At 46.2% G+C, this 70,083-nt stretch overlaps 4 protein-coding genes across 5 annotated transcripts; 1 reads left to right on the plus strand and 3 right to left on the minus strand.

Moving 5' to 3' along the window:
• Positions 1-3,300: 3,300 nt before the first annotated feature.
• Positions 3,301-6,401, minus strand: LOC308661204 (uncharacterized protein). Its single transcript, XM_081316070.1, has 2 exons — positions 6,323-6,401; positions 3,301-5,814 (listed from the first exon to the last, which is right to left on the minus strand). The coding sequence occupies exon 2, from the start codon at positions 5,604-5,606 to the stop codon at positions 3,852-3,854; it is 1,755 nt and encodes a 584-aa protein (XP_081172196.1). The 5' UTR covers positions 5,607-5,814; positions 6,323-6,401; the 3' UTR covers positions 3,301-3,851.
• Positions 6,402-9,720: 3,319 nt separating this feature from the next.
• Positions 9,721-19,620, plus strand: LOC308661191 (uncharacterized protein). 2 transcript variants are annotated; one of them, XM_081316040.1, is made up of 4 exons: positions 9,721-9,852; positions 11,264-12,118; positions 15,369-15,480; positions 18,684-19,620. In XM_081316040.1, exons 2-4 carry the CDS (start codon positions 11,441-11,443, stop codon positions 19,532-19,534), a joined length of 1,641 nt encoding a protein of 546 aa, XP_081172166.1. In that variant the 5' UTR covers positions 9,721-9,852; positions 11,264-11,440; the 3' UTR covers positions 19,535-19,620. The 2 variants fall into 2 exon arrangements, with proteins under 2 accessions (XP_081172166.1, XP_081172167.1); XM_081316041.1 differs by having other exon boundaries at positions 18,687-19,620.
• A 3,657-nt stretch (positions 19,621-23,277) lies between these two features.
• Positions 23,278-33,855, minus strand: LOC308661180 (uncharacterized protein). The gene is made up of 4 exons (XM_081316015.1): positions 33,807-33,855; positions 30,407-31,280; positions 28,235-28,334; positions 23,278-26,486 (listed from the first exon to the last, which is right to left on the minus strand). Exons 2-4 carry the CDS (start codon positions 31,217-31,219, stop codon positions 25,492-25,494), a joined length of 1,908 nt encoding a protein of 635 aa, XP_081172141.1. The 5' UTR covers positions 31,220-31,280; positions 33,807-33,855; the 3' UTR covers positions 23,278-25,491.
• A 10,252-nt stretch (positions 33,856-44,107) lies between these two features.
• On the minus strand, positions 44,108-56,024 carry LOC308663014 (uncharacterized protein). The gene is made up of 4 exons (XM_081319158.1): positions 55,761-56,024; positions 52,164-52,922; positions 49,243-49,369; positions 44,108-45,295 (listed from the first exon to the last, which is right to left on the minus strand). Exons 1-4 carry the CDS (start codon positions 55,806-55,808, stop codon positions 44,454-44,456), a joined length of 1,776 nt encoding a protein of 591 aa, XP_081175284.1. The 5' UTR covers positions 55,809-56,024; the 3' UTR covers positions 44,108-44,453.
• Between the last annotated feature and the right edge of the window lie 14,059 nt (positions 56,025-70,083).

Genomic DNA, 70,083 nt, shown 5'->3' on the forward strand with positions numbered 1-70,083 from the left:
TCCTCCTCCTCATTATTATTATTATTATTATTATTATTATTATTATTATTATTATTATTATTATTATTATTATTATTATTACCTCCACTAGCTTTATTGTTGCTCAGGTTTCCTAAGGCCCACTTCACATTCTAGGATGTCTGGGTTGAGGTCAGTGAGCACCTCATCATGGTTATCAGGTACGTTAAGCTCGTTCTTGTATAGTTCTTCTGTGAAGGACAGTTGCAGGAATTGTTTATGGCCAGTCTTGGGAAAAGATGAACTGGGGGGTGACGTGATAACAGTATTCCAATATTGGGGGGAGGGGGCAGGCTGCCACAAAAAAGAGGGCGTCCACCTGTTTTTGAAAGCACTTGAAGGCAGGAAAAGAAAAAATGGATGGAAACAAATCAAAGAGAAAAGCAACCTGGAGCTAAGCAGAAACTTCCTAACAGTGAGGACAATTAACCAGTGGAGCAACAGTTTGCCTTCAGAAGTTGTGGGTGCTCCATCACCGGAGGCTTTGAAGAAGAGTCTGGATAGCCACCTGTCTGGAAGGGTATGGGGTCTCCTGCTTGAGGAAGGGGTTGGACTAGAAGACCTCCAAGGTCCCTTCCAGCTGTATTGGGATTGATAAAACCCACCAAGGGGCTGCCACCTCACAGCCTCTTCAAAGCAAAACCAGGAAAATAATGATTTGTTATAAGATTCTGCCCAGCTTTGCAGAAAGAAAAGGAAAACAAAGAATTAGAATAAAAGCAAAGGATATTCATTCCACTCTATTTAGATTAAGCAGAAAGAAAGTGGATCTTTTCTGGGTTGGGAGGAGATGAGATCAATTCAATTTAAACTCCCCCCCCCTTAAACCAACCTCCCCTCCCCACTGAAGGGAGAAGGCTGTAGAATCAAAATCACAAGAAATATTAGTATAGCAAGTAAATTAATAAGGTCACAACCTGGTCACATTACAAAACAGATGTTGAGACCCTGCAAAAAGGGCAAAGAAGAGGAGGGGGACCTTTCTTTGCATTGCCCCATATTCCCCCCCCCAAATCCTTAAAAAGAAAAGCCCCCCCCCTTTCCCTCCGTTGGGCGATCTCCCAAAAATTCTTTCCCCCGGAGGCTCCCCGTCCAGCCCTGCCTCCAGCCGGGATCCTGGCAGGCTCAGCCACCCTCCGGGGACCCAGGGGGGGACTCGGGGCTACCTTCCTCCTGGCCGGCCGAGGGAGAGCAGGAGCAGCCCCACCTGCCGAGGAGCAGCCTGGCCGGACGCCCAGAAGTTGCACCGCCGCCCGAAAAGCCCCAAAAGGCGGAGAAGAAAAAAAAATCCTCCGCAACGGAGCTCGGAAACCTCAGATCAAAGTGTGTGTTTAAGAAGTGGGGGGGGGGGGGAGTAGGGAGAAGTAGAGGAGCTTCCTAGAGGGGCGCCTCGGAGGCGTCTCCTCACCCTTCCGATTTCATTTCCTGCCTCCTGGGAGAGTGGGCGCTCTGGCCCCTCTTTCCTCTCCTCCTACGGTAGAGTGGGCGGAGTTTCGGGGCCCGGAAAGCGCCGCTTCCCCCTAGTTCAGGGGTAGGCAACCTCGGCTCTTTTATGACTCATGGACTTCAACTCCCAGAATTCCTGAGTCAGCATAGCTGACTCAGGAATTCTGGGAGTTGAAGTCCATGAGTCATAAAAGAGCCGAGGTTGCCTACCCCTGATGCTGACTCAGGAATTCTGGGAGTTGAAGTCCATGAGTCATAAAAGAGCCGAGGTTGCCTACCCCTGATGCTGACTCAGGAATTCTGGGAGTTGAAGTCCACGAGTGATAAAAGAGCCGAGGTTGCCTACCCCTGATGCTAACTCAGGAATTCTGGGAGTTGAAGTCCATGAGTGATAAAAGAGCCCAGGTTGCCTACCCCTGATGCTGACTCAGCAATTCTGGGAGTTGAAGTCCATGAGTCATAAAAGAGCCGAGGTTGCCTACCCCTGATGCTGACTCAGGAATTCTGGGAGTTGAAGTCAATGAGTCATAAAAGAGCTGAGGTTGCCTACCCCTGGCCTAGCCCAAAGAGGCTGTGGTGATGATGATGGAACCAGGCGTGGCTGCTCCAGGGATAGAGACTGGCCTAGGACGCTAGCTTGTCGATCAGAAGATAGGCAGTTTGGCGGGTCGAATCCTGAGTGCCACGTAACAGAGTGAGCGCCTGTTACTCGTCCCAGCTTCTGCCAACCTAGCAGTTCAAAAGCACATAAAAATGCAAGTAGAAAAATAGGGACCAGTCCGGTGGGAAGGTAACAGTGTTCTGTGCGCCTTTGGCGTCTAGTCATGCCAGCCACATGACCACGGAGATGTCCTCGGACAAGCGCTGGCTCTTCGGCTTTGAAACAGAGATGAGTACCGGCCCCTAGAGTTGGAAACGACTAGTATGCATGTGCGGGGGGAACCTTTGCCTTTACCTTAACTCCTAGTCCTGGAAGTCAGTCTGCCCCTCCTCCCTGCTTCTCCTAGGAGCTGCAAAGGGAGAGTTGGATCCCCTGCCTCGCCTTTCGTGATTTCCACTCCCCGTGTATGTTGAGCTGAAATGGGGCACTGGGAGTTGGAAACAGCAAGCAGAGGGAGCCACGTTGCATCCCGGGATCATGGGTTGTATGGGACGGTGATTTGCCTGCTTTAGTCCCTAGTCTATGTTTTTCCCTATTCTGCATCTCAGAGCATCAGGAAACACCATCCAATAAGCTTTGTTATCATCACGGTTTCCTGACCGTGAGGTAACTGGTGGGTTTTTATAATTTTTCCAGCCACAAATGAGGAATCTTTACAGAATAACACAGTTAAAGAGAAGCTAGCAGTTCTTCTAGCTCAATTCCCTGCCTAAGCAAGAGGTCCTATAATCATTCCAGACAAGTGACTGTCTAATCTTCTTAAAAGCGTCCACCATGGAGGACTCACAACTTTTGGAGACAAGCCTGTGTGCTTATTGTTCTAAATATTAGGAAATTTCTCCTTAGTTCTAGGGCGGATCTCTCCTTGGTTAATTTCCAGCCATTACTTTTTGTTCACCCCATCACTTGCTTTGGAAAATAGGTTGTCCCCCTCTTCGTGACCCCTTCTCAATTGTTCGGAGACTGCCCTCTTGTCACCCCTAGTCCTTCTCTTCGTTCGACTCACTCGACATAACCAGTGCCTGCAACCATTTGTCTACTCATATTTGTTGCTCTTCTCTGCACCCTTACTTGTCTGAACATCTTTTTTGTATCGTGATACACAATGTACCAAACCCCAAAGATGCACTTTAGCCCAATCTGGATTTTTTAAACAAGTTTATGAATTAACGGTTTGAAAACACTTGGGCGGTAGCAAAGAAATCCCAGGGGTAGGACCTAAATTTAATGTTACTTTGCCTTGTTGGTCTTGGAAAGAAACATGACATTACAGGGTCAAGACAGATGTCAACTCTTCAAGGGAGGCTAAGTCAGGGAACAAAACCCAAAAGAATGGTTATTTTATTGATATAGTCTAGAGTAACGGAATATTAAGATGGTAGCCATGAAATTCCTGTTCTACGGAAGATAAAGTTGGAGGAGTATAAACACAGGCAGTTTTAGAAATTTAGTGTTGGAGAACAATACCAAGATTATCATGGGTAACCAAGTAATTACATGTCCATCGTTTGCACAAGCACGTTCAGTTTCAAATTCTCCCTAATAATCTGTTGTTCAATTCCAAGTATCATTTCATTTACTTTTAAATATTTAACTCTAACACAAGAAAAATATGAAACAGTAAATCCCTCTGCAATCATTTGATCTCTTTACCTTCACTCTCCCGTCTGATTCTTCTGATGTCTCCCTTTTGAGCAAAAACATTTCTACATTCTTATATGAGTCTTTATGGCTTCACTCCTGTATGGACGTTTTGATGCTTTTCAAGGTGATCTTTTCGGGAAAAGCATTTCCCGCACTCCCCGCATTTGTATGGCTTCTCCCCCGTGTGGATTCTCACATGAACCCGAAGCACTGTTGCTGTGAGAAAACCTTTCCCACACTCCCCACATTTATAGGGCTTCTCCCCCGTGTGGATTCTCTCATGAATCCGAAGCAGTGCTGCTGTGAGAAAACATTTCGCACACTCCCCACATTTATAGGGCTTCTCCCCTGTGTGGATTCTCTCATGAACCCGGAGCATTGTTGCTGTGAGAAAACATTTTGCGCACACTCCACATTTATAGGGCTTGTCTCCTCTGTGCCCCCTCTGGTGTCTTAGGAGTTGAGCAGACTCTACAAATCGTTTCTCACATTCTGGACATTGATAGGGCCTGTCTCCGGTGTGAAGCCTCTGATGTCGAATTAGGTGTGCCTTTCTGGAAAAACATCTCCCACATTCTGGACACTTTTCCTTTTTCTGCACTTTGCATTTTATTCCTGTGTGAAGCTTTACATGGATCAAAAGCTGCGTGTTGCGAGTAAAGCCCTTCCCACACTGCACACACTTGTAAGGCTTCTCTCCTGTGTGAATCCACTGGTGTTCTCTGAGATATTGTTTCCAACGAAAGGATTTCTCACACAATGAGCATTTATAGTGTTTCTCTCCTGTATGTATTTGGCAGTGACGTCTAAATTGGAATGAATGAGCAAATGCTCTCCCACAATCTAAACATCTGAATTTTTTTTCTCCCCTGTGCACATTCTCATGAAGTCTCAGGCCTGATATCAAACGAAAAAATTTTCCACACTCGATGCACTGATAGGGCTTCTCCCCTGTGTGGATTGTCTGATGTTGAAAAAGAGCTGACTTTTCAAAAAAACCTTTCCCACAAACCTGACATTTATAGAGTTTTTCTCCCGTGTGCCTCCTTTGGTGTTTACGAAGTGCGGCAGGAGTCAGATATTGTTTCTCACATTCTGGGCATTGATGGGGTCTTTCCCCAGTGTGAATTCTCTGATGTTGCAGCAGGTATGACTTGCTGGAGAAACATTTCCCACATTCTTGGCAGGTTCTGCTTTCCTCCTTTCCGTGGGTTTCATTATGCCTGCAAAGAGATGAACGGCGAGTAAAACATTTCCCACACACGAAGCATTTATAAGGATTCTGTCCTGTGTGAATTTTCTCATGTTTTTTAAAAAAATGTATATAACGGAAAAATTCCCCACACTCCAGACATTGATAAGGTTTTTGTCCGGTGTGGATTTGTTGATGTTTAAGCAGCTCTGGTTTGTGAGGAAACTGCTGCCCACATTGCATACACTTGTAGGGCTTCTCTTTAGTCGGGCTGTTCCGAGGCCTAGAAAGACACCAACTGCCGGGAAATCGTCCCCAGCGCTTCCAGGATTCCTGAGGTCTCTTTCCCTGGTGGATCCGCTGATGGGCTCCAAGGTCCGAGCCTTTAGCAAAACGCATCCCGCACTCTCCACATTTATAGGGCCTCAGTCCAGGGTGGTGCCTGAGATGTTTGGCAAAGCTCCACATTCCAGGAAAGGAGTTCCCACAAAGAAAACACAGATGGGAACCGTCCCCCGTGTGCATCTTCCGGTGGATCAAAAGGAGGGACCAGTGAGCAAAGGATTTCTCGCACTCGGAGCATTTGGAGAGTCTCCCCTGATTCCTCTGAGGGGACCTTTGGCCAAAGCATTCCTCCCTCTGCATAATTTCCAGGGGCTGCTCAAGTGCAGGGCTTTCTAACCGAGAAAACTCTTTTAACAAGCAGAACTTTGGACAAAAAGTTGGAAGACGGGCAGAAGGATGGGCTCCAGCATGAGTCCCAAAACTTGGAAGACTAAGCCTCTGGTTCCAGTGAGTGACCCAGACTGGATCCTGGAAGCAGAACTTTGTCCACAGGATTTCCCGGTGGCACCTGCTGGATGAAGAGGAAAAGATGTAAAGAGCAGAGGAAGATTTCTTCAGCTCTCCAAATAGCCCAAACAATGGCTAGAAGACACCTTACATGAACCATGGAGGGGTCCCCAAAGCCGCCATTCCCCCCCCCAATCAAACCAATGCTGGGATCCTCCCTGTGGACCTGACCCCCCCCCGCCTGCCCTTTTTTTAGAAATTTGAGAGGAGGGATGGCTGATGGAGTCCCTGGTGCTCCACATTTGTCTGCCTGAATTGTGGATGATCCCTTTTTGTTTTGCTGGTGTGTGTGTGTGTGTGTGTGATGCTATATGTGAGAGAAATGGCAAAGATTCCCCCCTATAGGATTTGTATGTGTCAGGTAGCTCTAATTATGCACAGCATAATTACCTATGTAGACACTGTTCTTTGGGCCTCCAGAGTGAACATGGGGTCCTCCTAAAATGGCTTCCTATTGTTTCTTTATAGTTTAGGGAGGGTGTAAATATATTCATCAGGGACAACAATACCTGATGGTGGGGGTTGAGACCCCCGTTTCCACAAAGGGAGGCTGATGGCATCCTTTGGCCAAAATTTCCACCTGGTGGTCCTACCTGCCCAAGACAGACTTTGGGCTCCAACGTCAGCCAGTTTCTTTCGGCTTCGTGTGTTGCATCCACCCAACCACTGGAATCACTTCACCAAGGGCAGCAGTACCAGAAACCACGGTTAAATTAGCAATAGTTTAGTTGAGGGATGTGTAATTTCTGGTCTGAAAACTGATCCCCGCTTTGGGAGTGTGTGATGGGGTCAGGGCTTTTTTTTCTCATAGAACACTCAGAACGGAGTTCCGGCACCTTTTTTGGATGGAACCTTGTAGGGTAGGCAAGGCGGGTTGTATGACATGTGTGAGTTCCGGCACCTTTTTCTTTTTTTTTTTTTTACAAAAAAAGCACTGGATGGGGTGAAACTCAAATTTTATCTCGTGGCCTTTACGGTTCAGCAAAAGTATAGTATTAACAAATTTTTCTCCTCTCCTTTCACATTTCATCATTTTTCCCTTCAGCGTCATGGAATTCTGCAGTTTGAGGTCTTGGTCAAGGCCCAATCCATCCTAAATATCCTCCCGCTCTTTCTCTCTTTCTCTATTCTCTATTTCCTTCTCTCATCTGCAGCTCTGTTCATTTTTCCCTTCTTTTCCCCTCCATTTCTCTCCGAAGCTTCTTCTACCATTTGGTAGTTTCCTTTCTAAATCAGCCACCAAGAAGCAGCTGCCACTCACAGCCTCTTCCGAGAAAAACAAGGGAAAACGTGGTTTTTAAAGATTCTGCCCAGCTTCGTAGCGAGAGAATGAAATCAAAGCATTAGAATAAAATCCAGGATATTCATTCTCTATTTAAGCCAGGGATTCTCAACCGAGGGTGCTCGCACTCCTTCGGGGTGCAAGATGATATTCCTGCGGGCGCGAAAACATGGGTTTACAATTTTCAAAATTATAGTGTATATGCATAATTCATTGCCGTTATTTCAAAATTTGGTAAGGGGTGCGAGATTATATCAGAAGCATTTTAGGGGTGCGTGATATAGAAGAGTTTGGGAACCACTGATTTAAACAGAAAGAAAGTGGGTATTTTCTGGATTGGGAGAACATGATCCCAATTTGAGCTATTTAAATCTTTTTTCCCCTTAAATCAACCTCCCCCCCAGTTGAAGGAGGCCTACTTTGTGCCAGATATAATAATAATAATAATAATAATAATAATAATAATAATAATAATAATAATAATAATAAAGTTGGAAGGGACCTTGGAGGTCATCTAGTCCAACCCCCTGCTCAGGCAGGAAACCCTATACCATTTCAGACAAATGGCTGCCCAGTCTCTTCTTAAAAACTTCCATGGCTGGAGCATTCACAACTTCTGGAGGCAGGTTGTTCCACTGGCTAATTGTTCTGTCAGGAAATTTCTCCTTAGTTCTAGGTTGCTTCTCTCTTTGGTTACTTTCCATCTGTTACTTCTTGTCCTACCTTCAATGCTTTTGAGAATAGCTTGACTCCCTCTTTTTTATGGCAGACCCTGAGATACTGGAACACTGCTATCATGTCCCCCCTCGTCCTTCTCTTTAGGCTTAACCAATTCCAGCAACTGTTCTTTATATTTTTAGCCTACAGTCCTAATCGTCTTTGTTGCTCTTCTCTGTACTCTTTCTAGAGTCTCAACATCTTTTTTACATCATGGTGACCAAAACTGGATGCAGTATTCCAATTGTGGCCTTATCAAGATATTGTAAAGTGGTATTAATACTTCACGTGATCTTGATTCTATCCCTGTTAATACAGCCTAGCACTGTGTTGGCTTTTTTGGCAGCTGCAGCACACTGCTGGCTCATATTTAAGTGATTGTCTACTAGGACTCCGAGATCTCTCTCACAGTTACTACTATTGAGCAAGGTACCACCTATACTCTACCTGTGCATTTGATTTTTCCTGCCTAAATGCAGAACCTTACTTTTTTCACCATTGAATATCATTTTGTTAGATAGCGCCCAGTGTTCGAGTCTGTCCAGATCCTCCTGTATCTTAAGCCTATTTTCTGGAGGGTTGGCTATTCCTGCCAGCTTGGTGTCGTCTGCAAATTTGATGAGTTCGATGATGATGATAACTTTATTGTCACTTTGAATGTACACCAATCGGCATACATCAAAATGAAATTTTGTTGCATACAGCTCTCAAAGGGTCACCACCTCCCGCTCAAATTTCACATTGTCCATTTTAGTCTCCAAGGAGTGAACGATGGCAAACAGGACAGATGGAAATGGGGCTCCATGTGGATTAGCCCTCAAATTCGCTTGTATTCTGACAACCTCGGCTTCTTTCCTTTTTCTGATCCTGACTCTTCCACCTTTTCCTTTAAGAGGCCTTGCTTCTTTTCACTGCTGCTGGTAGAACAAATTCAAACAGCCCCAACGACTTTTAACGGTCTCACCAACAGTTCCAAAACCACTAGAAACTCGCCAGGCCAGCAAAGATTGTCGGTCGTATGTCGTACGTTACCTTAGTTCCCCATCTATCCCCTTGTCCAAATCGTTGATGAAGATGTTGACGAGCACTGGGCCCAGAACAGAGCCCTGGGGCACCCCACTACACACTTCCTTCCATGTAGATGCCGTTCCATTGAGGACCACACGCAGAGTAGGGCTGGTCAGCCAGCTACGAATCCATCTGGTGGTGATGCTATCTAACCCACATTTTTCTATCTTATCAAGTAGTAGGTTGTGATCTACTTTATCAAATGCCTTCCTGAAGTCCAAGTAAATTACATCTACAGCATTCCTCTGGTCCACTAGTTTTGTCACTTGGTCAAAGAATGCAATAAGATTTGTCTGGCATGATCTGTTTTTGACAAACCCATGTTGGCTTTTAGTGATAACTTTGTTCGCATCAAGGTGTCTAACCCACATTTTTCTATCTTTATCATTTCTTTCCATTGCCCCATATTTCCCCCCCCCAAAAAAAATCCTTAAAAATAAAAGCCCCCCTCTTTCCCTCCGTGGGGCGACCCCCCACCCAAATCCTTTCCCCCGGAGGCTCCCCGTCCAGCCCTGCATCCAGCCGGGATCCTGGCAGGCTCAGCCACCCTCCGGGGACCCAGGGGGGGGGACTCGGGGCTACCTTCCTCCTGGCCGGCCGAGGGAGACCAGGAGCAGCCCCACCTGCCGAGGAGCAGCCTGGCCGGACGCCCAGAAGTTGCACCGCCGCCCGAAATGCCCCAAAAGGCGGAGAAGAAAAAAATCCTCCGCAACGGAGCTATGAAACCCAGATTAAAGGGAGGGGGGGGCGGAGTAGGGAGAACGAGAGGAAGGTCCTAGAGAGGCGCCTCGGAGGCTTCTTTCGCCTTTTCCGGTTCCATTTCCTCTCCCACGGGTGAGTGGGCGCTCTGGCCCCTCCTTCCTCTACTCCTCCCCTGGGAGCGACCGGAGTTTCGGGGTTCGGGAAGCGCCGCTTCCCCCTCGGAGGGCGCCGGGCGAGCCGCCCTCTTTTGACAGCCGGGCGGAGGCCAAGGCGAGTCTTTTAAAGCGGGAGGAAGGCGGGAAAAGGGCAGAGGGGCAGGATTCCGGCTCCCATCGTCCCCAGCCAATGCGAGCGCGGATGATGGGCGGTGTAGTCCGGCAGAGCCGGGGCCAGCAGCAGGGGAGGGCGTTTTGGAGGCTCTCTAGCGTTCCCCGCCGCCTGGCAGCTTTTTTGCAAGCTGGCGCCCTCCGAGTTGAGTTTGAGTTCCCACGACAGCAAAAAAAAACAAAACAAAAAACTCAACCCGGGTTGGCTCGGCACCCATCATCAGCACGTCAAGAAGGGTGACGTGCTGGTGAGCAACGCAACCCTGGTTAGGGAGTTTGTGCCCAAGATTGGGTCTGGGGACGTTTTGGGGCGGAGAGTGTTATTCAGGAATTGACACCCGGGTTGGGTCATCGGGTCCTTTAATTGACAAAAGGAGTTGAGGTTTGCAGGAGAGTTGCAGCCCCGTGAATGCAGGTAGTCCTCGATTTACAGCAGTTCGTTTAGTGACCGTTCAAAGTTTCAAGGGCAATGGAATAAAGTGGCTGACCACCCTTTTTCACACTCGCCGCTGTTGCAGCATCCCCACGATTAAGCGTCCGATGCTGGGCAACTGGTTCTTGGTTATGACCGTTGCTGTGTCCTATGATCCCTTTTTGTGACCTCCTGACAAGCAAAGTCAGTAGGAAAGCCGGATTCACTGGACAACCGGCTTATTATCAACTGCAACGATTCGCTTAACGACTGTGGCAAGAAAGCTCGTAAAATGGGGCAAAACTCAACGAATGTCTCCCTGAACAACAGAAATTTGGGACTCAATTGTAGTCCTAAATCGAGGACTGCCTGTAAGAAGAAATGGGAGACAGTGTGGGGTGATGCAGCCGCCTAGGAAGCTGGAATTGGCATGTCCTAGCAGGGGGTTGGACTTTTGTTGTTAGCTGCGAAGTCGTGTCCGACCCATCGCGACCCTATGGACAACGTTCCTCCAGGCCTTCCTGTCCTCTACCATCTTCTGGAGCCCATTTAAGCTCACGCCTCCTGCTTCAGTGACTCCATCCAGCCACCTCGTTCTCTGTCGTCCCCTTCTTCTCTTGCCCTCAATCTTTCCCAGCATGAGGCTCTTCCCCAGTGAGTCCTTCCTTCTCATTAGGTGGCCAAAGGATTTGAGTTTTAGCTTCAGGATCTGGGCTTCTAAAGAGCAGTCAGGGTTGATCTCCTCTAGGACTGACCGGTTTGATCGCCTTGCAGTCCAAGGGACTCGCAGGAGTCTTCTCCAGCACCATAGCTCAAAGGGGTTGGACTAGAAGACCTCCAAAGTCCCTTCCAACTCTTGATGATGATGGCGATGATGAAATGATTAAAAAGCTAATGGTTGGCTTGCCTTTTTCCCATTTCTCCCATCTTCTCTGTTCCGTAGGGTAAAACTTCAGCCTTTTGGAAAAACAAAACAAAACAATTAGTTGTCTGACCGAGCGAGCGAACCTCTTCAGGAAGGAAAAGTTTCTTCGGACAAATCGACGGATTGGCCGGACTGTTTTGTTTTTTTTACAAGCTTCCCTTTCCCCATTTTAGGAGAAGAGGCAGAAGGCAGGAGATGATGGCTACCTTTAATGCCTTGAGTGAGATTCAGGGGAAACGCCTGTGGGAATTTTGTGCCAAGAAAGTGGGAGGGGAGACGCTACAGACGGACGCAGAGTTACCCCAACCGTGGCAAGAGCTGCTCATAACCGCAGGCTCTCTGCACTCCGGTTGGGGGGGCAGCCAGGGGCCGGAGGAGCCCACCCCCTGGGACGACCCCAAGAGCTTCCTGGCCTCCTTCGAACAAGTGGCAGAGGCCTGTCAGTGGCCTCGGAAAGAGTGGGCAGTCCGGCTTTTGCCCGCCCTACGCGGAGAAGCCGAGCAGGCTTTCGGTAACCTGGAGGCCCGTGACCGGCAGGATTACGGGAAGGTGAAAGCAGCCATCTTGCACCGGGACGCCCTGAGCCGAGAGAAACGGCGCCAGCACTTCCGGCGTTTCCGCTACCAGGAAGCCGAGGGGCCCCGCGGGGTTTACAACCGGCTCCAGGCGCTGTGCCGTCAATGGCTGAAGGTGGAGAGACACTCCAAAGAGCAGATCCTGGAGCTACTGATCCTGGAGCAGTTCCTGACCGTCTTGCCCCCGGAGGTCCAGAGCTGGGTGCGGGAGCGAGGCCCTGCGTGCTGCGCCCAGGCAGTGGCCCTGGCCGAGGATTTCCTCTGGATGCAGAGAGAGTCTTTGAGATGGGAACAACAGGTAAGGCGCCCCCCCTTTTTTTTTGCATAGATCAGGGGTGTCAAACTCCATTGAGGGCCGCATCAGCATTGTGGTTGCCCTCAAGGGGACGGGTGGGCGTGGCCTACTGGGTGGGCGTGGCTAGAGTGCGTATGGCCTACTGGGTGGGCGTGGCCAGCTCTACATCGTTCGCATCAAGGGTGCCTATGGGGGCCTGGGCAGGAGTGGGGCAGATCTGAGGGTCTCTGGCAGAAGGAGGGTCTCTGGGCCAGGGCCAAGGCAGTGGGGGCCGGTCCCTCACTGTTTCCAGGGTGGCTTCGCGGGCCACATGAAACCACTTCGTGGGCCGGCTCCGGCCCCCGGGGCCTTGTGTTTGACATGTCTGGCATAGATGCTCTACAATGGTGGTCCCCAACGTCCATGGAGGTTCTCAGTCATCCTAGTCATGGTTGTCCCAAAAGTGCTTTTTCAGCAAGCAACGTGGACTTTCTTGTTTTCCTTTGAAGACATTTCGCTTCTCCTCCAAGAAGCTTCTTCAGTTCTGACTGGATGGCGGGGAATGGGTGGATTTATATTCCTTGTAGACAGCTGGTCATTTGCATTCTTTTAGAGAGCCGTTCGAGCCACTTGGAGGTTGACCTGTGTCCTCAGGGTCACCTGCCCTGCAAGATCACACAGGGCAGGAAACCTCCTGCAGCCGAGAAGGCTTCACGCACTCAGGTGACCCTGAGAACACAGGTCAACCTCCAAGTGGCCTCAACGACTCTCTAAACCAGGGGTCTTCAAACGTGGCCCTATGATGACTTGTGGACTTCAACTCCCAGAATTCCTCAGCCAGGCACGTTGGCTGAGGAATTCTGGGAGTTGAAGTCCACAAGTCATCAAAGGGCCAAGTTTGAAGACCCCTGCTCTAAACAAATGCAAATGACTAGCTGTCTGTCAGAAGTATCAATCCTTCCATTCTCCCCACCATCCAGCCGGAGCTGAAGAAGCTTCTTTGGCAGAGAAGCGAGACGTCTTCAAAGAAGTTTGCTGTCTTTTGTCCTCGTCAATAGAACAGGCATGTCAAATTGCCGGCCCGTGGGCCGGATGCATCACGACGAAACTGCGCCCTCCCCATTGCCGGCGATGGGGGAAAAGTCGCAATACGACTTTTGTTTGTTTGACATGCCTGCAATAGAAGATTTATCTTTTCTCAGGAGACTTGTGCAGATAGTCCTCACTTAACAACCAGCTGGTTATTGACGGAAGTTACAGCAGATCTCTTCAAAGCTACCTATGACCTGGTTTTGGAGGCTGCACGTTTCCCCCCCCCCCCGTGGTCACCTGACTGCATTATGGGGGCCGGACAGCTGGCTCCCATTTAATTGCTATTTGCAAGGATTCTGTGGTCGTGTGTGACTGTGATTTTCACTGCTTTGCATTGATTTGTGGTGTTTTCTTTTGGTTTCTGGCAAAAACGGGCCCCCGAAGAAAATGGGTTAGCTTAACAACTGTGTCATTCGTTTAACAGCTGCCGCAAAAAAAGGTTGTAAATTTAGGCGTGGTCACGTTGTGACTCGCTTAACGATCCGCGTCGCTTATAATCCATAATTCTGGTGCCAATCGCAGTTGTAAATCGAGTCCTTTGGGAGAAGGGCGGTATATAAATCTAATAAAACAAATAAATAAATAAATAGATTGAAGGTTAGCTTTGGTTGAGCATAGAGCTGTTCTGTCCTAGCTATTCTCAGGGATGCTTCAAGCAGGTTTTTAGATATCAGCCTCCCCAGCCTGGATGAGTTTTATTTTCCCATGTTAGGTGAGAAGAAAAAGAATTTAGCATAAAATGAGTAAAGTCACCAGACAGATCTCTTACGTGTCTTTGCCTTCCTTCCTTCATTTTCTTTCTTTTTCTTTCTTACTTTCTTCCACCTTCTCATTTTCTTTTCTTTTCTTTCTTTCTTTCTTTCTTTCTTTCTTTCTTTCTTTCTTTCTTTCTTTCTTTCTTTCTTTCTTTCTTTCTTTCTTTTTCTCTTTCTTTCTTTCCTTCCTTCCTTCTTTCCTTCCTTCCTTCCTTCCATCCATCCTTTTCTTTCTTTCCTTCCTTTTCTTCCTCCCTCTCTTTCTTTCTTCCTCCCTCTTTCTTTCTTTCTTTCTTTCTTTCCTTCATTTTCTTTCTTTCTTTCTTTCTTTCTTTCCTTCCTTCCTTCCTTCCTTCCTTCCTTTTCTTTCTTTTTCTTTCTTCTTTCCTTCCTTCCACCTTCTCATTTTTTCTTTCTTTCTTTCTTTCTTTCTTTCTTTCTTTCTTTCTTTCTTTCTTTCTTTCTTTCTTTCTTTCTTTCTCTTTCTTTCTTTCTTTCTTTCTTTCTTTCTTTCTTTCTTTCTTTCTTTCTTTCTTTCTTTCTTTCTTTCTTTCTTTCTTTCTTTCTTTCTTTCTTTCTTTCCCTTCCTCCCTCCCTTCCTTTCTTCCTTCCTCCGTTTCATTCCATTCCATTCCATTCTTCTTAATTGGTCATTTCCCTCAGGGAGAGGCTCTAGGCAGTGTACAATTTAATCAATAAAATTCAACATTAAAATTGGGATAATTTAAGATTAAAACCTTTAAAATGATAAAACAACGTTCTAAAATTTTTTAAAGATGAAGAATTCCAAGATTGGGGGGGGTGGGTTGGCAGTTGATAATATGTGTGTGTGTGTGTGTGTGTGTGTTTCTCATGGAGCCTACAACCCTGTATCTGTGTAGGCCTCTGTGTCCCCCATCTGCGGCCGTACAGCCCTTTGCAGAAGGCCAAAAGACCTGGGGTGCTTTCCTCATCTCTGAGGGCAAAGATGTCCCCCCAAAACCGGCATAAAAGGCCCTCTTCCTTGACCCTGCCAATCAAAATACTTTGACTGGCGGGGCCTGTCCGCTCTGCCTTCTCTACCTGAATAAGTGGGACAGGCTGATCGGATGAGGCGAACCATCCTTACCTTGTCTGTGGAGATTCTCAGTCCTCCAGGTCATGGTTCTCCCGGAGTTGTTGTTGTTGTTGTTTTTGTTGTGTCAGGAGGCAACTGGACTTTCTTTTTTTTTTCCTTTCAAAACGTTTCACTTCTCATTCAGGAAGCTTCTAATCTAGATGGTGGCAAATGGAAACGTCTTCAAGGAAAAACAACAACAAGAAAGTCCAGTTGCCTCATGAAAAAAAATAAAAAATAAAAATAAATAAAAGCAACTTTGGGACATCCTTACCTTGCCTTCCCTGTGCCTAAGTTCTGTTTTGAGGTTTGATCCTGTCCGCCATTGCAGGGGATGACAGCAGCTGCTCCCTCAGCCAAGGCAGAGCTGGACTCACCTGACAGCGGGGACAACCTCGCGAAGCCCTTCCGGGAGGGAGAAGAGAAAGCTAGAAATTCATGCGGTGAGTATGAAGGAAGGATTCCTAGATTTCCACGGAATAAGCCGAAGAAAAATTGCTACATTCCCCCCCCCCCCCCCCCCCCGTGAATGAATGAACCTTTATTGTCAAAGTACAACCATGTATAAAGGGACGCGGTGGCTCAGTGGGTTAGGACGCTGAGCTTGTCGATCAGAAGGTCGGCAGTTTGGCGGGTCGAATCCCGAGGGCCGCGTAACAGAGTGAGCGCCTGTGACTCGTCCCAGCTCCTGCCAGCCTAGCAGTTCGAAAGCACGTAAAAAAATGCAAGTAGAAAAATAGGGACCACTCCGGTGGGAAGGTAACAGCGTTCCGTGCGCCTTTGGCATCTAGTCATGCCGGCCACATGACCATGGAGACGTCCTCGGACAAGCGCTGGCTCTTCGGCTTTGAAATGGAGATGAGCACCGGCCCCTAGAGTCGGAAACGACTAGCACGCATGTGCGGGGGAACCTTTACCTTTACCTTTACAACCATGTATACATTTAGACTGGCTGAGCCTCCTTTCGTGCCCCCACCCACCCACCACAACTCACAGTGACAACAAGCCCTCCATCTTGTTACACCATGTGAGCTAATTGCACCACACACCGGCCTCGCAAGTCAATCATACGTAAAATTATAATTTTTTAAATAATATTTTATTAGTTTTCCAATATTTATGATATCTTTAAAAAGCAACGTGGTGTCCGGGTTACAATAGTTCCATTTCAGACAAATACGTATTATTACAAATCTCCAAGTTGTTATAACCAATACTTCCTCTCTCTTTTTTCTTCGATATATACTATCTCTTATCTAAATTAACATATATCTTATTGCTATCCATCAATCATTGAACAGTTTATTTTATTTTATTTTTTTGAATATATATCCCATCAATCTTTTAGTATATTTCATATTTTAACATTCCATCTTTAAAACATCAAACACCTTATCTGTTTTTTCTGGCTTTAATTTTACATTGATATTAAAATTAAAACGTTTTAAGATTTCTCAATTTCATATTACTAAATAACCTCTTTTTCCTTTATGCAATTCTCTTCAATACCTAGTAACGTAGTCCAGTTCTCATTTATCTCATTTCCATATCTATATCAATTATAGAATATTTAAAATAGTAGTCATTAAGATACAAATCACAAGAAGCAGGAAAAAAAAAGAAAAAAAGAAAGAAAAAAGAAAAGGGGGGGAGAATAGCATAAAATTATACAATTATTGCCTGTTCAAGAGCCTAACAGCCCACGGATAAAAGTTGTTCTTCAGCCTGTTGGTATGGCTGGCTATATTCCTATATCTCCTACCGGATGGTAGGAGAGTAAAGAGGTACCGTCCAGGGTGTGAGTCATCCCTGAGAATCTTCCTCACTCTTCCAAGGCAGCGAGCCCTGGCGAGGTCATCCAGTGGTGTCAGGGGACAGCCCACGATGTCTTGTGCTGTGCTCACCACCCTCTGTGCACCAGCCTTTTGCAACCTGGGGCCTTCCACATATCGTGGGCTGCAAGGCTTGTAGATCAGGAAAGGGCTGAAAAGCTGCTTTCACCCCCATATGCGAAGTGTCAAGGCTGCAAACATTGCGATGTTTTTGCGCTGACAATATAAGAGGCAGCTTTTTGCTTTTTGCCTTTGAAGCACTAAAGCGCGGGAGGGATCCAACCCGGAAGTTTTAAGAAGATAAGAAATAAGCGCGCTTCAAGGGAAGTGAAACTTTGTGTGTGAAATTAATTGGTGAATGCGATTCATGACGTGTAATTAAGGGAGGGAGACTCTGTAGGATATGATGTCTCAAGGGGAGGAGGATTCAGATTCTGGCATCCATCCATGAGTGCCGATGCTCCGTTCTGCTCATTATGGACTTTTTTTAGAATAAATAATCATGCAAGTGGTCTTTGACATGTCTTTTTAATCGGAACCATGACACGAAGCTTGGTTACTTCGAAGTTTGGTTTGCTTGTTTTGCAGAGGTGTTCCCCAACCTCTTGCCTTCTGAAGCCTGGAACACACGTTAATCAAGGAATTATTTTTTTTTTCTTTTATCTTGGATTACAGCGGGGACATTGTGTACCCCTCAGAGTCGGTTCCTAATTAGAGCAGACTTTAAGCCCTGTAAATTAAAGAAGAAAGAAAAAAACCTTCCTACTCGCCTAAGTAAACATACACACATATTGGATTACATTTTTTGTGGCCGTCCTTCTTCTGGTGCAGAGGAGTGAGTTCCCTAGAAGCCACTGTTTAAAAATCAAAGAATTGCTAACAGATTACATTTACACATTGGCTGTAGAAATGGACTTTTTCCCCCCAGTAGACTAATAAAACCTTGCAGGCTATCTTTTTTTTAACAAAAATTTATTTTATCTCTATTTCTATCTTTCTACCTCTCTATCTATCTATCTATCTATCTATCTATCTATCTATCTATCTATCTATCTATCTATCTATCTATCTATCTATCTATCATCTATCTATCTATCTATCTATCTATCTATCTATCTATCTATCTATCTATCTTATCTATCTATCTATCTATCTATCTATCTATCTATCTATCTATCTATCTATCTATCTATCTATCTATCTATCTATCTATTCAAATACTTTTGCCACCTAATGAGAAGGAAGGACTCACTGGAGAAGAGCCTAATGCTGGGAAAGGTTGAGGGCAAGAGAAGAAGGGGACGACAGAGAATGAGGTGGCTGGATGGAGTCACTGAAGCAGTAGGCGTGAGCTTAAATGGACAGGACAGGAAGGCCTGGAGGAATGTTGACCATGGGGTCGCGATGGGTCGGACACGACTTCGCAAATAACAATAACATCTATCTGTCTGTCTGTCTGTCTGTCTGTCTGTCTAATCAGTAGCAATAGTTTGGCTAATAAAATATCTGCAAGCAAGCTCCTCACGCCAATCCTGAACTACAATTATTCTCCTTTATTAGTAGCAATAGCACTTATATACTGCTTTATAGTGCTTTACGGCCCTCTCCAAGCAGTTTACAGTCTATTGTCCCCAACAATCTGGGTCCTCATTTTACTGATCTCAGAAGAATGAAAGGCTGAGTCAATCGCATATATATATGTTGTGCCAGATGTGTGTGTGTGTGTGTGTGTGTGTGTAAACCCCCCCCCCCGGTGCCTACTTTAGAGTCTCGTTTTCTCCCTTTTGCTCTCTTCAAATCTCTCTTCATTTCAGCAGGTGAGGTCCGGCAGAATGAAAAAAGCAGGGAACCTTTGAAAGCTGCCTCCGACAGAGCCGAGCCCCCAAAGTTGGAAGAGATGCATCCGCTGAGGAGGACAAGGAGAAGCTACCTCACGGATAAGTGTAAGAAAAACATGGCTTCCCAAGCGGCGGGATTCCACAACGCTTCCCTCCCCGAAGAGAAGCCGAACGAAAAGAGGAAATACAAGTGCAACGTTTGCGGGAAATTCTTCAGCTATAAGTCGAGCCTGAAGATACACCTGAGAATCCACACGGGGGAGAAGCCGTACAAGTGCCTGGAGTGCGGGAAGAGCTTTATCCGTAGCGACCTCCTGTCCTCCCATCAGAGGATCCACACGGGAGAGAAGCCCTACAGTTGTTCCTATTGCGGCAAGAGTTTCTGCGACTTGTCCACCCTGATCAAGCATCGGAGGATCCACACAGGGGAGAAGCCGTATCTCTGTCTGGAGTGCGGCAAGAGCTTCAGTCAGAAGGCGATTCTGAATGCTCACCAGAGGATTCACACGGGGGAGAAACCCCATAAGTGCGCCGAGTGCGGGAACAGCTTCAGCCGGAGCACCTACCTGACTTCCCATCAGAGAGTTCACCTGGGGCAGCGGAGGTATCAAAACGCAGATCAGCCTAAGTTGATTCAGCCCCCCATCGTTCACGTGGAGGAGAAGGCCTATAAACGCCCCGAATGCGGGCAGACGAAGCAGCACTCGCCGTGCTTGGCCCACCAGAAAATGTACGCCTTGGGCAAAAGTATCAGTGTTTTCGAATGCGGAGAGAAGATTCAGTTGGAAGCCGTGGCGTGCGAGACTTCGGAGAAGCTCAGTGATTAGCTGATCAGCCGCCAAGCGGAGTTTTTCTCCTGGCAACCAGAGAAAATTTCCAGTCCAACTGGCATTAAAGCAATATGTGGAACTGCCGCAGTTGGGTGTGTGTGTGTGCGTGTGTGTCAAAAGATTTGAACTCTTTTGTCTCTTTCAGAGAGTTGTGCACTGGGGAGCTGCAAGGTGCTGCTTTAGGGGAATAGCAATAGCAATATCACTTCAGCCCTCTTACAGAGTCACCATATTGCCCCCCACCAATCTGGGTCCTCATTTTACCGACCTCGGAAGGCTGGAAGGCTGAGTCAACCTTGAGCTGGTGAGAATCGAACTGCTGGCAGTCGGCAGAGTTGGCCTGCAATACCGCATTCTAACCCTTATGCCACCACAGCACAATGATGAGGGTAAGAATTGAGCTGCCGGCAGCCGGCAGTCAGCCAGAAGTAGCCTGCAGTACTGCCTTCTAACCACTGCGCCACCATGGCTCTTGATAGCTATCGTGGTTACCTATCGTTCTCAGGTTTCAGCCCAGAAGGAAGTGCTTCCGCTTCCCATCCTCCATTGCGCCTTGTTCCCAAGGCCGGAAGTCACCCACACCCGGCTGGCTATTTGAAGAGTCTAAATATTAGCTCCGGCAATCAGTAGATATAGATAGTCCCCGACTTACAACATTTCTTTTGCTGACTGTTCGAAGTTACAATGGCACTGAAAGAAATGAATTGGGACCCTTTTTCACACTTTAACGACCGCCGTAGCCTCTCCACAGTCACGTGATCAAAATTTGGACGCTAAGCAAATTGACCTATATTTATGACGGTCACAGTGTCCCGGGGTCCTGGGATTCCCCTCTTTGCGACCTTCTGCCAGGCAAAGTCAGTGGGGAAGCCCGATTCGCTTAACAGTCGTGTTACTAGCTTAAGAGCTGCAGTGATTCACTTAACGACCGTTGTAAAATGTGGCTAAACTCACTTAACAAATGGCTTCTGAACAGGAACGTTGAGCTCCATTGTGGCTGTAAAGTCAAGGACTGCTGTGCTGTCACTCAGTGGAGAAATATTTTCAAAGTAGTATCTTTTTATTAAAACAATACAAGTCGTAGCTGCTTTTCTCAATTCTCTGTCGTTTACGGCAGGGCCTCCGGTGTCTTTGGGACAAATGCTTTGGGATATGGGGTGTGGGGTCACACAAAATGGTTGCCAGGGCAACGGGCCTCCTGTTCACTCACCACCACTCCCAAACTACAGGTCCTTTAACGAAACAATCATTTGGCAACCATTCAAAATTATCCCAAAGGTGCTTTTTCAAGAGGCAGGTGGATTTTTTTCGGTTTTCTTTGAAGACGTTTCGCTTCTCATCCAAGAAGCTTCTTCAGCTCTCATTCGGAGTTACGATTTACCCATTCCAGAGGTGCTTAGGATCTGGTTCTGGAGTTCTGACAGCTGTACCCCCCATGGTCCATTGGCCCCATTTCAAATCCTCAGCAGCCGGCCTGCGTTCACGGCTGTTTGCGGCACATTTTATGATGTTTTTGCCCCAAACCAGCATTTATTCTCCAATAAAGGAGAATAATTGTAGCTCAGGGTTGAAATGAGGGGTCCTTGGTGCGCTCTGAGCTTTTACGTATTCCTGCAGGCGTTTCATGACCCAAACTAAGTAACCTGACAGAATAACAGAGTTGGGAGGGAAACTCTGAGGTAATCCGACCTCCTGCTCCAGCAAGAAACCATTCAAACGGTTGTCCACATTTTTTCTTAAATGCCTCCAGTGGTGGAGTACCCACAACTTCTGGAGGCAAGCTGTTCCACTGATTAATTGTTTTAACTGTCAGGACCTGGTTCTGGAGTTCCAAAGGCCGTACCTGTCTCTCTCTCTCTCCATGACCACATTGGGGTGCATAACATTTAACGGCGGTCTTGCTTCGTGACAGACATTTTGGGCTCAATTACGGTCATAAGCCAAGGACCACCTGTACCTGAGGAGAGACATTTCTGGATTTTTCCTCCTCTCTCTTGCAATGGCAAATCTGCTTGTCTCCACGCAGATGCCTAATCAAATTCTCCCCAGGAAGACGTCGGGCACAATTTGTTTGCGTTCTCACAGCCCTCCTATGGATTAGCCAATCTGCTTCGAGTTGGGTCGCACAGATAAAGAGATCTAGATCTTTATACCGCTTGATGGGTGGCTGTCCCAAATTTCAGGGAAAAAAGATTCTCTCCCCCACTTATTACAGAGTTGGCACTTTGTACCCTGATGTTCTGTCCCCTCCCAATGAGTAGCCGTAAAGAGGCTCAAAAGTCCAGCAGAAGCCAAACGTAGGCCGAACAAACGAAAGCTGGTCTTCTAACAGACAACTCTCTCCCAAGGTTTATATCAGACAGCACTTTTGTAATTACCCCGTGATGTTCCAAGGTCCTTGGCAGACGGCCAGCAGCTTCAAAGCCCAGATGTAGGCAGACACGTTACAAATCTCAAAACGCCAACAAATTGTTCACCACGCCTTTCCTGCACAGCCACACCCCTTTTATACTCTGTAGGGTGTGGCCCTACGTCTCCCGGCCACGCCTCTTGGGGCGTTGCAATAGTTGCTGCTGCTGTTGCCAACGTATCCTACGTCTTTCTCTTGCATCCAATAGGGGCTCCCCCTCGCTGCTGCCGGCCTCTGCTTGCTGTTCTGTTTCCTCCTCTGTTTGGCTGGGGTCCATAGGCACGTCAGCCACAGTCAGTTCTTGCTGACTCACCAGGGGAGTTGGCCCCTCCGGCACGTTGCTCGTGTCAGCTTCCTCCTCCTCCATATCATCCTCCGAGTCAGCATGCAAAAATAAAGCACCCTCCGGGGCTGGGGTCACAACACTTGACCTTCTCCTCCCCCTCCCCCCATCATGGAGCATAGAAGGTACATTCTGGGACAAGGACATGCAATGATTGGCTATTAGAATTATCAATCAACACGTGGCAACACTGAGCACCACCTCTCGGTTTGTCTCAGAGATGGGAGTGAGTGGAGAGGGCTATTGGAAGGAGGGTTTGGGGAGAACTCAGAGTTCAGGCCCTAAAGCTGTTTTTTGTGTTTTTTTAAAAATTTTCAATAATGACTTTTTATATTTTTATAACTATTATTTCTATATGTTGTTTTTAATAATTGCTGTACGGCACCCAAAGATGCTCGTTGTGAGATGGGCAGCCATATAAATGTAATTAATAAAATTTTCACGTGCAGGAGAGAAGTTGTATGAATAGATTTATCATCTAGGGCCAGAGAAGTGAAGGATTGACTTCCTTGAGACTCTATCTACGTTATAGACTTCAATTCCCAGAATTCCCCAGTTTGTAATTTTTTTTAATCTTTAAGGTTTTCAATTATTCTTTTAATTTGGTACGCTGGCCAGAATCCACTGGAGTTGAGCAGCCAATAAACGTAAATAAATAATAAATATTTAAGGTTACCAAGATGTAAATGAAGCGTCAGCCAACAGCGTGTTGCAGTTGACAAGATAGCCAATGCAATCTTGGGCTATATCAAAAGAAGTAAACACACCCTTTCCTCATTTAGCAACCATAATCCATTTCTTAAATTGGAAGCGAAATGGTCACTAAGGAAAATGGCCACCAAGCACAAGTGTGATGGAGAGACAGACAGAAAGACAAATACTGTGAAGATCACTGGTTGTGGTGTTTCATTTTTAGATTAAAATTCTTGTTACTCTTGCTCTGGTGTGTGTTCTTGTCTGCACAAAAAAATCAGTTGCAACCGCACATCCTGGTCAGAAGATTTATTTTTTTTTAAAAAAAGTACCATCATATTTAATGAGACTGGTCATAAAGAAGGTGTTGAGATTGTGAGAACTGATCAGTCTATTTTATACCACATTACTCAAAACTTATTTGGAAGGACGTGCCAGTTGTGATCATTATAACACAAGGGGTGTTCTGTCTCCGCCTATGTACGTCCTTGTTACTTCACAAAGACAACCCCTCTTTTAACAGTAGACGGGAAAAATAAACCCTTTTTATTTGAGTTACAGACCTGATAATTGTCCCAGAAAACAAAAGAAACAGAACACTTTTCCAACGGAGAGCTTGACCTTGAGTCAAACAGGAAATAACTCACAGGCAAAATAAACAGACCATGATCTCTTGACACTGAAGTTCTGTGCAAACGTTTGCCTCCAGCAACCAGCCCTGCCCACACATTCCCTTTTTGTTACGCAGCCCCCCAAGGCATGACTTCTCACTGCTTTCTCCTCCCCTGGAGTCTCCCCATTGCCTCCCTCTGTCCTACTCATGTGACCTGTCTACGTTTATGTGCGTCTCTGAGGTCTTCCAGCTGTGCTTCCTAAGAATCCGACTCAGCTTCCCAGCACAGCTGGCTCTCAGCTTGATCAGGAGTGGAAGGACCAGCCTCTTCATTAGCTTGTAAGTCCTGCAGCTCATCAGAGTCTCCCTCCGAGTCTCCAGGCCCCTCCTCTTCCTCCTCCTCTGATTCCCCAGACTCAACTACCGAGATCACAGGCTGGCACGGAATCACAACAAGGGGGAGGGAAAGATCCTGGAGAGACGGGAGGAGAGCCACAAAGGGGATTGTGAATGGTGGGAAAACCAAGTCCTCTGAACCACAGGTCCCCAACCCCAGGGCCGAGGCCCACTACCGGGACTTGAGCAGTTTGGAACCAGGCCGTGGAAGTTGCAAGTGCACGAATCCTCACTTGCCCAAGCAGCATGCGAGTGCATGTGTTCCATTTGTGTGAGGAACGGGTGGAGCTGCGTGTGTGCGCGCTTGCCCGGATGCTTACGCACAACCATCTCCTACCTGCCACCCCCCCCACCCCCCGCCAGTCGACAAAGCCGGAAAGATTGGGGAAATCTACTCCGAAGAACCGTTGAGAGAAATGTGCTAACGAAGAGAAAGCAAAGGGAGACGTAATGAGTGTCTTCCAGCACGGGTTGTCCTCAATTTACAACCATTCATTTAAATGTCTACGGAGATTCTCACTCATCCAGGTTACAGTTGTCCCAAAGGTACTTTTTTCATGAGGCAGCTGGACTTTCTTATTTTTCTTTGAAGACATTTCGCTTCTCATCCAAGAAGCTTTGGACATTTTGGACAGAGAGGACCGCTGGTTTGAAAGAGGGGTCAAAGAGGCCGTCTATGTCAAAACTGAACAGCTCCCTCTCTCAACAGAGGGGGAGGGATACCACCTCATCTATCTCCAGTCTACAACACAGTCCTTTCAACGGTTCCAAGAAGGCTCCACACCCATTTGCACCTCTCAGGTGACCCTCAGGACACAGGTAAACCTCCAGGTAGCTACAACGACTCTCTAAAAGAAGACAAATGACCAGCTATCTACAAGGAGTATAAATCCTTCCAATCCCCACGATCCAGTCAGAGCTGAAGAAGCTTCTCCGATGATAAGATGAGATGATGAGATGAGATCATTTTTATTGTCATTTTTTACTGTGGGCACAACGGCACACATCCAAAATGAAATTCAGTTGCCTGCTCTCAAAGTGAAACACATACATGACACACACCTAAAACATACTATATACAACATATTTCTTTCCCCTCCCTAACCCCCACACTTTTGAGAACTGAAGCAACCGCAGCCAAGCAAGGCGCCGCCATCTTGGATGCAAACGACCAGCTGTCTGCAAGGGGTAGAAATCCTTCCGTTCCCCACCATCCAGTCAGCGCTGAAGAAGCTTCTTGGATGAGAAGCAAAACGTCTTGAAAGAAAACACAAGAAAGTCCAATTTCCTCCTGAAAAAGCACCTTTGGGACAACCGTGACCCAGGTGACTAAGAATCTCCATAGACTCTCAATTTTTTCCAGCGGTGTTGTAATTTTGAATGGTCGCTAAACAAATAGTTGTAAGTCGAGGACTACCTGCCAAAGAAAATGGGCCAAAACTCACTTAGCGATGTAAATTCTGGGCTCAGTTGTGCTCGTACGTCAAGGGCCACCTGGACTAAGCCTTAGAAATGGCCGGCATTTGAAACTGGAACGCAACTGTGGCCTCACAAAGAGAGGTTAATTTGTCGGCTTCCTCTCCTGTGTGGATTCTCTGATGTCTAATAAGATTGGTGCTTTGGCTAAAGGTCTTCCCACACGCCAGGCATTTATAGGGCTTCTGCCCCGTGTGAATCCTCCGGTGTTTAACAAGCCCTGACTGATCGCAAAAGGTTTTGCCACAGTCCGAGCATTTATACGGTCTCTCGCCAGTGTGGATTCGTTGATGCGAGGTAAGGTGAGTGCTCTGGCTGAACCTTTTCCCGCACTCCAAGCATTTGTGTGGCCTCTCCCCTGTGTGAATGGTCTTGTGGTTGATGAGGCCCGACTGGTTGCAAAAGCCCTTCCCGCAATCCGAGCATTTGTACGGCTTCTCCCCCGTGTGGGTCCTCTGGTGCGAGGTCAGGCTGGTGCTGTGGCGGAAGCTCTTCCCACACTCGGAGCATTGATAGGGTTTCTCCCCGGTGTGGATCCTCCGATGTTGAATCAGGCTGGTGCTCTGGTTGAAGGTCTTGCCACAGCTGGGGCAGCTGTAGGGTCTCTCCCCCATGTGGACCCTCTGATGGGAGGTCAGCTGGGTGCTTTGGCCAAAACCTTTCCCACATTCTAAGCACTTGTAGGGCTTCGTGCCGGAATCGAGGAGCCGATACTCGGCAAGGTTTCTACTCCAATGAAAACTCTTCTCTAAAGTTGGGCTCCTGTTGGGTTTCTCCCCGAGGTGGCTTCTCCAGGGGGCTCCCAGACACCGTTTCTTCCTCTCTTCCGTTGCTTGTCCCGGAATGATGACTTCAGGGACATCTTCATCCTGGCAGGAAATGGTGACCTCACTCCTTTTCTCCTCAGATCTGCACGATTCACCCGGCTTCCATAGGTTTTCTCTGAGTACTTCGATAGGGCTGGTTTCTGAAGGGATCGCACTGGGATCCCGATCATCTTCACTCTTCATTTCCCCCCCTGCAATAAAGAAAGAGATTAAAACAGCGGAAGAAGCTGTGCCTCAGAGGAAGGACCCACCCTTGCTTGTTTTAGTGACAATTACATAAGGCCATCTACAAAGGGAGTCAAGCTATTCTCCAAAGCACCCGAAGGCAGGACAAGAAGCAACGGATGGAAACTAATCAAGGAGAGAAGCAACCTAGAACTGAGGAGAAACTTCTTGACAGAACAATTAATCAGTGGAACAACCTGCCTCCAGAAGTTGTGAATGCTCCAACACTGGAACTTTTAAAGAAGAGACTGGACAGCCATTTGTCTGAAATGGTATATCTAGCTCCCAGGTGGCACGCAGAGCCCTCTCTGTGGGCCCACGCGCCATCGTCCCAGTCCTAGGCCTTCAGCTGGGTTTTCTAAAACCTTTTCGCTTTAGGCCTCCACCGCCATGTGCAAAAAAAAAAAAAAAAATTCAATCTTGCAAAGTTGGAATTGATTGATTGAACTTTTTAGACCCACCCAGTCTGCCGTTACCACCGCAGCCATGCCCGCCCGATTGGCCACACCCACCCAATGGGCCATGCCCACCCGCCACCCGACGATACATAAGTGGGTTTTGGGTTGCAGTTTGGGCACACGGTCTCTAAAAGGTTCGCCATCACTGGTATAGGGTTTCCTGCCTGAGCAGGGGGTTGGACTAGATGACCTGTAAGGTCCCTTTTATTATTATTATAAAGCTTTTATTTATAAAGCACGAAACTCAGCCAACTGAACACTCAAATTGACTGGCACTAATGGTTGACACGGGTTGCTGCCAGCATCCTAGGTATCAACCAGCTATCTCCTTAAAATGTAAGATGTTCCGAGTAGCGCAGTTTTTTGTAGCTTTGCTGGAGTTATTGCACGAAGCTACAATTTCTTGATGTATTTTGCAAAGTTTTTGGACATAGTTCCCAGTGCCCCGATGACAATTATTATTATTATTGTTGTTGTTGTTGTTGTTGTTGTTGTTGTTGTTATTATTATTATTATTATTATTATTATTATTATTATTATTATTATTATTATTAACCTTCAGGTTTAAGCTCAAATTTGAACCCTCAGCCTAGCTCAAGGCAGATCAGAGGGCCTCTGAGGAGATGCTTTTCCAGTGGATGGGACAATCTGCCCTTTAGACCAGCAGCCTGCCCCCTGCTCCTTCCCCACCCCCAAATTCATACAGGTAGTCCTTGAGTTACGACCATGATTGAACCTGACATTCCTACTGCTAAGCGAGACAGTGGTTAATTGGGTTTTGCCCTATTTTACGACCTTTCTTGCCACAGTAAAAGCGAATCGCTGCTGGTAAGTTAGTGACATGGTCGTTAAGCGAATATGGCTTCCCCCATTGACTTTGATTGTCAGAAGGCCGCAAAAGGGGATCACGGGACCCCCGGGACGCCGCGACCGTCATAAAGATGAAAACAATTGCCAAGCGTCCAAATCTTGATCAGGTGACCCTGGGGAGGCTGCCGCGTTCATAAGTACGAAAAATGCTCATAAGTCACTTTTTGCAGGGCCGTTGTAACTCCGAACCATCACTAAATGAGCTGTTGTAAGTCGAGGACTACCTGTACACCACTGAACGTCCGCCCTTCCGGCCACAGGACAAAAGATTCTGACGTTCTATCAGACAGAGTCGATGGCTGGCAACCGAGGTTAGCCCAGCCAGGGGCCTCACGGAAGCTAACAGAGGCCCCCCTTCTGATCAAAAGGCCTGGCGTCTCCCTCACCATCTTCCCGCTTAGTTTCGGCATGCAGCTGCCTCTGGTCCGTCTCAGTGGGAGCCTGGCCGGTCCCGGAGGAATGCGCAGAGTCCTCTTTGATGTTGACCTGGAATCGGCAGAGAGGAACAGCTTTAGGATAGGACAACTGGGCTGGGAGGTGATGGCTGTGTCCTTTGCCACATGGATAGTGCTCTAACCCAGGCTGTAGATATTTATTCCCAGACGGCATTGGATTTGTCTGCCAATGAGTTCCCTTTTCATCTCTCGCTCTCATCTATCTATCTCTGTCTATTTGTCTCTCTCTCTCTCTCTCTCTCTCCATATTTATCTATCTATCTATCTATCTATCTATCTATCTATCTATCTATCTATCTATCTATCTATCTATCTATCTATCTATATCTATCTATCTATCTATCTAATCTCTACCTACTAATCTATCTGTCTGTCTATCCATACATGTCTACTAAATCTATCTATCCCTATTAATCCTATCTATCTATCTATCTATCTATCTATCTATCTATCTATCTATCTATCTATCTATCTATCTATCTATCCCTACTAGTCTATCTTATCTCTACCTACTAATCTATCTATCATCTATCCATCCATCTCTACTAAATCTATCCCTACTAATCCTACTATCATCTATCTATCTATCCCTACTAGTCTATCTTATCTCTACCTACTATCTATCTATCTGTCTGTCTGTCTCTGTCTGTCTGTCTGTCTGTCTGTCTGTCTGTCTGTCTGTCTGTCTGTCTATCTATCTATCTATCTATCTATCTATCTATCTATCTATCTATCTATCTATCTATCCCTACTAGTCTTATCTCTACCTAGTAATCTATCTATCTGTCTGTCTGTCTGTCTGTCTGTCTGTCTGTCTCTGTCTGTCCATTCATCTCTACTAAATCTATGTCTGTCTATCCCTACTAATCCTATCTATCTATCTATCTATCTATCTATCTATCTATCTATCTATCTATCTATCTATCTATCTATCTATCTATCTATCTATCTATCTATCTATCTATCTATCTATCTATCTATCTATCATCCATCCATATCTATCCATCTATCATCTATCCACCCATATCTATCATCTATCATCCATCTATCATCAATCTAACTATCTATCTACTGTATATCTTCCTTTCTCTCTCACTGGGAATCTTGGATTCTTCTGAAGCCTATAAAATCTTTCTTTCATGTAAGGTTGCTGCTGTTTTTGGTTGCATTTGGAGAACACGTTTACTCGGAATGAATAGCATGGAGATGTCTTGAGTGGTGTCTCACAGATACTTTGAATCACAACCCCAATTAACCTTGGCTGCTCTGGGACTGATGGGGCTTCTAGTCCCAAACATCTGGAAAACAGCCCAAAGGGGAATGCTGAGAGAGGGCATTTGGCAACTGGCCATTCCAATACATTAGCCAGTTGAAGCCGAAGCCAAGGAGAAAACAAACACAGGAGTGACGTTGGAGTAGGAGGAACTCAACAGATGCTGGATCAAGGCTGGGCTGGTTCTCCAGAATGCCTGGCGAAGTAGAAGCAGCTACAACAGCCTTTATTTGACGTCTGGTTATCATTAGTATAACCTTTTCTCTGCTCAACTTCTCATCCCCTTTGACTTGCCTCTTTTGACTTAGCCTGCACCAACTTCATTACTGCAACTCTACATCCCAAGCTCTAATTAAGGCAGAAAGCTCAAGACAAGGGAGATATCTTTCAACAATTATCTCTCAGCTTCTTGGCCAAGGTGGAGACTTCTAGGTAAAGGTAAAGCTTCCCCCGCACATGCGTGCTAGTCGTTTCTGACTCTAGGGGCCGGTGCTCATCTCCATTTCAAAGCCGAAGAGCCAGCGCTTGTCCGAGGACGTCTCCATGGTCATGTGGCTGGCATGACTAGACGCCAAAGGCGCACGGAACACTGTTACCTTCCCACCGGAGTGGTCCCTATTTTTCTACTTGCATTTTTACGTGCTTTCGAACTGCTAGGTTAGCAGAAGCTGGGACGAGTAACAGGCGCTCACTCTGTTACGCGGCACTCGGGATTCGACCCACCAAACTGCTGACCTTCTGATCGACAGGCTCAGCGTCCTAACCCACTGAGCCACCGTATCCCTTGGAGAACTTCTACCACCTTCTAAACCAAAGTCCCACCTTCTCACCTTCTTTCCATCGCGGTCCTTAGCCTCTTGTTGCCACTGAAGGAACTCTTCAGCCAGGCCCACTGCTTGGGAACAAGTCTCCGGCTTGCCTTCCCAGACCCAACGCTGGATCTCCAGAGGCAAGATGGCTAGGAATTGCTCCAGGATCAACAGTTCCAGGATCTGCTCCTTGGAGTGTCTTTCCACTTTCAGCCACCCGTGACAAAGGTCTTGGAGCTGATTGTACGCTGCAGTAGGTCCCTCGGTTTCCTGGTAGCAGAAATGCCGGAAGTGCTGGCGATGCTTCTCCCTCTTCAGAGCATCCCCTTGCAAGATGGCCGCTTTCACTTTCCTGTAATCCAGCCTATCCTTGGCCACCATTCTGTCAAAGACATGTTGGGTCTCTCCACTGAGAGCTGGCAAAAGCCTGGGTACCCATTCCTCCCTGGGCCACTGGCAAGCTTTGTCCACTTCCTCAAAGGAATCCAAGAATGCCTTGGCATTGTCCCATGGGGTGGTGGGCTCCTTTGCCAAGGGTGCGCATCTCCGGCTGGAGCAAGGGGGCTCCATCTTCTTCAGAAACGCTTGCAACTGGGCATCCCAGCAACCTGTTACGCCCGCTCTTGCTTCTTCTTTCGTCCAATGGGACATCGTCCTTTGTGGAAGGTGTCCAATCAGCTCAGAATGCACTGACTCCAGACATGGGCCTTCTCCTTCCTTCTTTGCCTGGGGTTTGAGGGCAACGACCTTCTGGAGGCCACCAAGAGCTTCTCTGACCTCTTCTGGGTCTTCTTCTTTTGGCCAGACTGGGAAGGGGTTCTCTTCCATTTTCATCCTTGGAAGGTAAGAATCTCCAAAATTAAGTTCTCGCAAGCCACACCGTTCTCCTGAACTCCTGTTTGGAAAGCAGAGGAAAACCCAACCCAAGTTAGAGGCCAACAGATGGGTTGACTCAGAATCCTGGATGTCAGGTAGTGCATGTATGGTGAAACAAAGAAAATCATTTTCTTTATAAACGCATCCTTCTGTGATATATATTCACACACACACGTATCTATCCATGGCGACTGAGACTACAGGCGCTCCTTGAGTTACAATAGTTAATTCAGTGAAGATTTGAAGTTACCACAGTGCTGAAAAAAGTGACCTATGACCATTTTTCACACTTACAACCATTGCAGCATTCTCTCCCCCTCCCCCCTGGTCACGTGATCCAAATTCAAATGCTTGACAACTAACTCCTATTTATGACGGTTGCAATATCCCGGGGTCATGTGATCCCCTATTGCGACCTTCCGACAAGCAAAGTCCATGGGGAAGCCAGCTTCACTTAACAACCGTGTTGCTAACTTCCACAAAACTGCAGTAATTCACTTAACAACCGTGGCAACAAAGGTCGTAAAATGGGGCAAAACTCACTTAACAAATGTCAGTTGTGGCCATAAGTTGAGGATCATCTATACAGTAAGATAGACAAGGGGTCTCTTGGGTGATTTAGTTGTTTACCAGATTAAATGCAGCATTCCCTGCCATGCAAGCTACAGTTGCTAATCTAGAGCTTATTTCGCAAGCCAGTATCTAGTTACCTATATCCCACATTCTAGGCCAGGGGTAGGCAACCTTGGCTCTTTTATGACTCGTGGAGTTTAACTCCCAGAATTCCTGAGCCAGCATGGCTCAGCTTGGAAACCTCTCCCTTTCCCCTTAGCATGGCCGGCTCAGGAATTCTGGGAGTTGAAGTCCACGAGTCATAAAGTGGCCTAGGCCAGGGGTAGGCAACCTTGGCTCTTTTATGACTCGTTGACTTCAACTCCCAGAATTCCTGAGCCAGCATGGCTCAGCTTGGAAACCTCTCCCTTTCCCCTCAGCCTGGGTGGTTCAGGAATTCTGGGAGTTGAAGTCCACGAGTCATAAAATGGCCTAGGCCAGGGGTAGGCAACCTTGGCTCTTTTATGACTCGTGGAGTTTAACTCCCAGAATTCCTGAGCCAGCATGGCTCAGCTTGGAAACCTCTCCCTTTTCCCTCAGCCTGGGTGGTTCAGGAATTCTGGGAGTTGAAGTCCACGAGTCATAAAGCGGCCTAGGCCAGGGGTAGGCAACCTTGGCTCTTTTATGACTCATGGACTTCAACTCTCAGAATTCCTGAGCCAGCATGGCTCAGCTTGGAAACCTCTCCCTTTCCCCTCAGCATGGCTGGCTCAGGAATTCTGGGAGTTGAAGTCCACGAGTCAGGAAAAAAGCCAAGGTTGTCTACCCCTGTTCTAGGAAATACATGCAGTGTACTAACCCACACTCAGAATATATTGATTTGTGCAGTGTTGTTTGCAGCAGGATGTCTATCCAGTTTGTTACAGTACTGTATGTAAAAATCTGCTTTTTCTTGGGGAATCGATGGCAGTCTATATCTAGTGGACTTTACCTATTTCCCCCCCCCCCCTCGTGAGGTAAGTTGGGCTTGGCAGCTTTAAAAGAAGGGTGGACTTTAACTCCCAGTTGTCCCCAGTCAGCAGGACTGGCTAGGCGGAATTCTGGGAGTTGACATCCACACATCTTGAAGTTGCCAAGGTTGAGTGACACTGACATTGGCAATTGCCTTTTGCTAATTAGATTGCTAATTGAACTTAGGCCAAGCAATAGGTTTCATTGCTAGCAATTTTTGTGAAGGGCAAAGAGAAATCTTTTGTTAATTCTGTGGGTTTCAAGACCCATCATCCATAGCTAAAGGGAGATGATGGTTCTTCTTGTCCCTTTGGAGTGCACATAGCTGGAAAAAAGATGGTCCAGTTATCATCCCACATCTGGATCCCCCAAACCAGGGGTAAGCAACCTTAGCTCTTTTATGACTCGTGGACTTCAACTCCCAGAATTCCTGAGCCAGCCATGAAGTCCACGAGTCATAAAAGAGCCAAGGTTGCCTACCCCTGTCCTAGAACTAAGGAGAAAATTCCTGACAGCTAGAACAATTAACCAGTGGAACGACTTGCCTCCAGAAGTTGTGAATGCTCTGACACTGGAAGTTTTTAAGAAGAGACTGGACAGCCATTTGTCCGAAATTGTAGAGGGGTTCCTGTCTGAGCAGGGGGTTGGACTAGATGACCTCCAAGGTCCCTTTCAACTTTATTATTATTATTATTATTATTATTATTATTATTATTATTATTATTATTATTAATTATTATTATTATTATTAGACCTTATACCACTTCCCTGCCGTTGGTTTCTTCTTTTGTTGGATCGTGAGCGCCTTTGCCTGGGATCTATGCAGAAAAAAATCCTGCATAATTTGGGGAAGAAAAGTCTTGTCTCGACTAAACGCAGTGGGTTTCCCCCTAATTTTGGAGAAAGCTCCTTCCCATTTTTGCACCACCACCCCCCTTCCATCCTCCCCTCCCTCGATTTTTTTGCTTTTTTTTCATAGTACCTTCTTCTGGTTCCTCTTGGCCTTTTGCAGCTATGAAGCAATTAACAAGAAAACACCCCTTCCTTTGCAGCAAAAAAGGAGAAGCTTTTGCTCCCCCCCCCATTCACTCCCCCTTCCTTTCTAGGAAGCCCAGCTCTGTAGGCTTAACCCTTTGGAAAGCCAGAAGGCATAGATTGCCAGGTTGGTCTTCTCCTTGATCAGTTTCCATCCGTTAATTCTAGTCCTACCTTCAGGGGCTTTGGAGAATAGGTTGATGCCTTTTTTTTTTATGGCAGTCCCTTAGATTTTGGAACACTGCTACTGGTATTATATCACCCCTAGTTTTTTTCTCCGAGTGACATATGTGTGTGTGTGGGGGGGGGCATATTCTTATTTTATTTTAGTTATGTTTAAAGGTAAAGGTAAAGGTTCCCCCCGCACATGCGTGCTAGTCGTTTCCGACTCTAGGGGCCGGTGCTCATCTCCGTTTCAAAGCCGAAGAGCCAGTGCTTGTCCGAGGACATCTCCGTGGTCATGTGGCCGGCATTTATTTTTTTTTATTTTATTTTAATTCCATTTATATCCCGCCCTTCTCCGAAGACTCAGGGTGGCTTACAAGCTTAGCAGCATGACTAGATGCCAAAGGCGCACGGAACGCTGTTACCTTCCCACCGTAATGGTCCCTATTTTTCTACTGGCATTTTTACGTGCTTTCGAACTGCAAGGTGGGCAGAAGCTGGGACGAGTAACAGGCGCTCACTCTGTTACGCGGCACCCGGGATTCGACCCGCTAAACTGCCGACCATCTGATCGACAAGCTCAGCGTCCTAACCCACTGAGTCACCGCATCCCTATATAGTTATGTTTATACAGGGTAAATTGGAGGTGGCTACCCTTTGAGAGCTGTATGCAATGAAATTTCATTTTAATGTATGCTGCTTAGTGTACATTTAAAGTGACAACGTTATTCTATTCTATTCTATTCTATTCTATTCTATTCTATTCTATTCTATTCTATTCTATTCTATTCTATTCTATTCTATTCTATTCCATTCCATTCCATTCCATTCCATTCCATTCCATTCCATTCCATTCCATTCCATTCTTTTCAAAGTTGCCATGGTTGAGAAATACTACCTTAGTCACAAGTCCTCACATCTGCTTAAGGTGTGCTTAAGGTGCCACACCCACCGAGCCCAGGATGATGGGTAAACGGTAGGACACGTGGACACAATGGCAAGGCTTAACAAAATAAACAAGAGTTAGTGGAAGGGACCTTGGAGGTCTTCTAGTCCAACCCCCCTGCTCAAGCAACGGATGGAAACTAATGAAGGAGAGAAACAACCTCCTAGAACAGGGGTAGGCAACCTCGGCTCTTTTATGACTCATGGACTTCAACTCCCAGAATTCCTGAGACTCAGGAATTCTGGGAGTTGAAGTCCATGAGTCATAAAAGAGCCGAGGTTGCCTACCCCTGTCCTAGAACTAAGGAGAAAATTCCTGACAGCTAGAACAATTAACCAGTGGAACGACTTGCCTCCAGAAGTTGTGAATGCTCTGACACTGGAAGTTTTTAAGAAGAGACTGGACAGCCATTTGTCCGAAATTGTAGAGGGGTTCCTGTCTGAGCAGGGGGTTGGACTAGATGACCTCCAAGGTCCCTTTCAACTTTATTATTATTATTATTATTATTATTATTATTATTATTATTATTATTAATTATTATTATTATTATTAGACCTTATACCACTTCCCTGCCGTTGGTTTCTTCTTTTGTTGGATCGTGAGCGCCTTTGCCTGGGATCTATGCAGAAAAAAATCCTGCATAATTTGGGGAAGAAAAGTCTTGTCTCGACTAAACGCAGTGGGTTTCCCCCTAATTTTGGAGAAAGCTCCTTCCCATTTTTGCACCACCACCCCCCTTCCATCCTCCCCTCCCTCGATTTTTTTGCTTTTTTTTCATAGTACCTTCTTCTGGTTCCTCTTGGCCTTTTGCAGCTATGAAGCAATTAACAAGAAAACACCCCTTCCTTTGCAGCAAAAAAGGAGAAGCTTTTGCTCCCCCCCCCATTCACTCCCCCTTCCTTTCTAGGAAGCCCAGCTCTGTAGGCTTAACCCTTTGGAAAGCCAGAAGGCATAGATTGCCAGGTTGGTCTTCTCCTTGATCAGTTTCCATCCGTTAATTCTAGTCCTACCTTCAGGGGCTTTGGAGAATAGGTTGATGCCTTTTTTTTTTATGGCAGTCCCTTAGATTTTGGAACACTGCTACTGGTATTATATCACCCCTAGTTTTTTTCTCCGAGTGACATATGTGTGTGTGTGTGGGGGGGGGCATATTCTTATTTTATTTTAGTTATGTTTAAAGGTAAAGGTAAAGGTTCCCCCGCACATGCGTGCTAGTCGTTTCCGACTCTAGAGGCCGGTGCTCATCTCCGTTTCAAAGCCGAAGAGCCAGTGCTTGTCCGAGGACGTCTCCGTGGTCATGTGGCCGGCATGACTAGACGCCAAAGGTGCACGGAACGCTGTTACCTTCCCACCGTAGTGGTCCCTATTTTTCTACTTGCATTTTTACGTGCTTTCGAACTGCTAGGTTGGCAGAAGCTGGGACGAGTAACAGGCGCTCACTCTGTTACGCGGCACCCGGGATTCGACCCGCCAAACTGCCGACCATCTGATCGACAAGCTCAGCGTGATAACCCACTGAGCCACTGCATCCCTATATAGTTATGTTTATACAGGGTATAAAGGGTGGCTACCCTTTGAGAGCTGTATGCAATGAAATTTCATTTTAATGTATGCCGCTTAGTGTACATTTAAAGTGACGTTATTCTATTCTATTCTATTCTATTCTATTCTATTCTATTCTATTCTATTCTATTCTATTCTATTCTATTCTATTCTATTCTATTCTATTCCATTCCATTCCATTCCATTCCATTCCATTCCATTCCATTCCATTCCATTCCATTCCTTCTTTTCCAAGTTGCCATGGTTGAGAAATACTACCTTAGTCACAAATCCAGAGGACTGAGTGAAAAATGTCATCAAATAGATCTCAAAATATCAAAGTCTGCCTTAAAATCAACCACAAAAGCAAAGGCCGACTTTGGGCTATTGTTCTGCATGCTCATCTTTCAAAATAGGCTGCTTGGCAGGCTGCTTTGTTTGAGATGCCTGGCTACAGTCATGACCGTTGCCTGAAAGCAAAACAGATCCTCTTCCAAGAAGCTGTGTTTTTGTGTGGCTGAAACCTGAAGCAATAGAAACGGACGTCAAGTGGAATGCTGTTCCAAAGGATGAAAAAGCATCTACAGAAAAGGCAGATCGTCAGGGACCTCTCAAAGATTGGACCCCTTTGTACGGGTAGTCCTTGATTTAATAATTGTTCAAAGCTATGATGACACTATAAGGATGGCTTATTTATTTATTTATTTATTTATTTATTTATTTATTTATTTATTTATTTATTTATTTATTTATTTATTTATTTATTTATTTATTTTAATTCCATTTATATCCCGCCCTTCTCCGAAGACTCAGGGCGGCTTACAAGCTTAGCAGTAGCCTTCATTCTATGTATATGCCTGCTTATTAGGGCTTTCACACACACCCCCAAGCGGCATTATTACAAAGTCAGCTTAATTGCCCCCAACAATCTGGGTCCTCATTTTACCTACCTTGGAAGGATGGAAGGCTGCTTTGCACTTAACAGAATAACAGAGTTTGGAAGGGACCTTGGAGGCCTTCTAGTCCAGCCCCCTGCTCAAGCAGGAGACCCTACACCAGACACGTCAAACTCGCGACGTCACGTGACGTTCGCACGACGTATCGGAACTTTTTTCCATTGCCGGCAATGGGATGGGCGTGGTTTCTCCGTGACGCTCCGGCCCGCGGGCCGGCAGTTTAACACCCCTGCCCTACACCATTCCAAACAAGTGGCTGTCCAGTCTCTTCTTTAAACCTCCAGTGATGAAGCACCCACAACTTCTGAAGGCAAAGCTGTTCCACTGGTTGATTGTTCTCACTGTTAGGAAGTTTATCCTTAGTTCCAGGTTGCTTCTCTCCTTGATTAGTCTCCATCCGTTGTTTCTCATCCTGCCTTCTGGTGCTTTGGTGAATAGGTTGACCCCTTCCTCTTTGCTTGCAGCCCCTTAAATATTGGAATACCGCTATCATGTCACCCCTGGTCCTTCTTTTCTCTAGACTAGGCGTAACCAATTCCTGCAACCGTTCTTCATAGGTTTTACCCTCCAGTCATCTAATCATCTTTGTTGCTTTTCTCTGCTTGTAGTATCCCTGTGCTGGACCAGTATATATTCAGCTGGTCCATTACTATAGCTAGCTTAGGAATTAAGGACTGTGTTAGTGTATTTAGCATTTACAGGGTTAATGCTGTATCTTTAGAGAATTCTATGTAGGAACATTTAGCATTTAAAGGGTTAAATGTTGTTTCCTTAAGAGATGGCTTCTGGGAAATGTAGTCTAGTTGTTAGTTAGGCCTGTATCTTATCTAGTCAGTGGGAGGAGCTTCAAAGTTTATTGCAGGACATCCTGGCTACATGCCAGGTTGTAAAAGCCTTTGTTTTAATCACCAGCATGCAGGCTCCGAATAGCATCTGTAACAATGCTTAGCAATGCTTAGCTAAGATGGATAAAACCACTCTTTTTTTACACTACGTGAATGAACAACTATGAACATTAATATGTTATGATGACCAGACAAATGTAACTCTTTGCTTAGAGTTCCTGGACAATAAATATTTGTTATGCAATCATTTTCGTTGAGTTAAACTGTCTGGAATCTGGAACTACAAAGCATTTTAGTCCTGGGAGCCAGAACAATCCCTATGGTCCCATGATCAAAATTTGGGCCCCTGGCAACTGGTATGTATTTGCAACGGTTTCAGCAACCTGGCATTATGGGATTGTGACTTTCTGAACCAGTTTCTGACCGGCAAAGGCAGTGAGGAAAGCTAGATTTGCTTAACAACTGTGTGATTCACTGAACAACTGCGGTGATTTGCTTAACAACCGAAGCAGAAAGGTTGTAAAGTTGGGAGTGATTCAGTTACACCCAATGTTTTCTCTCTTTTGAAGCCCTTGCTTCTTCTGCTTCGTTTAGGAATGAGCTGGCACAGAATTTATGGACTTTGTTGTTGTTTTTTAACTAGAATTGGATCCATGTCTGAGAAGTCAATTTGAACAGGTCACGGGGGATTTTTTTGGCTTTTAACTCTGGCACCTGTGCTTCCCTTTCCACTGGCAAAGGTAGACATTTGATTTGAGGATATATGCTGGCAAGAATAGGACTGCTTCTTCCTGGCAATTTTTTTTGCACTACTTGTAATAAGATAATAACAACTATTACCACCACAGCAAAAAGGCCTGGTTGATTTTAATATCCAGATTACACTTCAGCCGACTTGTTAGGCTTCCCACTTCTCCAAATGAGCAGTTAATGGCAGTTGACAGCCAAACATCTGCACGTTCACATTTAAGAATATACCTTTAATACATTACTGTGTGTGTTGCATAAAAGGGTCAAAGTTTCATTGGGATTTGTTTAGCTATAGTCCTTCGGGGACATGTCAGAGAATTTTGGCAGTGGATGTGAAGTTGGTTTGTTAGCTTTTTTGGTCTTATTCTTCTTTACAGGGTGCTTTTCTGCATAGCCTCTATTTTATTTATTTACATTTGTTAGCCAACCAATTCCATTCAGCTTTGTGAGATCAGTTAGGGGTAGTTGGGAACTACTGCCTGCGGCTGACAAGTGTACAGTTAATCCTTGCTTACTGACTGCCTTGTTTAATGGCTGTTCAAACTTGCAGTGGCATTAAACATTTATCTTTGTGACTAATTCTTGCACTTATGGGGACTTTTGCGGCACCCCACAGCCAGAGAAGGAATTGAAGGGGTAGGGAGAAGGAAAGATCTTACCAGTTTTACAGAATAATAATAATAATAATAATAATAATAATAATAATAATAATAATAATAATAATAATAATAATAATAATAATAATAATAATAATAATAATAATAATAAGTTGGAAGGGACCTTGGAGGTCATCTAGTCGAACCCCCTGCTCAGGCAAGAAACCCTATACCATTTCAGACAAGTGGCTGGCCAGTCTCTTCTTAAAAACTTCCAGTGTTGGAGCATTCACCACTTCTGGAAGCAGGTTGTCCCACTGGTTAGTTGTTCTAACTGTCAGGAAGTTTCTCCTTAGTTGCTTCTCTCCTTGACTAGTTTCCATCCATTGCTTCTTGTCCTGCTTTCAGGTGCTTTAGAGAATAGCTTGACTCCCTCTTCTTTGTGGCAGCCCCTGAGATATTGGAACACTGCTATCATGTCACCCCTCACCCTTCTCTTCCTTAAACTAAAGGTAAAGGTAAAGGTTCCCCCGCACATGCGTGCTAGTCGTTTCCGACTCTAGGGGCCGGTGCTCATCTCCGTTTCAAAGCTGAAGAGCCAGCGCTTGTCCGAGGATGTCTCTGTGGTCACGTGGCCAGCATGACTAGACGCCATTTGTCTGATTGTTATAGTTTCCTGCTTGAGCAAGGGGTTGGACTAGAAGACCTCCAAGGTCCCATCCTACTACGTTATTCTATTAAGTGTCTTGACTTCTATTGTCGAGATCAGTCAAAGGTTGTGCTGCCCCCTAGTGGGGGCCTAGTAATCTTAACACATCTGTAAGCTTAAGAAAGAAAAGCAATGTCACCATTCTAGTACCCTGGCCACCTCAGCCCTCAGTCAGGAAAAATAATAACTTTAAAGACAGCTTCTGCTGGACAAAAATATCCCTTCATTACTCTCCATGCCTGCTGAAGAGTGCATGCTGAAGTAGGTCAAAACCTCTTCACAACCTTTTCCAATTCTCTAATTCTAAAACAATGAATTGGGTCTGCAAAACCACATACTTACTTAGGGTCTGCAGTCCTTTGTGTTTGGAAACGAAGGGAAAATAGAGGAAACCAAAATAACCCGGGAGACGTAAAGGATCATAATTTTGACCATCCAGCCATCGCTCATTTCTTCTTCCAGATACAAAAGGATATAAAGGTAAAGGTAAAGGTTCTCCCGCACATGCGTGCTAGTCATTTCCGACTCTAGGGGCCGGTGCTCATCTCCGTTTCAAAGCCAAAGAGCCAGCGCTTGTCCGAGGACGTCTCCGTGGTCATGTGGCCGACACGACTAGACACCAAAGGCGCACGGAACGCTGTTACCTTCCCACCGTATTGGTCCCTATTTTTCTACTTGCATTTTTACGTGCTTTCGAACTGCTAGGTTGGCAGAAGCTGGGATGAGTAACAGGCGCTCACTCTGTTACGCGGCACTTGGGATTCAACCTGCCAAACTGCCGACCTTCTGATCGACAAGTTCAGCGTCCTAACCCACTGAGTCACCGTGTCCCTTTTACTAAAGGATATGGTTGTCACTGAATTCTATCCATTTCACCTCAGCCAGGCTTTCCAGATGAAAAGAGCCAAAATAAAGATACCCTAACCTACACCATTCCAGACAAGTGGCTGTCCAATCTCTTCTTACAAGCCTCCAACGATGGAGCACCCACAACTTCTGAAGGCAAGCCATTGTTTCATTGTTTTCACTATCAGGAAAATACCTCCTTAGTTCTGGGTTGCTTCTCTCCTTGATTAGTTTCCATCTGTTGTTTCTCGTCTTGCCTTCAGGTACTTTGGAGAATAGGTTGACACCCCCCTCTTCTCTGTGGCAACCCCTCAAATACTGGAACACTATCATGTCCCCCCTAGTCCTTTTAATTAGTTGTACCCAGTTCTTGCAACCATTCTTTATATGTTGTAGCCTCCAGTCCCCTGATCATCTTTGTTGCTCTTCTCTGCACTCTTTCTAGAGTCTCAACATCTTTTTTACATCGTGGTGACCAAAACTGGGTGCAGTATTCCAAGTGTGGTCTTACCAAGCTATTGTAAAGTGGTGTTAACACTTCACGCGACCTTGCTTCTCCTTGCTTCTCCTCCTGGAATCAAGAGAAACATTTGGCAAAATGGAAGGGCAATGGGAGCACAACGCACGCCAAATGGGTCTTCACCGTCTTTATTGATGGTTTCGTTGGGATCCTGACATCTTGATGTCAACACTGACATATTGGAGATGAGACGTTGGTCAGCGTAACTGGAAAATGAAGAGAAAGGACTGGATTTCACCCACAAGATCACCAATCTGGGCTTCTTGGATCCAAGATGGTCAGCTTCCCACCAATCCATTTTCTGTCCACCACCTTTTATGCAAAGTTCTCATGAAGCTTCCGAAGTCCCAGGTTCAAATTTCCACTTACCAATGAAGCTTGTTGTATCATTTGGGCCAGGAATGACAGCTCCTCAGGGGACAGATCATGGTCTACCGAATTTCTGCCCAAGAACAGGCAAGGATTTAACAAAGAGATAAATAGAAGGTCAGCTTTCTCAAGCTCAGCCGGCATTTCAACCCTAATGAGAACTTTCTTCGGGAGCTATCCAGGGTCCTGAAACTCTATAGCTTCGTCACAAATGTCTTCCTCAGGCGTCTAGTCGTATTTTTCATGACTAACACATTTTATTAAAAGGCAGAAGCTTTCAAGAGTGCCTGCCTTTTAATAGACAGTTGGTAAAATTGGCACCAGACTTTTACTTTTCTGTCACCAAAGGCTAACATGATTCTCCTACTATAAGGTAAAGGTAAAGGTTCCCCTGCACATGCGTGCTAGTCGTTTCTGACTCTAGGGGCCGGTGCTCATCTCCGTTTCAAAGCTGAAGAACCAGCGTTTGTCCGAGGACGTCTACATGGTCATGTGGCCGGCATGACTAGACGCCAAAGGCGCACGGAACGCTGTTACCTTACCACTGTAGTGGTCCCTATTTTTCTACTTGCATTTGTATGTGCTTTCGAACTGCTAGGTTGGCAGAAGCTGGGACGAGTAACAGGTGCAATCTTTTGGGCACAGGGACTGGATCCATGGAGAGAGATTTTTTCACAGACCAGAGAGTGCGTGGTTTTGTGTGCTGCCTGCATCCCACGGAGGGGGCTTTGCTTGTTTGTGCAGACCAGTTGTTGGTATGCCGTGGCCTGGTACCAGTCCATGGACCCAGGGTTGGGGACCCCTGATCTCTATTTTTTTCTAATTCCTAAAACAGGGCTTTTCAACCTTTTCACCTATTGTACCACTTTTAGGATATGGCAATATCCGAGTACCACCAGTCACCTAGCAAGATGTCAAAAACCTGATGACCAAAAAAAAAAGGGAAAAAAGTGAAGTACAGGTAGTCCTCGACTTACAACAGTTCGCTTAGTAAATGTTCGAAGTTACAATGGCACTGAAAAAAGTGCCCCCACAAGCCACAGCCGAGCAAGACACCTGCCTGCCCGCCTGATGGCGCTCTTCCTCCTGTCCGAGGTTTTCATTGTTGTGAGCATTTCTGTTGAGGATTGGCAGCGGGGGTGGGGTGTGTGTGTGTGTTTGGTTTTTATTTCCCCCCATCTGCTGGGTGGTTGCAGCAGGTTTTGGTCACTTCACATGACCATGGGACACTGTGACCGTCATAAATATGAATCAGTTGCCAAGCATGTGCATGTAAATCACAAGGCCCTGGAGATGCAACATTCCAGCTGATCGGTGCTTCTTCTGGGCTCAGCAGAAGCGCCAGGATCAGCGCCGAAATCCAGCTGGAGCCTGGTGCTGAACCTGGCGCTTCCAATGAGCCCTGACAGCCCTGCAGCTCCAGCCATTTCTCGCTCAGGCTTGTGCGGTGCTGCCACCGATTCAGCTCATTAGACTATTGCAATGCTCTCTACATGGGGCTGTCCTTGAGGACCACTTGGAGGCTTCAGCTGGTGCAGAATGCAGCCGCGCGAGTTGTGATGGGGGCTTCCCGATACTCCCATGTAACACCTGTGCTCTGCGAGCTGCATTGGCTTCCGGTTGCCCTCCGGGTGAGATTCAAGGTGCTGGTGATGACCTATAAAGCCCTAAATGGCGAGGGTCTGGGATATCTGAGGGAACACCTGCTGCTGGCATCAAGTTCCCTTCGTCCTGTGCGCTCCCACAGGGAGGACCTTCTCAGGGTGCCGCCGGCAAAAGACTGCCGGCGGGTAACATCCAGGGGGAGGGCCTTCTCTGTGGGTGCGCCTGCCCTTTGGAACCAGCTGCCCGTAGAGCTCAGGACTACCCCCGACCTTCGTTCATTTCGCCGGGACCTGAAGACCTGGCTCTTTGAGCTTTCCGGCCAGGACTGAGAATTTTAATTTTAATTTATTGTAATTGGGTTTTAATTGGAGCTATAGGCGTTTTACATTTTACTCAAGGATAATTTAATTATTTTAATTGTTATTAACTTTTTGTATTCGTAGTGTTATTTTAATTACCTTGTGAACCGCCCTGAGTCCCATGGGAGAAGGGCGGTATGTAAGTTCGATAAATAAATAAATAAATAAAATAAATTCCCCTCCCCCGCTACCACCTTTCTAGGATGATCGCGTACCACCTGGCAGGTGCCTTTGTACCACAGATGATACCCGTACCACTGGTTGAAAAGCTTTGTCCTAAAACATGTATGCTCAGAGGTTACTCTGTGGGTTTGCGTTTGTTCCTGTGATCTAACACAAGCGAGTTTTCGAAGGAGCTTTTCCCCCTGGTCCCCCCGCAAGCCAGGTCATGTGCTGTCCTTGTCATCGCTGTGTATGCTCTGGTGCCGAGCGAGGTGTGCCTTGCGGATGAAATCTCTCCCACACTTAGAGCACTTATATGGCTTCACTCCTGTGTGAATCCTTTTGTGGTTAATCAGCCCTGAACCTGAATGGAACTGGCTGCCGCACTGCAAGCATTTATACGGCTTCTCTCCCGTGTGGGTCCTTTCGTGGACGGTCAGAAGGGAGTTGCGGCTGAAGCGTTTCCCACAGCTAGGACACCTGAAGGGTTTTTCACCCGTGTGGCTCCTCTTATGCACCAGGAGGTGAGAACTCTGGCTGAAGTTTTTCCCGCAGAAGGAGCACTGGTACGGCTTCTCGCCGGCGTGGCTGCGCTGGTGGTAGATGAGACCCTGGCGGGAGTGGAAACTGCTCCCGCACTGGGTGCACTTGTAAGGCTTCTCTACGTCGTGGGTCCTCTGGTGGAAATTCAGATGCAAGCGTTGACCAAAGGTCTTCCCACAGATTGGACACTTGTGATAAGGTCTCTCGGGAGTCGGGATGCTATCGTCTGGTTCCTGTCTCAAGTCCACCCCAGATGGGATGCTTGACTTCTGGGTCTGGAATAATAGAGGTTTGCTCAAGATCTTCCGACTGACGACCGAAGCGATGGCTATGGCTGCTTTGTTCCGCGTGTGGATTCCTTGCTGAATCTTTGGCCAGGTCTGATTCTGGAAGAGTTTCCGTTGATCAGGGACACAGGGAAAGGTCTCGGTGAATTGTCTTTGAGGGATCCAGCACGGATCCCCTTCTTCAGCTCCGTCCTGCAAACGGCTTCCCTCCTTCCGACAATTCGCAGGTCCGTACTCTGTTGGAATGAGAAAAGAACACGATGTTTATTTCATGTCTTCATGCTGCTTCCTGCCATAGGCAACTCTTAAAGCTTTTCAGTGCAGAATTCAGGGGCGTCATTTCTGTCCGAGAATTCACATTACAAGGCAAAGTTTTCATCAGCTGAAATTCATTTTGTTTCATTTCAATTTGCAGAAGCTTAATATAATTTCTCGGTTAGAAAAGGTGCTACCTGTTGTGATTCCGTGCCAGCCTGTGATCTTGGCAGCTGAGTCTGGGGAATCAGAGGAGGAGGAGGGACCTGGGGAGCCATCAGAGTCGGAGGAAGACTCTGATGAGCTACAGGATTTACAATCTGATGAAGAACTGGACCCTCCACTCGTGCTCAGGATGAGACCCAGCTGTGCTGGGAAGCTGAGTCAGACTTTGAGGACGCACAGCTGGAGGACATTATAGATGCTCGTAAACACAGACAGGCCACACGAGTAGGACAGAGGGAAGCAATGGGGTGACTCCAAGGGAGGAGGAGAAGGCATTGAGAAGCCACGCCTTGGGGCTGCATAACAAAAAGGGAATGTGTGGGCAGGGCAGGTTGCTGAAGGCAACCGTTTGCAAAGGACTCCGGTTTCAAGAGATCATGCTTTGGTTGCTTTGCCTGTGAACTATTTCCTGTTTGACTCGTGCTCCGTTTTGCTTTTGAACAATTCTCCGTTGGAAAACGTGTTCTGCTGCTTCTGCTTTTGGGACAATTATCAGGTCTGTAACTCAAGTAAAAGAGGTTGGTTTTCCAGCCCACTGGTTTGTCTTTGTGAAGTAACAAAGACGTACGTAGGCTGGGACAGAGCAGTAAATTCCTGATTTTTTTGCTTCCACAGGTCAGTGTTTCTGAAGACATCAGCTCCCAGAATTCACCAGCCAGGTAAACGGAATTCTGGGATTTGAAGCCCACACGTCTTCGAGTTGCCCAGCTTGAGAAATATAGCAAACAGACTAGTATGGCTCTTCTGTAATGTAGCTTTGTTATCTAGTTTTTGCTGGACTAGCAACATGTATACATGTAGTCCTTGAACTGTGACCATGATTGAGCCCAAAATTTTATTTGCTAAGCGAGGCAATTTTTAAGTGAGTTTTGACCCATTTTACAAACTTTCTTGCCACAATTGTTAAGTGAATCACTGCAGGTGTGGAAGTTACCATGTTTCCCTGAACGTTAGACCCAAACTGATAGTAAGCCTTAGCTTGATTTTTTTTTGGGGGGGGTGGGCTTAATATAAGCTCTGTGCAACGTATGGCAGTGAAAGTTGGACTATAAGAAAGGCCGAGCGCCAAAGAATTGAGGCCTTTGAGCTATGGTGCTGGAGAAGACTCCTGCGAGTCCCTTGGACTGCAAGGCGATCAATCCGGTCAGTCCTAGAGGAGATCAACCCTGACTGCTCTTTAGGCGGCCAGATCCTGAAGCTAAAACTCAAATACTTTGGCCACCTAATGAGAAGGAAGGACTCACTGGAGAAGAGCCTAATGCTGGGAAAGATAGAAGAAGGGGACGACAGAGAATGAGGTGGCTGGATGGAGTCACTGAAGCAGGAGGCGTGAGCTTAAATGGACTCCAGAAGATGGTAGAGGACAGGAAGGCCTGGAGGAACGTTGTCCATGGGATCGCGATGGGTCAGACACGACTTCGCATCTAACAACAAAAATATAAGCTCTACTCAAAAACTAAGGCCTACTTTTGGGGTGTGGCACACCCCTAAAAATCAAGCTAGGGTGGGGGAAAGAGGGGGGTGAAGCTGCCCCACCCGCCCCGCACCCGCTTACCTTACCGGTAGGACCACCACAGCCAGGCCTCCCACACCCTGACACCTGTTGTGCCGCTACTTGACTTCTGTGGCCGGCTGCCACGTGGCGCATTGTGCCGTTGCCGCTCCTCCCGGCAGGATGCCGCCTGGCGCCTCGGGCTGCTTCCGCTGCTTGTGTGCTTTGGGTCGCTTTTGTTGCTCGCCGCAGGCCACGTGGTGCTTCGGGCCATTTCTGCTGAGGAAACGGCCCAAAGAGCCATGCGGCATCCTGCCGGGAGGAGCACCAATGCGCCACATGGCATCCGGCCGCAAGTGGTGGCAAGCAGCCGCAGAAGTCAAGCAGAGACGCGACAGGTGTCGGGGTGTGGGAGGCCTGGCTGTGGTGGTCTTAAGGTAAGACATTCTCCAAAATTAAGACCTAGTGCCTCTTTTGGAGGCAAAATAAAAATAAAAATAAGACCGGGTCTTAATTTTGGGGAAACACAGTAGTAACATGGTTGTTACATGAATCTGGCTTTCTCGTTGATTTTGCTCGTCAGAAGGCAGCAAAAGGTGATCACATGACCTTGGGACACCACGACCGTCATAAATACGAACCAGTTGCTAACGTCTGATTGTTGATCACATGATCATGAGGATGTCGCCAAGGTCGTAACTGTGAAAAATAGTCGTAAGTCACTTTTTCCAGTGCCGTTATAACTTTGAAAAATCACTGCAAACCTTGGCATCTGTTAACCTTTAATTGGGCAAAAAAGTGCCTGGTATGCCAAATATTTTCAACCAATGTACGTCGAATAAGTTAGCTTACAGAATGCATCCAAAATCCAGCACTCACGATTCCCATGGGATTGAAGTTTGGAAAATCTCATATAAAACATTTTCTGACATAAACATTAGTATAAATTGATGCGGCCGGCATCAACTTCTCTCCGCCCAGTACGCTCCCACAGAGAGGGCCTCCTCAGGGTGCCACCGGTCAAAGAATGCCGACTGGTGGCCCCCAGGGGGAGGGCGTTCTCTGTGGGCGCGCCGGATTTATGGAACCATCTTCCGGTTGAGCTCCGGATGGCGCCCGACCTCCGCTCCTTCCGGCGCGATCTAAAGACTTATCTGTTCGAACAAGCTGGCCTGGCCTGATGGGATGGGGTTGGGTTTTATTACTGTTTAATGTGTTTTAACCTATTGTTATAGTTGTGGGCACTTTGTTTAATCTCTTTTAATTTTTGTATTTTGTCTTTTAACATGTATTGCCCTGTTCACCGCCCTGAGTCCTTCGGGAGAAGGGTGGTATACAAATAAAATTAATAATAATAATAATAATAATAATAATAATAATAATAATAATAATAATAATAATAATAATAACAACAACAACAACAACAACAACAACAACAACAACAACAACGTTTTGTGACATGATACAAAAGGTGGTCCGCTCCCGATGTTTGACTGTGCTATCCAGTTCAACCTGATCTACATTCAAGGCAGATCCAACGCTCAATATCTGAATTTTTAAGAACTTTTCCAATGATGCTCTGTCACTGCTTAAGGCACTGAGGACGCTGGTGAGGAAATACAAGTGGTCTTCAACTTACAGCAGTTCCTTTAGTGACTGTTTGAGGTTACAATGGCTCTGGAAAAAGTGACTTATGACAGTTATTCACACTTGCAATGGTCCCAGCACCCCTGTGGTCACATGATCAAACTCCAGACAACTTGGCAACTGACTCATATTGATAACAGTTAAAGTGTTCTGGGGTGTGTGTGTGTGTGTGTGTGTGTGTGTGTGTGTCTTGGGATCCCCTTTTGCAACCTTCTGACAAGCAAAGTCAGTGAGGAATTGGGTTACTAACAACTGCAGTGATTCACTTAACAACTGTGGCAAAAAAAGGGTCGTAAAATGGGGCAAAATTCACTTAGCCGCTGTCCCGCTTAAGCCATGGAAATTTTGGGCTCAACTGAGGTCGTTAAGATGAGGACTGCCTCTTTCTTTGAAACGGCGTCCCAACAGGACACGGATTGCCTGGTGTCCTATAAAAACAGTCAGATCGCATCTAAAACCCTGTGGAAAGATTTACGAGAAGAATGTGCCTTAAAGCAGGTGTGGAAAGAGGAGGAGCAAAACTTAAAAGTGAGAGGTTTTAAGGGTGTAGGGTGCAGACAATACCTGGGAGACTATTGTCACCACCGCTTTCTTCTTTGGCTTCTCCGTGCAGCTGGCTCTGACCCGGAGGCTGGAAAGCTTGTTTTGGTCCTGAAAAACCAATGGCTACTTCCTCGCACGGCATGGCATCCTGAAACATTAATGGAGATCCACTTAACTAGCTGAAGGAGATTCAACCACTTTGCTTGTGTGAGCAAAGCGTGGTCGGAGCTGCCGTCTCTCTATAAATATTGGTGGGGGTGGGGTGGGGGGTGCTGGGTTTGTTGCTGTAAGAGGGTTGGTTGGCTGTGTTGTTTCATCTTGATTGGTTGATGGCGTTATTGTTTGGGGATTAGTTGGCTCGCACAAGGACGAAGCCGAAGACACCAGCCTGAAGATGACGAGTGGGACTCGTCGAAACGTCGCCAAGACACTATCAATCATACGCCAAGACCTACATGTATATATATATAGAGAGAGTCGGAAACGACTAGCACGCATGTGCGGGGGAACCTTTACCTTTACCTTATATATATATATATATATATATATATATATATATATATATATATATATATACGTGTGTGTGTGTGTATGATAGATAGATGGATGATAGATAGATACATAGATAGATGATAGATGGATGACAGGTAGATAGATATAGATAATAGATAGATGGATGATAGATAGATAGATAGATAGATAGATAGATAGATAGATAGATAGACAGGCAGGCAGACAGACAGACAGATAGATGATAGGATGGAAAGCAGGACATGGAGAGTTCAAGTCCCACCTTAGCTATGAAAGCCAGCCAGGTGACTTTAGGCCAGTCACTCTTTCTTAGCCTAACCCACCACACAGGGTTGTTGTTTGTGGATAAAATAGGAGGAGGAAGGTCTGTTGGATACATTCGTTGCCTTGAGTTACTTGTAAAAACAAATAAAGGTGCAATACAAATACATTAAAAATGTCTGTCTTTATCTATCTGGCATAGTCAAACATACCAGAATCTTAAGAGCTATTTCAGCCACAAACAACAGATCAGTTTCTCTAATCTAGTCAGTTTCTCAGTGGCTGGTATAGTACGCTCAGATCCACTAGTTAACAGTACCTACCAGAGAGAGTGTGTGTGTGTGTGTGGCGGCATGACTAGACGCCAAAGGCGCACGGAACGCTGTTACCTTCCCACCGTAGTGGTCCCTATTTTTCTACTTGCATTTTTATGTGCTTTCGAACTGCTAGGTTGGCAGAAGCTGGGACAAGTAACAGCGCTCACTGTTACGCGGCACTAGGGATTTGACATACATACATACATACATAATTGCAAAAAAAAGTATGTGAACCCTTTGGGATTACGTGGAGTTTTGCATGATTGGCCATAAAATGTGCTCTAAACGTCATGTAACAATAGAAAAACACAGTCTGCTTAAAATAATACTACACAAACATTAGCTGTTGTCATGTTTTAATTTAACATAACATGTAAACATTCACAGTGCAGGGTGGAAAAAGTATGTGAACCCCTAGCCTAATGACTTCTCCAAGAGCTAATTGGAGCCAGGAGTGAGCCAACCTTGACTCCAACCAGTGTGATGATATTGAATGTGTTGATATTGGATGTCCTGCCCTTTAAAAACACACACCTATTTTGGGTTTACTGGTCTAAAGAAGCACTGTCTGATGTGAACCATGCTTCGCAGAAAAGAGCTCTCAGAAGACCTACGATCAAGAATTGTTGACTTGCATGAAGCTGGAAAGGGTTACAAAAGAATCTCCAAAAGCCTTGATGTTCATTTGTCCACGGTAAGACAGACTGTCTACAAATGGAGAAAGTTTAGCACTGTTGCTATTCTCCCTAGGCGTGGTCGTCCTGTAAAAATGACTGCAAGAGCACAGTGCATAATGCTTAATGAGGTAAAGAAGAATCCTAGAGTGTCAGCTAAAGACCTACAGAAATCTCTGGCACATGCTAACATTTTTGTTGACACATCTACAATAAGGAAAACATTAAACAAGAATGGAGTACATGGGAGGACACCACGGAGGAAGCCATTGCTGTCCAAAAAAAATATTGCAGCACGTTTGAAGTTTGCAAAAGAGCACCTGGATGTTCCACAGCTCTACTGGCAAAATATACTGTGGACAGATGAAACCAAAATTGAGTTGTTTGGGAAAAACACACAACACTATGTGTGGAGAAAAAAAGGCACAGCACACCAACATCAAAACCTCATCCCCACTGTAAAACATGGCGCAGGGAGCATCATGGTTTGGGGCTGCTTTGCTGCCTCAGGGCCTGGACGGATTGTTGTCATTGATGGGAAAATGAATTCCAGAGTTTATCAGGACATTTTGCAAGAAAACATACGACCATCTGTCCGCCAACTGAAGAGGATGGGTGATGCAACAGGACAATGACCCAAAGCATACAAGTAATTCAACAAAACAATGGCTTCAACAGAACAGAATACGCCTTCTGGAGTGGCCCAGTCAGAGTCCTGACCTCAACCCGATTGAAATGCTGTGGCATGACCTTAAGAGAGCGATTCACACCAGACATCCCAAGAATATTGCTACACTGAAACAGTTTTGTGAAGAGGAGTGGTCCAAAGTTACTCCAGATCGTTGTGCAGGTCTGATCTGCAACTACAGGAAATGTTTGGTTGAGGTTATTGCTGCCAAAGGAGGGTCAACCAGTTATTAAGTCCAAAGGTTCACATACTTTTTCCACCCTGCACTGTGAATGTTTCCATCTTATGTTCAATTAAAACATGCTATAAGCATGCATGCAGTGTAGGTGACTTTTAAAGTCTGGTGAACATTAAACCCCATGCGCATTGGAAATTTTGACAATGGTGCTTCGCACTTCCTCCTTTGAGACATGCTGCGTCTCCACCACTAACTTTATGCTCACAGATGTAATCAGGATCTGCTCTCCTCACCTCTCGCTCCCACTTCTCCATTTCCTGCTGCCTCTGCAGAAAATCCTCGGCCAGGGCTACCGCCTGGGAGCAGGAATCAGGGCCCCGGGTTCTGACCCAGCTCTGAATTTCCCCTGGCAGGATACTCAAGAACTGCTCCAGGATCAGCCACTCCAGAATCTGCTCCTTGGAGTGTTTCTCCACCTTCAGCCACTGGCGGCAAAGCTCCTGAAGATGGCGGCAAACCTGCCGTGGGCCCTCGGCCTCCTGGTAGCAGAAACGGCGGAAGTGCTGGCGCTGCTTTTCCCGGCTCAGGGCGCTTCCCCGCAAGATGGCCGCCTTCACTTTCCCATAGTCCCCTTGCTCCCTGGCCTCCAGGCCACTAAAGGCCCATTCAGCTTGCCCACTGAGGGAAGGCAGGAGTCGGGCTACCCACTCGTATTTGGGCCACCGGCAGGCTTTGGCCACTTGCTCAAAGGAGGCCAGGAAGCCCTTGGCATCATCCCACAGGCTGGGATCCTGGGGCAGCTGAGGAGATTCCCATCCTGAGCAAGGGGATCCCGTTTCTTGCAGAAAGTGCTGCCACTGGGTGTCCCAGTAAGGAAGGACCACTTCATCTGGTTCCTGTTTAACCGTCTTCTGTGCTGGTACCCTTTGGGGGAATCTCCCGGTGCTTCCAGTCGGCAGCAGATGATGGTTTTTCCCCACCTTGCCTGACCCTCCTGCCATTTTGAGGACGATCACTGGATCTTCCATTTCCAAGATGGAAATGGAGTTTCTCTGCAGAAGGAGAAAGAAGATATACAAGAGAAAGATGATAAAGCACATAGGAAAAATCCTGCCCATGATGACCTGAGAAGCCAAAACCTTCCCAATGACACCAACATACCTTTATTTCTTTGTTTAGAACAGAGGTCTCAAAACTTGGCAACTTTAAGACTTGGGGACTTCAACTCCCAGAATTCCTCGGCCAGCTTGCTGAGGAATTCTGGGAGTTGAAAGTCCATAAATCTTAAAGTTGACAAGTTTCGAGACCCCTGGTTTAGAGCATGTGTATGGCTGCCCATCTTAAGTACCTCTGGGCTGCTAATAAAGAAAACTGTGCTGCAAAGCTTGCTGGCTGGGCGATTCTGGGAGTTAAAGTCCACAAATCTTAAAAGTTGTCAAGGTTGAGAAACTGGCCTATGCAAAACAAATGTATATAGAATAGTCACAATACAGTAGTAATTGTGGTGCAATAGCCAAGTTGCCTCAGGATCAACTCAGGACACCAACAAGCACATATCTATTTTAGCCCTTTATTTTGTAGGTTTTTAGATGTTTTACATGGATGCCACTAACAATCAATGAGGACCAAGGATTCACTGGAATGGAACACCTTTCTGAATAATCTTTAAAATGCCATGAGGGAAGGAGTTTTATGAATTGCTGGATTAAAGATTCTCAGTGTGGGAGACAGGTTAATGGTCTCATCCATGTCTCCTTAACTGAAAATAAGGGGAGACCTTTAACTGGTTCTCCTAAGATGTTCTCATGTTTACAACTATTATCTTCTTTCGTGTGTGTGTGTGTGTGTGTGTGTGTGTGTGTGTGTGTGTGTGTGTGTGTGATGGCAAACAAGCCACGTTGTCCTAAGTCAGATTATTTGTTCAAACTAGTCCAAATTTTATTTATACTCGCTGGAAGGGAGAAAAAAAAATACTGGGCAGAAAATAATAAATAAAATTACTGAATGTTCCTGAGCGCACCTGCCTGTAAAAAAGCCACATATCAGGGCTTTATCACATAAATAGCCACATGTCAGGGAGAAGGATAGATAGATAGATAGATAGATAGATAGATAGATAGATAGATAGATAGATAGATAGACAGACAGATAAACTTTATTGTTATTTTTTTACTGGGGGCACAATGTCACACATTAAAAATGAAATTTAGTTGCTTCCTCTCAAAGTTGACACATACATCACACACATTTAAAACATACTACATACAATATATGCATAGATCTACACCCTTACATATAAGTAACACATGCATATTAATCACGGTCATCTTGAATACATAAGGGAAGGAGGAAGCCTTAGAGCTCACAAGGTTAATACTGTATGGAACAAAACTGTGATTGAATCTGGATGTTCTGCTTCGGATATCACAAAGCCTCCTCCCAGAAGGTAACAAAGAAAACAGCTCGTCAAGAGAATGTGTAGTGTCTCAGACAATACTGTGGACCCTGCTCAAGCAACGCTTCTGTGCCATGTCCTGGATGGAAGGGAGGGAACTGCCAATAATCCTTTCGGCCATCCTCGCCACTCTCTGCACCGCCTTCCTGTCTGAAGCAGGGATGCTTCCAAACCAGACTGTGATGCCGTATGACAGGATGCTCTCGATCGTCCCTCTGTAGAAAGTGGTCAGGACAGGGGAAGGAAGATGAGCTTTTCTCATGCGAGTCCTTCCTCTCTCTGATCATCAACTCAGAAGGAAGGGAGGAACTAGTGTGTTTGCAAGGCCTGCGTAACAAAGATAAAGGAAAAGGGAGTGTGGACAAGCGGCGGGGGCCCCCTCTTTCAATGTAGACAACAAGAGCTGACTGTCAGGCACACATAAATACATACGTAGAAAACATACTGCTAAGATAAGGAATAGGGCTAAGACAGAGCCAACAGAAGACTTGACTAAAAGACTTCTAGGATGCCTATTAGTTAACTTTTAAGAATAAGGTAAAAGGGACGCAGTGGCTCAGTGGGTTAGGACGCTGAGCTTGTCGATCAGAAGATCGGCAGTTTGGCGGGTCGAATCCTGAGTGCCGCATAACAGAGTATTACTCGTCCCAGCTTCTGCCAACCTAGCAGTTCGAAAGCACGTAAAAATGCAAGTAGACAAATAGGGACCACTACGGTGGGAAGGTAACAGCGCTCCGTGCGCCTTTGGCATCTAGTCATGCCGGCCACATGACCACAGAGACGTCCTCGGACAAGCGCTGGCTCTTCGGCTTTGAAACGGAGATGAGCACCGGCCCCTAGAGTCGGAAACGACTAGCACGCATGTGCGGGGGAACTTTTACCTTTACCTTTTTAAGAATAAGGTTGAAGTAGTAGAGCCAACAGAATACTTATTAGATAACTTTTGAAGTGTTTATTAGTTAAGCCTTAGAAATAAGGATGGCATGGAGCCGATAACTTTCAGAACACCTATTAGATAATGTTTCTTTATCCCCCGCCTTGAAAAACTGTATAAAAAGCTTGTTGAATCCTTTGTTCTGGGTCCTGGCATTTTGCTGGCTGGGACCCCTTTTGCTGAAGCACTTCAGTAAAAGGAAACAAATCTGCACCTGGAGTCTGGTGTTCATCCTTGGCTACGGCACAAGGTTCAGACCCGAATTGGGGACAATAGCTCGCTTCTTCCCCAACCTAGCTCCCTTCTGCTGCATTAGACCTCAAATAGGCATGCTTTCTTGGATTAGTTAAAAATCATAGGAGTTGAAAACCAAGACAATTAACAGGTCACTCGATCTGGGGTCGCTGCTTTTTTTGTTTGTTTTTGTTTGTTTGAATACAAAACACCGAGCAAGTTCTCTTGGCCTCCCACCCAACCTACCCACATTTTTAAAAAACTCACCCAATTTTCCTGATTTTGACGGCACCGTGCAGGTCTCCCTTCCTGCATATTTATTTATTTATTTATTTATTTAATTGGATTTGTATACGGCCCTTTCCCGAAGGACTCAGGGCGGTTTACAGGGAATTAAAACAAGAAATACAAAAATTAAAAACAATTAAAAAGATTATAACAGTCCATATGCACGCCGGGCAGCCGTGGCAGAGAAAGGCAAATCCCCTTTTTACATGCATTGGAATCGTTAGGAAGATGAAAGATGCCTGTTTCCAGAGGGAGGGAGGGGGAAAACTGTGGGAACAGGAAAAAAATCTGCAGTATTTACGTTCCCCTTTTTAAAGCTACGATTTCACTTCCGCATTTTCCCCTCTAGGAATCCCCTTTCAAGGAATTCACTAGCCTTAACTCTTTTACACCCGGGTTTCCTCCAAGACTTTCTTATCCTTATACTTTTTAGATAGAATCTGGCCATTGCCCTGCTGTGGGCAAAGGAAGTTATGGTTCAGGCACATCTGCGTGGAGTTTGGAGAAGGAGGCTTATACTTAATGAACCGTAAGTTCTCAACCATAAATGAACTTTGCTTGACCTAGGTCTGCACAGCAATCTAAGGCAGGGGTAGGCAACCTTGGCTCTTTTATGACTCATGGACTTCAACTCCCAGAATTCCTGAGTCAGCATAGCTGGCTCAGGAATTCTGGGAGTTGAAGTCTACGAGTCATAAAAGAGCCAAGGTTGCCTACCCCTGATCTAGGCCATTTCTCCAACATGACAACGGCTAAGAGGTATATGGACTTTTACTCTGTTCAAGTCCAACTGACATCACCAAGTATGTGGATAACCCTACCGGACATTACTGCAGTTCTTAATAAAGTTTAGAAATTAGAGATTTCAAAACTATTAATTTAACTAATGATTAAATTACATTTAAATGAAATTTAAAATATGAAATTATTTAAATTTATGTTATTAAGCAGAAACTTCCCAACACGGAGGACAATTAACCGGTGGAAAAGCTTGCCTTCAGAAGTTGTGGGTGCTTCATCCTGGGAGGTTTTTAAGGAGAAGCCACCTCTCTGAAATGGTAGGGCAGGGGTAGGCAACCTCGGCTCTTTTATGACTCATGGACTTCAACTCCCAGAATTCCTGAGTCAGCTGTCTCAAGAATTCTGGGAGTTGAAGCCCACGAGTCACAAAAGAGCCAAGGTTGCCTACCCCTGGTATAGGGCAGGGGTAGGCAACCTTGGCTCTTTTATGACTTGTGGACTTCAACTCCCAGAATTCCTGAGCCAGCATGGCTGTCTCAGGAATTCTGGGAGTTGAAGTCCACGAGTCACAAAAGAGCCAAGGTTGCCTACCCTTGGTATAGGGACTCCTGCTTGAGCAGGGGGTTGGACTAGAAGACCTCCAAGGTCCCTCCCAGTTCTATTCTGACTGAGATAGTCCTCGCTTATCTACCACAACTGGGACTAACCAAATGCATGGCTGAGTGACGTGGTTGTTAAGAGAAACATCCTGTGACTATGCCTGGCTTATGACATCACTTTGTCAGCACCCACAACTTCTGAAGGCAAAAGCCCTTACACTTCCAGCTTCGCACCAACCACGCCCAGGTGCATCTGTCCGGCCTTAGGTCACCTGTACGGATTATTACCGACTGCAAGGTGATCAAACCGGTCCATCCTAGAGGAGATCCACCCTGACTGCTCTTTAGAAGGCCAGATCCTGAAGCTGAAACTCAAATCCTTTGGCCACCTAACAAGAAGGAAGGACTCACTGGAGAAGAGCCTCATGCCGGGAAAGATTGAGGGCAAGAGAAGAAGGGGACGACGGAGAACGAGGTGGCTGGATGGAGTCACTGAAGCAGGAGGCGTGAGCTTAAATGGGCTCCAGAAGATGGTAGAGGACAGCAAGGCCTGGAGGAACGTTGTCCATAGGGTCGCGATGGGTCGGACACGACTTCGCCGCTAACAACAAGAAGTGCGAATATTTTTATTCATTTTATTTTATTTTAATTCCATTTATATCCCGCCCTTCTCCGAAGACTCAGGGCGGCTTACAAGCTTAGCAGTAGCCTTCATTCTATGTATATGCCTGCTTATTAGGGCTTTCATACACCCCCCAAGCGGCATTATTACAAAGTCAGCTTAATTGCCCCCAACAATCTGGGTCCTCATATCAGCCTTGTCCTCCCCCCTCCCCTTTTCCCTCCCTGTTTCATCGACTTTCTTCATGCTCCGGTCTTCGAAAGAGTTAAATAAAAGCGACGGATTCCTAGAGAGGAAGAAAATTTGGCTGGAGGTTGGGGACTGGGGGGGGGGGGGAGAAAGGTGTGTGTGTGGGGGGAAAGAAGTGAGCAACAAATACTCCTCCCATTCCCGGTCTCGTCTGAATGCTCCCGGGGCAGGAGGCTGGCAGAGGCGTTGGCAGAAGGGTCTGAGATCCACCCTGCAATCCTGGGTGGGTGGGTGGGTGGTGTGTGTGTGTGTGTGTGTGTGTTGGGTGCGGGGTTGTGGATCGCCCCCTTGGGATCTCCATTTAACGGGGGAGGTGTCATCCTCTGGGGGGGGTCTTCCCTGCCAGCCCCCCCCCCTCCGCCCCCGCCTTGTGCATTTGATTTGATTTGATTAAATTTATGTTTGGGCAAAGCAAAGCTGCAGAGAAGCAGGGAGGGAGGGAGGGCGCTGGGAAGCCCCCCCACCCCCACCCCAAAAAAGATCTGAGCTAGCCCTGCCAAGAAAAGACAAGGTGGGGAGGGGGCGCCTTGGCAGAGCAAGCAAGAGGGTCGGTGGTCTCCCCTTTTCGCTGCCGGGGATGGGGTGGGGGGGTGAGGGCAGTTTAGCCCCGCCTCCTCCCCTCTCCCCCCCCCCCAATCGTTCTGGTTTTCAGTTTGATGGCTGCCTCTCCGCGCCGCCCCCCCCCCCGCTCCCCTTTTGCAGGGTTAAAACTTCCAGGGAGCGTTCAGGGTCTCACTAGGTCAGGGGTAGGCAACCTCGGCTCTTTTATGACTCGTGGACTTCAACTCCCAGAATTCCTGAGTCAGCTATGCTTAAGGTTGAGAAACGCTGCCCTGATGCATTTAAAGCCCCCAAATCTCGGAAAAATAGAACAGGACAGAGTAACAGAATTGGAAGGGACCTTAGAGGCTTATTCCAATTCTGTCTATTCTTTCTACACCAGGGGTAGGCAACCTCGGCTCTTTTATGACTCATGGACTTCAACTCCCAGAATTCCTGAGTCAGCATAGCTGACTCAGGAATTCTGGGAGTTGAAGTCCATGAGTCATAAAAGAGCCGAGGTTGCCTACCCCTGCACTAGGTGTGGGGTCGGCTTTATTGGGTGGTTTTCTTTCCGAAGGGGTCCAAAGCCACCTTTAGTTTTCTTATCGCCTGTTTATTTTGTCTGTTGAATTGGGTTTTTTTTAACCCATCCTGCTCCTGATGAGATCTAGGTGACTGGTGTGGTGGGGGGGGGGGGGGTAGGGGGAAATGCACAAAAGCAGCAGTCCGTTCAGCCAAAACCATCCCTTCTCAGAATATCTTACTCTTTTACTTATGCTTAATTTATTCCCCTCCCCAAGTATAAACCTGCAAGGTAGACAGGCTGGGTCCAGCCCCAGTCATCCGGAGTTTCTGTATCTGAAGATGGATTTGAACCCAGCTCTCTCAATACCCTCTCTCCCTTCCTTCCTTCCCCTTCCCTTTCCTCTTTTTTCCTTCCTTCCTTCCTTCCTTCCTTCCTTCCTTCCTTCCTTCCTTCCTTCCTTCCTTCCTTCCTTCCTTCCTTCCTTCCTTTCCTTCCTTCCTTCCTTCCTTCCTTCCTTCCTTCCTTCCTTCCCTCCCTCCCTCCCTCCCTCCCTCCCTCCCTCTCTCTCTCTCTCTCTCTCTCTCTCTCTCTCTCTTTCTTTCTTTCTTCTCTCCCTTCCTCCTTTCCCTCTTTTCTTTTTTCTTCTTATTTTCCCCTATTTTCTTTTTCCTTTTCTTCTTCCTTTCTCCATGCAGGGACAGGAAATGTGTCATGAGGAAGCTCAGAAAAAGCAAGACAAGGGGGTAAGAAATGGGTTGCTTATCCTAGCCTGAATTCTCTTTCCTCCTGGTTCGCTTATATACAGTGCCTTAATTTTGGGGGGGGTTTCATATAGACAGTCCTCAACGTATGACTACAACTGGGGTTGGCACCTCACTTGTTTAGCAAAGTGGTCAATTTGTGGTACATCACATGACCGCTTTGCTCAATTAGTGTAATTCGGCACTCACTCTTGTGGTTGTTAAGTGATCTCACTGGTCATTAAGTGGACAGAGTCCCAGGTAAGAAGCACAGGTTTTCTCAGGGAATTGTGCAGCTGGCGTCCAAATGGCGTCAGAGACGCTGAAAGGGACGTGTGTGGTGTTTTTAATAAATATATTTACAGTAAATAAGAGAGGCAAAAGGGTGCACATCAAATGAATCAACACAGCAGGAACATCATGAGGTAAATCACAGAGGGCACACAGAGCAAAAAAGGCGGGAAACAAGGACCCTCCTCCTTTTCACTCATGGCAGCCAATCACAGCTTAGCTTGCCTCATGCAGTGGCCAACCCTCTTCAATCAGTCAGCTGTAACTGAGTGTTGTGACTTTTTACACAACCCCCATTGTGCCCATTATTAAATTTCAATATCTTGAAAGGTTTGTCTTGGGGGGGGGTTGCCCAAGGGAGGCCATCGGAGTCCCAGCGTAGGCCACGTTTGTCTTGAGGGGGTCCTGGAGAAGCTTTCAGATGCTTCGGGGAACTTTGCTTGGGAACGGTATGGAACATGCAGATTGGAGAATGGCGCAAGACTGCAAAGGCTTCTGGTCTAGGGATCATTAAAGCCTCATTTCTCAATGGCAGCGGTGACACTGGGGTGAAGTCCAGGCCTGGGGTCAGTGGCAGCTGGCTGAAATGGCTGAAGGTTCCCGACCTCCACTTAAGGCACCATCCTGGCATCTCTGCCCCATTCTGGGGGGGGGGTGGTGTTGCAGTTTTGCATATCATTGCAGCTTTTCTAATTAATGTGTGTGCCCTGTGCTGGACCTCCAGGGTCTCCCCCACCCTCTTCAGACACTCCTGCAGTTTTTGCCTGGGTCTCCCTCCATTTAACAACCCAAAAAAGCACTTAATGACCACCACAACAGAAGAGTTTGCTTCCTAGAGATGTAGGGGGTCCATTACTGGAGATTTTGTTGAAGGAGTTCTGAGGTCCTGGATAGGGAGTTGGACTGGAAGACTTTCAAGGTCCCTCCCAAGTCTCAGATTTTGTGATTCTCTACCTTTCTCAAAAGGAAATATTATTCTCCACTTCTTTTTCGTTCTAACAGTGGGTAAAAGATTGTGATCAAAGATTTACCTGCAAGTCAACTATCAACAGTCAGTAGAAACTTAGCACAACGCAGCAGCCGCCAGAAAGCATGGAGCATGGGAAACTCTTGGATTCCCCATCAGACACAAGCAACAGTATGAAAAACCACCAAAGGGCCCATGAATGTTCAGAATGTGGGAAATCCTTTGCTCGCTGGTCCCTCCTTTTGACCCACAGGAATGTCCATGTGGGAAGTGGATCCACTCAAGATTTGGAGGGTGAGAAATCCTTCTCCAAAAAAGATGCCAAAGATCCCAGAAGCCCCCTCAGTTTAAAACCCTATAAATGTGAGGAATGTGATTTATGCTTTGGTCGAAAGTCAAACCTTATTACACATCAGAAAATCCACACTGGAGAGAAACCTTACCAATGTCTAGAATGTGGGAAATTTTTCCGTCAAAAAGTCCATCTCAGAAACCACGAGATGATTCACAAAGGGGAGAAACCTTACAAGTGTTGGGAATGTGGGAAGAGCTTTTCTCAAACCACAGGTCTTTGGCACCATGAGAAGAGTCATGCAGGAATAAAACCTTACAAATGCTTTGAGTGTGGAAAATGTTTCACTCAGAGTTCATCTCTTCGAAGTCATGAGAAAACACATAGAGGTGAAAAAAATGAAAAGTGCCTCAAATGTGGGAAATGTTTTATCTTGAAATCAAACCTGCTGCAACATCAGAGACTTCACACTGGGGAGAAACCCTATGAATGCCCAGAATGTGAGAGACGATTTGTAAATTCTTCTGAACTTCAGAAACACCAGAAGAGGCACAAAGGGGAGAAACCGTATAAATGTGGGAAATGTGGGAAAAGTTTTGTTACTCGAAGAGAGGTTCAGAATCATGAGAGAATCCACACAGGGGAGAAGCCATTCAAATGTGTGGAGTGTGGGATGTGCTTTTCTGAAAAAAACAACCTTGGGAGCCATCAGAGGCTCCACACAGGGGAGAAGCCATACACATGTGCAGAATGTGGAAAAGTTTTTGCTCGAAAGCGAGACCTTTGGACACATCATAAAATCCACACAGGGGAGAAGCCGTACAGATGCGTAGAATGTGGAAAATTTTTTGCTCAAAAGGCAAACCTTTGGACACATCATAAAACCCACACAGGGGAGAAGCCATATCAATGCAATGAATGTGGAAGATTTTATAGTACCGCATCAGCCCTTAGAAATCATTTGACAATTCACACAGGGGAAAAAAATTTCAAATGTTTAGACTGTGGAAGAACATTTGCTCATTCATGTTCCCTTAGAAGTCACAATCGAATCCATACAGGTGAGAAGCCCCATAAATGCTTGGAGTGTGATAAATGTTTTTCTCAAAAAAGTACTCTTGTGATACATCAGCGAATCCACACCGGAGAGAAACCATATAAATGTTCGGACTGTGGGAAATGTTTTGCCCACCATTCAGCATTTCGCAGGCACACCTGAAATCACAAAGGGGAGTGATCTTACAAGTGTGTAGAGGGTGAGAAAATTTTCAGTGTAAATCACAGCTAAAAATGCATTAGAAAGTCCATAGAAATAATAATAATAATAATAATAATAATAATAATAATAATAATAATAATAATAATAATAATAATAATAATAATTATTATTATTATTATTATTATTATTATTATTATTATTATTATTATTATTATTATTATTATTATTATTATTATTAGGATTTATATACCGCCCCTCTCCCGAAGGACTCGGGGCAGTGTACAGGGCAATTAAAACACTATATACAACACATAATATACAAAAATTAAAATAAATTAAACCAAGTAGCCCTAAACAATAAAACACGTTCTAAAATTTTAAATTTAAAATCTAAAACCCCAGTCAATCAGTCCAGGCTGGCAAGTTCAAATAGCCAAGTCTTCAGGTCGCGGCGAAAAGAGCAAAGGTCGGGAGCCATCCGGAGCTCAACAGGAAGCTGGTTCCAGAGGGCAGGCGCACCCACAGAGAATGGTCTCACCCTGGGGGCCGCCAGTCGACATTCCCTGACCGACGGCACCCTGAGGAGGCCCTCTGTGTGGGAGCGCACAGGACGATGGGAAGTTAACACCAGCAAAAGGTACTCCCGTAAATAATCCGGGACCATGCCATTTAGGGCTTTATAGGTCATCACCAGCACCTTGAATCTCACCCGGAAGACAACTGGAAGCCAATGCAGCTCGCGGAGCAGAGGTGTTACATGGGAGTATCGGGAGACCCCCATCACAAGTCGCGCGGCCGCATTCTGCACCAGTTGGAGCCTCGTGAGTGGTATTCAAGGGCAGCCCCATGTAGAGAGCGTTGCAGTAGTCTATCCGAGAGGTCACGAGCGCATGAGTGACTGTGCGTAGGGCATCTCGGTCCAAATAGGGCCGCAACTGGCGCACCAGGCGAACCTGGGCAAAAGCCCCCCTGGTCACAGCTCCTATATGATCTTCTAAAATATCTTCAGTTGTGAACGTGGGAACCTTTTTTTTTTTTTAAAAAAAGTCACACATTACCATTTTTCCTAGTCACATAACCTTAAATTTAATTATAATTTTCATGAACAACCTACTCTATAACTGAAAAAGTTTCTATCGGTGTGTGCTACCTGTTCTAATATACACCAGCAAAATATGAACAATAACCTCACAATCGATACAAAAGCTACAAAATACTGACTTCACTGAGACCTCTGGAAGCTCTAAACTGGAATCCACAAGAAAAAGAAATTGTGTGCTTTGTGTGTGGGAAATATTTTTCTGGAGTGTCTACCTGGGTGTGCAGGTAAAAATGCCCTCCAGAAAAACCCTGCAAGTGCTCTGACTACTGGACGCTCTTTCTGGGTGACAAACAGCATCGTAGTTTAGTGTGTGGAAAATCTGTTCCTGGAAAGGAGACAATTGTCTTATATTTGTGAGCCCCCCCAGAGAGGAGCTCTAGAAATCTTTGTAGTGTAGAAAACATCCTGAAATCTTTTCAAAAAAACACAAAGCAGTTCATAATTGTGGTAAAGTAAGGGAAAGTTTCTCTGGTTTCGGTATTATTAAACAAAGGTTGTGATCTAAGCAAGAAAGGGGAGAGGAAGTGCGAGGAGGAGGTGGTCAAATCAAGGCTTTCTTGTTAATTTATCATTTTTGTTTTCATTTTTGGATATAAAGTTTTATTATTTCAGGTAATGTTTAATAGCTTTCAATTTTATTATTGTTTTGTAATTGTTTAATTGCTATGAAGGGACGCGGTGGCTCAGTGGGTTAGGACACTGAGCTTGTTGATCAGAAGGTCGGCAGTTTGGCGGGTCGAATCCCGAGTGCCGCGTAACAGAGTGAGCGCCTGTTACTTGTCCCAGCTTCTGCCAACCTAGCAGTTCGAAAGCACGTAAAAATGCAAGTAGAAAAATAGGGACCACTACGGTGGGAAGGTAACAGCGTTCCGTGCGCCTTTGGCGTCTAGTCATGCCAGCCACATGACCACGGAGACGTCCTCGGACAAGCGCTGGCTCTTCGGCTTTGAAACGGAGATGAGCACCGGCCCCTAGAGTTGGAAACAACTAGCACGCATGTGCGGGGGAACCTTTACCTTTACTTTAATTGCTATGAGGGGGATTTAGACCAAAATGGAAAGGCAGATACTTATGTCGTGAGCTATTTTTGTTCATTGGATCTGGATCTTTGTTGATCAATAGGGAGAGCTGAAGATTTAAATAAGATAAGGTTATAAAAAGTGGGATCAGGTATAGAATGAGATGTACCTTATTGTAACTAAAGAGACTGATAAATCGCACACTTGGGATTAATTGATGCCCAGGTTAGTTTGCACATACATCGCCGGTCATGAGAAGTGTAACTTTGAGTTATGTAATATCCAGTTTAGTGTGAATTGAAAATTGATACCAGATTGCCTTTCATGTGATCCCAAATTGAGTTAATCTCAGGTATCTGTGCAATTAAGGTTAAAATCTGTACAGATGTTTTATCTATAAATTCGTTTTAAACAATTCTTGTTCTCTGCTGTGATATTTCGTTATTATTCATGTACTATATATAATATTTTTCTTGCCTATTTCTATCAATCTGGAAACAATTACCCTATTTTCCGTAAAAATACCGCTTCATATCATATAAATTAATGCATTTTTGTGGGATTAAGTCATCAGCTATAAATTGAACCTTGGAATTCATTCCACACTGGAGAGAAACCCGTTCAGTGCTATTAGCACCGAAAGAGCTTCAGTAAAAGAACATCTCTCATTTACCATCATATGTATCACCAGGGAGAGAAACTGAGAACCAGTGTTCGGACTGCAGGAAGAGCTTCAGTTGTGAGCTCATACCTTGCTTCTCATCAAACAATACACACCGAGGAGAAACCATCCAATCGTTGTTGTTTTTTCCCCCCAAATCTGCATTTATTTTTACCTGCTTTTGATGACGATAGCTTCGATTGCCAAAGGCTTATTCTTTCCAGATAACAAACAGGCATATAAAACAAGCTGTTCAAATCAGCGGGGTCTAGAATTAAATACAAAGAAGACCGACTGAGCGAGGACAAAAGGTAGAACAAACAAACCCCTTTTGAACTGGCAATGAAGATATCAAAGTAGTGCACAGCTTCTGCCTTTTAGCATCAACCATCAACAGTAAAAGAAGTCGCAATCAAGAAATAAGCCCTAGTCCAGCACTTGATAAGGTAAAGGTAAAGGTTCCCCTGCACATGCGTGCTAGTCGTTTCCAACTCTAGGGCCCTGTGCTCATCTCCGTTTCAAAGCCGAAGAGCCAGTGCTTGTCCGAGGACGTCTCCGTGGTCACGTGGCCGGCATGACTAGACGCTACAGGCACACGGAACGCTGTTACCTTCCCACCGTAGTGGTCCCTATTTTTCTACTTGCATTTTTTACGTGCTTTCGAACTGCTAGGTTGGCAGAAGCTGGGACGAGTAACAGGTGCTCACTGTTACGCGGCACTTGGGATTCGACCCACCAAACTGCCGACCATCTGATCGACAAGCTCAGCGTCCTAACTCACTGAGCCACCGCGTCCACTTGATAGAAGAGCCATAAAGGCCTTTGAAGACGTATTTAAATGCCAGGATGGGTCTCTACCTACAATAATCAGAATTGTGTAAGCCACGACCATCTTCCCTATGACGTTCTATTAATAGAATAGCATAGAATGGAATGGAACAGAACAGAAAGTTGGACTTAAAGAAGCATGAGAGGAAGAGGACTTGATGCCTCTGACATTTCCCCATTTCTGCCGTAGTACTACAACACACCCCAGCTTCACATGTTTGGGGCATCCTTTGGAACCAGTTTCTTTGGAATAGTGGTGGAGTCCTTAGAGGCTGAAGCACGTTATCTCTGTGTAGATGTTAATGGAGGTATTCAACCCGCCTCGTGAATTTCCCTCTTTCCTGGGATGGTAGGGCTATAGGCCAATGTTGGCAACTTTAAGATAGCTGAACCTCATCTCCCAGAATGCCCCATGCTAGCTGGGGAATTCTGGGAGTTGAGGTTCACCTATTTTTTAAGATGCCAAGGTTGAGAAACACTGCCCTAGACTAACCCCCAAATCTGGTTACAAAACTTGGCAACTTTAAGACCTGTGGACTTCAACTCCCAGCATTCCTCAGCCAGCTGGCTGAGGAATGCTGGGAGTTGAAGTCCACAGGTCTTAAAGTTGCCAAGTTTGAAGACCCCCTGTGTTACAGCTTCGTACCAACCACGCCCAGGTGCATCTGTCCGGCCTTAGGTCACCTGTATATATTATTACCGACTAGTGCCAATCTCCCTTGTCCACCCCCGCCTCTTCCCTCCCTGTTTCATCAAGTTTCTTCTTGCTTCGGTCTTCGAAAGAGTTAAATAAAAGCGATGGATTCCTAGAGAGGAAGAAAAGGTGGGCGGAGGTTGGGGACTGGGGGGGGCAGGGGGGTGAGAAAAGGGGAAGGGGGGAAAGAAGGGAGCACCAAATGCTCTTCCCATTCCCGGTCTCGTCTGAATGCTCCCGGGGAAGAAAGGCTGGCAGAGGCGTTGGCAGAAGGGGCTGAGATCCACCCTGCAATCCCTCCGGGCATTTCTGGTGTATGCTGGTGGGGGGGGGGCGGGGGACCCGGCCCTTTGGGGGTCCCCATTTAATGGGGGGGGTGGCATCCGCTGGTGGATTCCCCCCTCCCTCCGCCTTGTTCATTTGGGCGAAGCGAAGCTGCAGAGAAGCAGGGAGGGAGATAAGAGAGCTGGGAAGCCCCCCCCCCAAAATGGTCTGAATTATCCCCGCAAAGACAAGGTGGGGACGGGGCGCCTTGGCAGAGCATCTTTCTCGTTTTCAGTTTGATTGCTGCCTACCCCCCCCCCCCCATTCTCCCCTTTTGCAGGGTTAAAACTTCCAGGGGGGGCGTTCAGTCTCTTACTAGGTGTGGATCGGCTTTCTCGACTGATTTTCTTTCCAAGGGGTCCAAAACCGCTTTTAGTTTTCTGATCGCCTGTTTATTTTAGCTGTTGAAGCCTTTTTTTTTTTAACCCATCCTGCTCCTGATGAGATCTAGGTGACTGGAGGGGGGGGGCGGGGGGGGGAGAAGCATAAAAGCAGCAGTCCGTTCAGCCAAAACCATCCCTTCTCAGAATATCTTACTCTTTTACTTATGCTTAATTTATATCCCCCTCTCCAAGTATAAACCTGCAAGGTAGACAGGCTGGGTCCAGCCCCAGTCATCCGGAATTTCTGTATCTGAAGATGGATCCTTCCTTCCTTCCTTCCTTCCTTCCTTCCTTCCTTCCTTCCTTCCTTCCTTCCTTCCTTCCTTCCTTCCTTCCTTCCTTCCCCTTTCTTTCTTTCTTTCTTTCTTTCTTTCTTTCTTTCTTTCTTTCTTTCTTTCTTTCTTTCTTTCTTTCTTTTTCTTTCTTTCTCTTTCTTTCTTTCTTTTTCCTTCCTTCCTTCCTTCCTTCCTTCCTTCCTTCCTTCCTTCCTTCCTTCCTTCCTTCCTTCCTTCCTTCCTTCCTTCCTTCCTTCCTTTCTTTTTTCTTTCTTTCTTTCTTTCTTTCTTTCTTTCTTTCTCCCATGCACGATCAGCAAATGTGTCATGAGGAAGCCAGGAGGAATTAAGTCATGTTTGGGATGATGCCCATAAGTGTAAAATTCAGAAAAAAGCAAGAAAGGCGGATAAGAAATGGCTTCCTTGCAACTAAGATTGGAATCTTGCTTGTTTAGCAAAGGGAATCTTGCTTGTTTAGATATCACACCACCACTTTGCTCAATTAGTGTAATTCTGCACTCACAGGCCACGTTTGACTTGAGGGGGTTGTGGAGAACCTTAGAGATGCTTTGGTCCACGTTCCTTAGAAATGGTAGGAAACACGCGGCTTGGAGAATGGTGCAGCAATGGCCACCGGTTTGGGGAATAAGGCTGCATTTTCTCAGTGGCAGCGGCGACACTGGGCTGAAGTCCAAGCTTGAGTCTCAGTGGCAGATGGCTGAAACAGCTGAAGGTCCTCCAGCCTCCACTTAAGGCACCACCCTGGCATATTTGCCCCATGGCAGGGCCCACCTGGGGTGGCTAAGGCTTCTGGAGGTGGCTGCAGCTTTCCACCCCACTTTAGCTCTCTTAAATCATGCATGGCCAGTGCTGGACCTCCAGGGTCTCCCTCACCTTCTTATAGTTCTTGCTTGAGCCTCCCTCCACTTAACAACTCACCTTCCGCTTACTTACACCACAACAGAAGAGTTTGTCTCCTAGAGATGTGGGGGCTCCATCACTGGGGATTTTGACAAGGCTTGTCTGAGGACCTGGGCAGGGTTGGACTGGGAGACCAATTTTTGGTCCCTCCCAAGTCACAGATTTTGTGATTCTCTACCATTCTCAAAAGGAAATATTATTCTTTATTTCTTTTTTGTTCTAACAGCAGGTAAGAGATTGTGACCAAAGATTCGCCTGCAAATCAACTATCAACAGGCAGTAGAAATCTAGCAAAAGGCAGCAGCCCCCAGAAAGCATGGAGGGCGGGAAGCTCTTGGATCCCCCACCAGATACAAGCAGCACTCCGAAAAACCTCCAAGGAACCCATCAATGTTCAGAATGTGGGAAATCCTTTGCTCGCTGGTCCCTCCTTTTGACCCACAGGAAGGTCCATGTGGGAAGTGGATCCAGTCAAAGTTTGGAGGGTGAGAAATCCTTCTCTGGAAAAGATGCCAAAGATCCCAGAAGCCCCTCCAGACTAACACCTTATAAATGTGAGGAATGTGACTTATGCTTTGATCAAAAGTCAGACCTTCTTAAACATCAGAAAATCCACACTGGAGAGAAACCTTATCAATGTCTAGAATGTGGGAAATTTTTCCGTCAAAAAGCCAATCTCAGAAACCACGAGAGAATTCACACAGGGGAGAAACCTTACAGCTGTTGGCAATGTGGGAAGAGCTTTTCTCAGAACGCACATCTTTGGATCCATGAGAAGATTCATGCAGGAATCAAACCTTACAAATGCTTTGAGTGTGGAAAATGTTTCACCCAGAGTTCAGCTCTTCAGAGTCATGAGAAAACACACCGAGGGGAGAAAAATGAAAAGTGCCTTGAATGTGGGAAATGTTTTACCTGGAAATCAAACCTGTTGCAACATCAGAGACTTCACACTGGGGAGAGACCCTATGAATGCCCGGAATGTGAGAGACGATTTGTAAATTCTTCTGACCTTCATAGACACCAGAAGAGTCACAAAGGGGAGAAACCCTATAAATGTGGGGAGTGTGGGAAAAGTTTTCTTACTCAAAGAGAGGTTCAGAATCATGAGAGGATCCACACAGGGGAGAAGCCATTCAAATGTGCGGAGTGTGGGAAATGCTTTTCCGAAAAACACAACCTTGGAAGGCATCAGAGGCTCCACACAGGAGTGAAGCCGTACAGATGTGTAGAATGTGGGAAATCTTTTGCTCAAAATGGAGACCTTTGGAGTCATCATAAAACCCACACAGGCGAGAAGCCATAT

This window comes from Vipera berus (assembly GCF_964194415.1).
Source record: "Vipera berus genome assembly, chromosome: 2".
Lineage (NCBI taxonomy): Eukaryota > Metazoa > Chordata > Lepidosauria > Squamata > Viperidae > Vipera > Vipera berus.

Excerpts from the sequence above, each read along its gene's own strand:
- LOC308661204 (XM_081316070.1), bottom strand. The coding sequence starts at position 5,606 with ATGCAGAGGGAGGAATGCTTTGGCCAAAGGTCCCCTCAGAGGAATCAG.
- LOC308661191 (XM_081316040.1), top strand. The coding sequence starts at position 11,441 with ATGATGGCTACCTTTAATGCCTTGAGTGAGATTCAGGGGAAACGCCTG. Across the intron at positions 12,119-15,368 it reads CTTTGAGATGGGAACAACAG|GGGATGACAGCAGCTGCTCC; the intron begins GTAAGGCGCCCC and ends CCGCCATTGCAG. Across the intron at positions 15,481-18,683 it reads GAAAGCTAGAAATTCATGCG|CAGGTGAGGTCCGGCAGAAT; the intron begins GTGAGTATGAAG and ends TCTTCATTTCAG.
- LOC308661180 (XM_081316015.1), bottom strand. The coding sequence starts at position 31,219 with ATGAAAATGGAAGAGAACCCCTTCCCAGTCTGGCCAAAAGAAGAAGAC. Across the intron at positions 28,335-30,406 it reads AGGACCGCGATGGAAAGAAG|GTCAACATCAAAGAGGACTC; the intron begins GTGAGAAGGTGG and ends TGCCGATTCCAG. Across the intron at positions 26,487-28,234 it reads CGAAACTAAGCGGGAAGATG|GGGGGGAAATGAAGAGTGAA; the intron begins GTGAGGGAGACG and ends TCTTTATTGCAG.
- LOC308663014 (XM_081319158.1), bottom strand. The coding sequence starts at position 55,808 with ATGCAGGAAGGGAGACCTGCACGGTGCCGTCAAAATCAGGAAAATTGG. Across the intron at positions 52,923-55,760 it reads GTCAAAATCAGGAAAATTGG|AGAAACTCCATTTCCATCTT; the intron begins GTGAGTTTTTTA and ends CTCCTTCTGCAG. Across the intron at positions 45,296-49,242 it reads TGGTGACAATAGTCTCCCAG|AGTACGGACCTGCGAATTGT; the intron begins GTATTGTCTGCA and ends TCATTCCAACAG.